This window comes from Eublepharis macularius, chromosome 1, assembly GCF_028583425.1.
Source record: "Eublepharis macularius isolate TG4126 chromosome 1, MPM_Emac_v1.0, whole genome shotgun sequence".
NCBI classification, from domain to species: Eukaryota; Metazoa; Chordata; class Lepidosauria; order Squamata; family Eublepharidae; genus Eublepharis; species Eublepharis macularius.
In genome coordinates this window covers 230964480-231036284 of record NC_072790.1, presented here as the reverse complement: position 1 = coordinate 231036284, position 71805 = coordinate 230964480, and the positions used below count along the sequence as shown (strand labels likewise).

General features: G+C 45.6%; 1 protein-coding gene across 2 annotated transcripts; it reads right to left on the bottom strand.

The window, feature by feature from the left end:
* Positions 1 to 38199: 38199 nt before the first annotated feature.
* On the bottom strand, positions 38200 to 61041 carry RHBG (Rh family B glycoprotein). Of its 2 annotated transcripts, none has more exons than XM_054992133.1 (10): positions 61004 to 61041; positions 55642 to 55828; positions 53526 to 53676; positions 51951 to 52098; positions 49843 to 50009; positions 45854 to 45991; positions 44714 to 44847; positions 42876 to 42997; positions 40085 to 40158; positions 38200 to 39656 (listed from the first exon to the last, which is right to left on the bottom strand). In XM_054992133.1, exons 2-10 carry the CDS (start codon positions 55806 to 55808, stop codon positions 39582 to 39584), a joined length of 1176 nt encoding a protein of 391 aa, XP_054848108.1. In that variant the 5' UTR covers positions 55809 to 55828; positions 61004 to 61041; the 3' UTR covers positions 38200 to 39581. The 2 variants fall into 2 exon arrangements, with proteins under 2 accessions (XP_054848108.1, XP_054848099.1); XM_054992124.1 differs by lacking the exon at positions 61004 to 61041 and adding an exon at positions 60721 to 60982 and having other exon boundaries at positions 38201 to 39656.
* Between the last annotated feature and the right edge of the window lie 10764 nt (positions 61042 to 71805).

Sequence of the window (71805 nt, the reverse complement as noted above, 5' to 3'; positions counted from 1 at the left end):
CCTCAAGTTTTGATGGGAAATTTAGGCACCCTGGTCTTGCAGCTTGGCTCTTCAACTGCTGTCCAATGGACTTTTCAACTGTCACTTGTCCAACATGCTGCCAAGCTGTCTACATTTCCCATCAAAACTTGAAGGAAGCTGACAAGTGTCCAACCTGTGTCATTTGTCACTTGTAGTTTGGTCCTAAGTTGGTGTATCAGACCAGGATATGTAATGTGCTGTTCGTTTGTTTCAGACATATCAGACCAGGATATGTAGTGTGCTGTTAGTTTGTTTTTTCACACTGTGTCTTGCTGAAATTTGTTTAAATTGTGCTGTTTGCAGACCACTTTGGATCCCCATTGGCTAGAAAAGCTGGATAAAGATAGATAGATGAATAAATGTTCAGTTTGGGAAAATAGCATGGCAGGGAAGACTTAAGCCCCCCAAGCTTTGAACATATAATTTGCATTGCACATTAGGAGCCATAGCAGACTCATGGAGGACTCGAGGATTTTGTACTGTGTGAATTGGCCCTCGTTTGGTCTGCCACCATCTCTTCTAGCCTAGCGATAAATATCTATATTCTCCCAGTTGCCTTTAAAATACAATCAGTAGTTCATAGGGAAGGATGACCTTGAATTTCTAACTCCTGTTGTTTTGACCCCCAAATCCCTGTTTTGATTTGGCTTCTCCCTTGTGCAGATTAGTCAAGCAATTTATTATTTTTGTGCTGTTTTTTCTGTTTCCTTGTACTGAATTTTAATATTTGTATTTTTCGGTGAGACAGTATTTGGGCATGCATCTAAAAAACGGGTATTGCACAATATATATAAATGACCGAACTTGTTTATATAAATTGTACCACGATGGCCTTGCTTTCCTCTAGCACCAGGAAACTTCTGCTGAGGAAGGAGATGTAGAAGTAGACCAACTCTAGCTCTTCCACAGGGCATTGGAGTACTGCGGAAACGCCTCACTCATACAGACTGGAAACGCAAGATGGACTCTTCCATTGGAATGGAGAGTGCTCCCTATTACACCCCTTCTGTTTACTAAGCTGGAAGTGGCCGTGACTCTGTGGCAGAGCATTTGCTTGGCATGCAAAAGGTCCCAGGTTCAATCCCCAGTATCTCCAACAGGGATCAGGTGAAGCGAAAGACCTCTGCCTGAGACGCTGGAGAGCCACTGCTAGTCTTGAGTCGACAATGCTGACTTTGATGGACCAAGGGTCTGATTCAGTATTAGGCAGCTTCGTCTGTTCATGGGATATACTTCAGTTCTACCAGAAAAAATAAGAACATAAGAAGCGCCCTGCAGGATCAGACTGAAGTTTCTGTGCAGTCCAGCACCTTGTTTCTGATAATCCCAGGAAGCCAACTGTAATAGCTCACTGTTACAATTTCCATACCAACAACTGGTGTTATTTGGAGGTACACCTTTCCAGAAAATGGGAGAAGACAAAGAAAGATTGAACTTCCTATCTAGGAACAGACATGGACGATGTATTCAGGAGGGGACAGTCTTACATAAGAACAGCCCCGCTGGATCAGACCAGCAGTCACCCTAGCCCAGGATGCTCCTTCACATACTGGCAAACCAGTTGTCTTGGAAGGCCAACAAATGGGGCGCAGAGGCCAAGGCCTTCACCTGCTATTACTTCGGCACTGGCATTCAAAGATTTACTGCCACTTAATAAGGAGGTTCTTTTGACTCTCTATGGCTAGTAGCCCATGATGGACTTTCTTCTCCACCGATCACTCTAACCCACTCAATCCAAACCCTTCTCAGCAAGGTGTAAAACTGTGCTGGGAGATTAACAGTGCAATCCCATGCTGAATTACTCCAGTCTAAGAGCATTGATCTCCATGGGCATAGACTGGAGTAACTCTGCATAGGATTGTGCTGCTCATCATCATGCATCTTCTCTGTAACGTGAGACAGGTTCCCAGTGATTTCTGTTGGTTGGATTTCAATTGTTTGTTCATTTGCTGGACTCCAGTTCCCAAATGCATATTTATCACTTGTGGTTGATTATAAGGTCAGGCAGCAGCTTAGATGTATCAATGGGGTCATCCCAGAAACATTCCACAGGAGGCAAAGCCTTCTTCCTGAAATGCTAGTTTCATACATTCACGTGCACCTGCTGGCCAGTCCAATCCCACGTGCCTTTCCCTGCTGTTCTCCTTGAAAACTGTCTTTTCATTGCGGCAGGTCCGATCTCACCCTCCTGGAGTCAGTGGCATCTTAATTTGTTAGCCACACCATTGCCCTAATCCCATTTTGTCTTTTGCAGCAGGACTTGTAGACCGTGCTGGTTAAAAAAAAAAAATCCCTCCCCTTCCATTTTTCCCAAGGGAATAAAGCAGGGGTTTCCTCTTCTTTGCAAGACTGCTCCTGGTAAGGATCTCGGGAGAGGAGTCTATAAAACTCAAACAACTTCCAAAGGCCAGTCTGTTTGGATTCGACAGAGTTAATTGTGCATGGACCCCTAGTGGTCCGCACACAGGCCCCTTTTGTCCACCAAAGAATCACTTGACCTTTAAGGTCTCTGTGGCTACGACCCCCTGTCCCTAGAGGGTCAGGCCCTCCTCCATGAATGTCAGTTTAATTCGCAAAGCATTACGGAGCCATGGGGCAGTGCTGGTTGCTACGGCAAGAAAGCCACCATGGGGGTACAGGCCTGTCGGCATCATTAGAGTTTTCAGGGGTCACCCTTGTAGGAGCAAATCAGCTATTAGCAACTTATTATCAAGTTCTTCCAAAGGCAGGGATGGCAGGGCAACAAAAAGGGGAAAGAGACCTTAGGAGTGGATTAAGCCTGCATCGCAGTGAGTCAAGATGGATTGAGGATTAAGTCGTAGTTCATTGGTGTGTAAATTTGCTCCATTGGCATTGGGTCAGGGGCTCTGGTTTATATTTCATACAGAAAGTTGACCTCGGCTTTAAGTCGGTTGTTTTGCCGGGCTAAAATTATTTCCACTCCCTCCCCAACAGTGCCCCATGGTTCACCATTTTCTTTCAAGGAGTATTTGAAATTTAGTATGGGATATACAGTGTTTGATACCCAGTCCTTGCTATTTAAACCTAGTTGTTACCTGACTCCTATTTGCATTGGGAATTTGACCAGCAGTCACTGAGTTTTAACATTCATTACCTGTTAAGGTGACGTATTCAAAATACCCTCACTTTGCTTTTCCTGAGGTTTAAAATGGCAAACAACCTGGGCCGATTCCAGACATCCCTCCCCATCCCGAAACGTCATGCGTCGTCGTGCGGAAAACGCAAAATATCGCGTTTTCTCGCGTGAGTTTTGTGCGACGTCGCGCAAAACTTGCGCGAGAAAACGCGATATTTCACATTTTCCGCGCAACGACGCGCGACGTTTTGGGATGGGGAGGGCCGTCTGGAATCGGCCCTGATTTAAAATGATCACTGTACTGCCATAATAATGACAATACCATAAAACTAAGTCATAGAAATATGACTTAGTTCTTAAAAACAGCTTAAGGAGAGGGCAACCAAAATCACAACTGATGCATAAGCGCAGACTGCTCTGTCTTCAGTACACACAAACGCAGGGCCAGCTAAAGGGAATATGAGTGTCTGTGCGGAAGGGAATTTTATCCCACAACATTAAACTTTCCTACCTTGAAAGCCCTAACCTCACTCCATCTTTGCCTTACTTTAGGTCGGAGCACCTGGAGATCTGACAAAGATCTTAATAGGGAGGTTCAGGTGAGATAGTCTTTAACTGATATTCCATATCAGATATTCAGGGTTTCACAATCCCCTTAAAATTCAAAAACTAAGTGGGGAGAACTGTATCTAAGCAAGGTTGTAACTTAAGCCATCTTCCATTCTCATTAAGGAGAAAATTAAGGTATAAATAGTTAAATAAAATATTCAGGACAGCAAAAATCCCAAGCAAACTGTGTATGCAGGCAAGAAAATGAGGTTAAAGTGATTCAGAAAGCCCACCCTCCAAAGTTCCTAATTTCATACCACATAGAGCTAGAAAAGTACGAGAAAGAGTGAGAAAAAGTGATCAAATGTGTAGGGTATGAGGAAAAACGATGAGGAAAAACTATAGAGTCAGTTTGGAGCTTTTCAGTTTAGAAAAAAGACAAACAGAGAGAGATAGGGAGAGGAGAAAAGTTTATAAAAATATAAACATTGAGAAAAATGTGAAGGGAGGTGTTTTTTAAAACTTTCTTTCAGTAAGAAAGCAACTGCCCCACAAAGATGACGTGCAGAAGATTTAGAGTTTATTAAAAAGGAAATTCTTGTTCAGTCAGGACACCACTAACTTACAGAACTTGCTGCTGCTAGCTTAGATGGCTTTTAAAAAAAGATCAGTCAAACACATGAAGAAGTTCAGGGCAATCAACAATTAACCAGAACAGATAAATGGATCCTCCATGTTCAGGGGCAGTCTTCCTCCGAATAGCAGATACTAGAGACAAATACGAGTAGATGGCCACCACTTTTATGAACTGCTCAGAAGCAGGACAATGGATTGGACAGACTGTATTTAAAGATAGTCTACATTTTAACCCGCAACATTCCATTTTCCAAGTTAAATCCAGTGAGGAAAACCACCTTGCTTTACTGGATAGGGAAGCAAATGCACACACATCCCACTGCAACAATGAGCTAATTGCCAAGAACTTTTGAAAGAATGGCATTGAGGGGAAAAAAATTCACCTCCACCAACTTGACCCGAGCTAATGACTGTTGAGTCTGAATGATATTTATTTATCCCCCGAGTGTTGGCCGTTCTCTCACTATGAGCAACCTTAAACACAGCCGCACCTGGTCTTCCTTTATCTCATTGTGGAGCTCTTGAATGGGGTTGTACTGAAAAGAAAACAAGCTTTGATTCATGATGGACTGGGAAAAATTAAGTGGAGGGAGGGGGAAGAAAAGGAAGACATTTTGAAAAAAAATCAGGGTGTGTGTGTTGGAGTAGTAATCCCTATTCATTCCCTTTTCCCTTGCCTAGGCATTGACCAATTCTAGTTTCTCCCCTCTCTCCTCTGGTCTTAATTTGCTTGGGCCTGTCTGATTGTTTAAAGGGGTATTCCCTCTGCAGTTCCCCCCTCCATCACCTCTTCAAACGGTCTCTGAAAGTCACTTCTTGAGGTTGATGAGGAGAAAAAAAACCCGGCCAAGCATAATTATGAAGCACTCCAGTGTACAGAAAGCCATCTGAGAAGGATTAAAGGATTATAATTAAAACTCAGTTTTGGGAGGTTACGTGATTTTGGCTTGCTGTTTGCAAGCCTCGTGCCCACCGTGCCGTTGATGAGTGGAGCACAAATTCTAGCACTGGTCGAAATAGCAACTGCACTAGTATATGCCCACGTACATGCAGGTTACGCACGACATACGGGTCATGCATGCATACAAGTCGAACTTAAATCAGAGGGATTTCATGTGCCTCAGTATCAGCTGAAAGAATTTTCCTCCTGCAAATTTTGATAGTTGGCTCTCTTCCGATTTTCACCGGATGTGTGGTATTTAATTTCAGCATCCATCAATGAGCCAGCATGAGATGGTATCCAAAACATACAGGAAATAACATTTAGGCAAAAAGAGTGTGGGTAGGTTGGCTCGTCTGCTTCCATGGGGTATTTAGTTTTGGCAACCAGCCTTGCGCTTCTTTCCATAGAGTCACATGGTGATATGTCACCTCTGTACACCTCTTGGCCTTCTGATGTACTGTCTGTAGATGGGCTATGTGAACCAGGGCAGGAGGAAGGGAGACCAACAGGGAGGTAGAGACATCTGGGTTAGGAATATGTGAAATCCTCCTGAGAAGTGTTGCAAGTTGTTATTAGTAATATCAGGGCTTTTTTTCTGGGAAAAGAGGTGGTGGAACTCAGGACCGTACAATGACATCACTTTGGGTCAGCTGGAACAAGGGGGGAGTTTTTAAAAGTTTAAATTGCCCTCGGCAAAAATGATCACATGGTCAGTGGCCCCGGCCCGATCTCCAGACAGAGGGGAGTTTAGATTGCCTTCCGCGCAGAGGGCAATCTAAACTCCCCTCTGTCTGGAGATCAGGAGGCGGGGCCACCGGCCATGTGACCATTTTCAAGAGGTGCCGGAACTCCATTCCACCGCATTCCAGCTGAAAAAAAGCCCTGAGTAATATTATTAAATTGTTAATAATATGAGATTGAATCCTGTGGAAGAGTTCCATGGACAAAAGGAGGGGTGTTTTTGTTTGTTCCTCTTCCAGCTGCATACTTCTGATTCTCCCTTCAAGTTGCTCCCAGGGACCCCCGTTCTGCCATCCAGGAGCCATAGGGTTTTTTTGGGGGGGGATTTTGTGCTGGAGAAGGTGGGGAAATGAGGAAGGTCTGTTCTGCTGAGAGAGATGCTCCCATCCAAGGAAAGGTGCCAGGGGATCCGAACCCTGATATCTATTAGTAAAGTGGCTGGCCTCTGTGGGCATGACAAAAAGAGCATCTCCAAGCTCCTCACAGGCAAAGGAAGAGTCCCTATCTACTTGGAGGACCTGCCAGTTACAGAGAAAAAGATGGCTTTTGAAATTAACAGACAGAAAAAAGGGGGGAGGGCTTGAAAACACCCTGATAAGAGCTGAAGATGCTCCAGAAGAGATGGAATATTGACAGCAGTTGAAAGTCAGTAAAAGCAAATACATGGGAAGGGTGGGGGGGGGAGAATCAGCCTGCTCAATAGTAGGGTGGCCAACCTCCAGGCGGGGTCTGGAGATCACCCCAAATTACAACTGATCTCCAGACTATAGAGATCAATTCCCTTGGAGAAAATGGCAGCGTTTGCAGGTGGAATCTATGGCATTACATCCTGCTTAAGGACCTCGGTAGTCTCTACCCCCAAATCTCCAGGAATGTCACAACCTGGAGTTCGTACCCCACCCGATAGTTTTAAGAATCTTAGATGGAGAAATTTGGGGGGAGGCAGAGGTGAACCATTCAATTCCTTGTGGGCCCCCAGTCTGAATGGCTTAACAATGTAATACTATGCTGTAATTAATACTGTTAATTAATAGCAACTATTGTTAATGAATAGTAACTATTATTAACTATAGTTACTATTTATAGAAAATCATAGTAACTGCGGTGTTAATAATGTAGTTAATACTATTAATTAGATGTGTCTCCTACCATTGTATGAATAGGCTCAAGATTACTAATAACCATCAAAGTGGCAAGTTTAGAAAACGAATTCAAAGTTTTTATTGATTTATTTTAAATATCTGCATCCTACATACTTGGTGATGGTTCTCAAGGCAGCTTAAGGTATCTCCTCCCAAATATACATAGCACAAGTAACAGAATACGAGTGACCACAATACAAGTGACCACAGCTTGGTGTAGTGGTTATGAGCACAGGACTCTAATCTGGAGAACCAGGTTTGATTCCCCACTCCTTCACTTGAAGCCAGATGGGTGACCTTGGGTCAGTCACAGGTTCTAGCTCTCTCAGCCCCACCCACCTCACAGGGTGTTTTGTTGTGGGGACAGAGCTTTTTTTCAGCTGGAACACGGTGGAACGGAGTTCCGGAACCTCTTGGAAATGGTCACATGGCTGGTGGCCCTGCCTCCTGATCTCCAGACAGAGGGGAGTTTAGATTGCCCTCCACGCTGTTGCACGGAGGACAATCTAAACTCTCCTCTGTCTGGAGATCAGGGGGCGGGGCCACCAGCCATGTGACCATTTTCATCAAGCACGATTTAAACGTTTAAAAACTCTCCCTTTGTTCCAGCTTACCCAAAGTGACGTCATTGGCCCTGGGAGCATGCACGTGCACATGTGGTACCAGGGGCCCCACCTCCCGACAAGAGTTGCCCCCTGTGCTGGCAACCCACTGAGTTCCACCACCTCTTTTCCCAGAAAAAAAGCCCTGTGTGGGGATAATAATAACATCCTTTGTAAACCACTCTGAGTGGTTGTTAAGTCATCCTGAAGGGCGGTATATAAATCGAATGTTATTATTAATGCTATTAAAACCTTCCATTCAACAAGAATCAAGAGCTAAAACCAGCAAATATTGATTTTCCTCTTCTAAAAGCAAAAGAATAACATATTATAACAATAACAACAACAGTAATTATAACAATGTGCTTATATTCTGCTTTTCTAGCTCTAGCTGCCCCACTCAGAGCAGTGAACGAAGTCATTGTGGTTATTATTAATAAATGCTGATGTCAAAAGTATCTCAAGAGTATTAACCACAAGTTTAACCAGTGTGATCTACCAGTGTCAAAAACTGTAGTACATTGCAGGGCACTCCATAAGTGTTGCATCATAGTTGAGAAGCCCCTGCCCTTCAGGGCTGCCCTGTTGAAGACTAGTATTTTTCGCAACCAGTGGCAGTTGGGAATATGAAGTGGTTGCCATGGGGAGGTGGTGCTTGGAGATCTCCCGGAATTACAACTGATCTCCAGGCCACAGAAATCAGTTCCCCTGGAGAAAATGGCTGCTTTGGAGGGAGGACTCTACAGCATTATACCCCGCAGAGGCCCCTACCCTCCTTAAACTCTGCCCTCTCCAGGCTCCACCCCCCAAATCTCCTGGAATTTCTTAACCTGGAGCTGGCAACCCTATGGGGAGCTTTTTAAAAATTATATATACCCCATCCTTCTAGTCTACCACCCTGAGAGGATTCTACCGCCACATGTGTCAATTTGACAACCCCCACCTCCCTCCCAATTTAGGGAAGGCCTGTGGCTCAGTAGTAGAATTACACACCATTTTAACAGGCAGAAACTCCCAGGTTCAAATCCACGTCATCTCTAGTTAAAGAAGCTCAGATACTGAGTGTTGGACTGTTTTCTGCCAGAAAGCTACAGCCAATCAGCAAGGACAATACTGAGCTGAAGGGAGCCAATGACTGGACAGTGTATAAAGCTCCCACTTCCCAGTTCTTTCTTTCTCCATTCAGTTATTAACCTACTAATTTTGACTCATTTCCCTTCCTTACCTCTCATTGTCTCTTCTCCTCCCTGCCTGCAAGTTTATCTTCTACAGGAAGACTAAATGCTTGATTTTTTTTTTTAGAAAGAAAAATAGAAACTTTTGAGATTGAATTATGTGCCAAATTACAAATTACAAATTTCTGTCTGTCAGCCTAGGTGAAATAAGTGCTATTGATGATAATGAGTTAGATAAACCCACAGCTGGACTTGGTACAAATTCTCTTCATATGTTTATAAATTTGTTCTTTGCCTAAATTGAGGAGAACTGCCGTTTGGTTTTGCTCTCTTTTCCCTCCCCCTCCCCAAACTGATTCCAGGGAGGTGCATACGACCTGTTTGGTTAGTATTGAATGTGTTGCATGAACAGAAAGCACCAATGCCCTAGGCTAGTGGCCTGAGTTGCAGTGTTTACATAGCTTGACCTCTCCCTATTGTGTTTCCAGTGTCCTGTGGATTTTGATGACAAATTGGCGTGACCAACCGAGCAGGGTGGGCGGGGCACAGCCAATCCATAATACTCCAAAGAGCATGAAGTCCACTCAACTGGTTAAGGGCAGCATCCACATTCTTGAGTCTCTGTTACTCTTTGGATGCTAATACTCAGCTGTTGCAATGACGAATTGAAAAGGGTTGAAAAGGTCAGTGTGTGCGGGGCGGAGGCAGGTATATGGTGGACACCTCTGCTTATCTCTTGTTTGGAACACCCTTTGGATCAGGTTGCCACGAGTCAGTCATGACTCCATGGCACATTTTTCTTCTTGAGGCTCAGAAAGCAATTTTGAGGCTCAATAAATCAAGCTGGAAAAGTTGGCCTGTCTCACACACTGGGATAAAAATGCTACTCAGTTCTCTTTTCTGATCCCAAAAACATGACGAGTGCAGAAAAGGGAACCTTGCTGAACCATCATCCATTCCGTACCCCGATCTTCAGACGAGCTGCCTTTGCCAGCCAGAAAACCTCATGTGATTCGCACATTTTCAAATGACTAACCAACCACCATTCCCCAAGCATGATCCATTTTCAAATGTGGTAACTCAGCCAAGGGAAATAGGGATCCTGGCAATATCGTAACAAGAGCCATGTTGAATCTGTCCAGTGACCAATCCAATCCCACTTCCTGTTCCGAACAGAGACCAATGAGATAACTCTGGGAAGCAGAACAATTGGGCACAAAGACAACAACACACCCCAGTTCCCTGACCCAGCTGCTGTTTTTCAGTTGTACACTGCCTCAGGAGATGGAAGCTCCATTCAGCCACCACGTTCAACTACAACAGATGTTTAAAAATCAGATTGTTAACCTTGGCTCTTTTTTGGCTTGTGTTTGTCTATAAAAAGCCTGCCGAGACACTGGTGTTGTTGTTATCTGAGCAATCCTAAACAGACATTAAACCCTTCTAAATCAATTGGCCTAGATCTGTACAGTTCCAAAATATTGAGACCAGGGTTGTGAACAGGCACAGAATTCTGCATAATTTCAACATAAAAATGCTGGACTGGAACATTCTAAACGTCACGTCATGGAATCCTGTTTTTAAAAATACTGAGCTCCGTCATGAAGATTCCCACATTCTTGCATATGCCCACGGCAAAAGCTTGTATCCACTTTCCACGGTCCCAAAATTCTGAAATTTTTGAAAGCGACTCTCATATACAGGTTTAAAGCATAAGGATTTCCCACTCCTCAAATTGTTTTTTTTTGGGGGGGGGGCTGCCGTTCTAATCCCTATCTAATCTTTCGAGGATTTTGTGCCTCTGTTTCCCAAGATCAGCCCAAATGCCCTGCCTATAGCACCACCGCCTGTCTCAATCACCTTCTATGCCAAGGCTGCGAGAAACCGGATGCCTTTGGGTGGATTTCATTTTGGAATGCCAGGATACTCGCCTACAGCCGAGCCACACAGACAGTACCCCATTGACATATTCATTTTTTTTTTACAAAATAAAAGCTGAAGTCAGCCTCTCGCAGACGTGCGTTGAGTGTGTTTTGTTTTATTGCATTCCATCAGACTCCGTGCCAGACACAGAAAACAACAGAGTTCTCTGGTGGGGGTGATGGATTCCTTGCTCATTATGCTCCCCCCCTTTCGGCATCTTTTTCTCTCTCATTCGCATGCAAAATGGATCCAGACAGCCTTGGACACACCATGGAAACCGAAGTGCTTGGTGAGAACCGGGGGGGGGGGGGATGGAGAGAACCAGCGTGATCGGAGGAGTGGGAAACCTCAAACACAATTTCCCCCCTATTTACATAATGCAATGTTCCTTCCTCTAGACACTGAACTGCATTGTTTATAGAGGACGGCCGAGAAAAATAGAGAGAGAATGCAGAGGACACAGGGAAGGAGAGTGAAAGAGACTGAAGGCCAAGTGGGTGGGAAAAGGACCAGGAGAATGGCAGAGAAAAAGGAGTGGTGGATGAAAAGGAGCACATATTGGGGTGGGGGTGAGGGAGAGGGAGAGAACACCAAAAGCAGCCAGCTCCTTCCCCAATGTGGCTGGGTTCTTTGGGGGCAATCTTGCAGTTACCTTTTTTAAAATTTCCACCCTTTCCAAACTCTGTTAAAAGCCATAATCACAGAATCCGTGCTAACATTTCAAGAACCTCGAGCACCTCCATCAACATTTCTGAGCATTTTGTACCACGATCAAAAAGATGTCAAAGGTATCAAATCTCTATGTCTTTTAAAGAAGGGACTTGTGACATGGGGGTTAGAGGCATCGTTTTAACATGGGCGATAGCCATTGGCGTTTTTTGTTAAGAACCAAACTTGGCCAGGAGAAGGAGCACTAAGAATTTTATGGTGAAAGAGCACGGAGATCATAAAGGAGATAAAAGTAGGGCTACTTCTGAAATTGTCCTAATCTCCCCCTCCGCCCTGAGTCTGGAGTTTTGAACTACATGGTCTTGTTTCTGAAGTGAAACGGATGCATTAGACATTCTCGATTGCTCGTTTTTTAATTTCTGAATTTTGCACGGAGCACGGTGCCTGTGCTGTTTATTGTGGCTTTCTGTTCCTTCAGCTCATATACACCCCTCCCATGTTGTTGGTGTGCACACACTCATTGATAAAAATTGCAGCACTTGATAAGACTGAATGTACAGTAAAATCAGCGTTCTTTCTGTCTGGCATTCCCCCCAACACCCTGGAAGGCAGGGTCTACATCTGTAACACACTGCACAAAAAAATCTCTTATGTACGATCACACCAAGGGTTTTTTGGGCAGTGTTTGATTAATGCACACATGCACGTTTGGGATGTAGAAGGGATTAACGGAAGCTGTGGCAAAGGGCACACACTCCAATTCTGGAAGGTGTGGCAAAGGGCACGCACTCCCATTCTGGAAGGTGTGGCAAAGGGCACACACCCAATTCTGGAAGGTGTGGCAAAGGACACGCACTCCAATTCATTCACTAGAATGGAATTCAGGGACAGAGTGCAGCATACAGCAAAACTGCAGAACAGTAAAGGAATGGAACATGAACACATGAAGATGCCTTGCACTTAGGCCTCCCATTTACCCACCCAGGGCAGGGAATTGCCACCACCCCCAGCCCCATTTCCCACTCCTGAAGAACTGAGGAGGAGGAAAAAAATGACCTCTAAATAGTGATACTCCAGAAATCCAGAGCATCACCCAGAAGAGACATCATCTCCTCCCCAAACTCTGCCCTCTCCATTCACTGTCACCCAAATTTGTTGATGCAGTGTTGGGAACCCTGCTTATATTCAGTCAGTCCAATGGTTGATCAAGGTCAGGGATTTTCTCCTCAGCCTGGCAGGGGCTGTCTAGGATCTCAGGCAGAGGTCTTTCACATCAGCTCCTGCCTGATCCTTTTAAATGGAGACGCCAGGGTTTGAACTGGGGACCTATTGTATGCTCTGTGGCAGAGCCACTAGGCACTAAAACGGTCAAATCAAAGTGAAGTACCTTGATTTCAGTGGCGGCATCAGGCACCTGCTTTTCTGTTGCCGTTGAAGCAAGGGGACATAAATGTGATGAATTTGGGGCTGGATCAGGGCTATATGAGCCAGAGCTGGACATGCCTTACAGTGCCATCCAAAGCAGAGTTAACCTTTCCAAGCCTATCAAGCTCAATCACTCTGCCTCAGTGAATGCAAGGCGCTCCCTCTGTCTCCGTGGAAGGGTCCCTTTCATGCACTTCACAAATCATGCTTGCCAAGGAGAGGAACGCTTATGCCACCATACGTTTGTGCTGCAAGATATTCCTCCACCTTTGGCTGCAACGAGAGTTCTGTAGCATTTCTACAATTCCGGCTTTAGTTTATATCACAGTGGTGCTGCAGGAAAAGCTTTACCCGTCATGATCAGATTACATTTCTGTTCTGCCTTTCCTCCAAGGAGCTTAAATCAACTTCCATGGCGTACACTGCAACTTTAGCTTCCTCATAACCATGGAAGGTAGGCTATGCTGAGAAATGGTGGCTCAAAGCCACACAGCGAGGTCCATGACCATGCAGGGACTGGAACCAGCACTCTGTCCACTACGTCACGACTGCACCAGTGATCGATGCTGTTTTTCTCACACCCTGGCAATTGATTCAAGCGCAAGACATCTTGAGTTGTTCAGTTGCTGTCCACAGTTCTGAAAAGCTTCCCACAGACCAGGCTGCTGAAGACGAAGGGTTAAATCCTTCGAGTCCGTTCATGCCCCTTGGAATGTCAAACCATTTTGTTCATGTGAACTAAACAGACTAGCACGGAAAATGCAAAAGGCAGAGACAAATGAGGTGCAGTATCAAATATCTTTTTCAAAGGAAGCTGCAAAAATATATAATATGCACAAATGCACTCTGACAACCGTATCTTAAAAAAAACACAGCATCTGTACTCAACCATTTAATCTCCTTCAACACTTGCATGAAACCACTTCTCTTGATGCCTTCAAATCCTTCCTCACCATATAGCTTTCCCCAGAAGCGTATGGTGTATCCCCTAAAACCCCATCCCGTACTGAAATGATGCCCAAATTCCCATAATTGGAGTACTTGCTCCCCTTTCTTTCCACACCTCCACTTCCTTTCCCTTGCCGTCTCCCATACATTGAATTTTAGATTGCAAGCTCCTTGGGGTTGGGCTCCATGTTTGCTGCCCTGGAAAGTGCCAAACACACTGGGGCCACCATACCAATAACTATTAGTTAAGCCTGAAAGTATGAGCAGGAGGATGAACTGCTTTTGTGTGTGCGCACGCACACACGCACTTCAGGAATGTTTTGCAATAGTGGCACTTGAGGATGATGAAGGGATGAAGGAAGAAGTCACCTTTAGATTTCAGGTTATGGAATTCTGTCGAGGCCTAGTTCTTGCTGATGTTTGGTGGACTGGATCTGGGGGAGGAACTTCTTGCCCATATTTTTTTTCCATGCTGGGGAGAGGCAGTGGCTCAGTGGCAGAGCAACTGGTTGGCATGCAGAAGGTCCCAGGTTCAATCCCCAGCATCTCCAGTTAAAGGAACTGGCAAAAGGTGATGTGAAAGACAGCTGTCTGAGACCATGGAGAGCCACTGCCTGTCTGAGGGTCGTGCTACAAGTGACGAATGACACTTGCCTGGCAAGTGAACAGACTCACGTGTATTCCTCCCTGTTCACTTGCCATTCACTTGCTCTCCACTTGATCAAATGGAGCGCAAGTGAATGGCAAGTGAACAGGGAGGAATACACAAGTGTCATTCGTCACTTGTCATGCGACCCTTAGTAGACAATGCTGATCTTGATGGACCAAGGGTCTGATTTGGTATAAGTTCACGCATGCGTTCTTGGACTGCTGTCTTGGTTTCAGCTGAGTTATCTACAACAGTTACTCAGCTCGGTCATAGTTGGAGTGGGAATAGGGGATGGGTGAGCCTGTGCCTGCCGCCACTGCTGATAGCTGGCTTCAAGCAGAACTGGGCCTTGTCCAGCTTGCCCCTGGCTGCCAGTTGTCCTCCCAGGCAGCCGTTCACCAGGAACTTCCCCCATGAGCGAAAAGGCCAGTCCACCCCCACGATAAAGCCCAAATTTAGATCCGTTCCTTGCAGCTGTTGTTTCTCTTTTCAAAATCTTTTCACTGACCTCCCACCATTCCCGTGCAAATGATAAAACTATTATTTCACCAATATTTGGCTTGACTTTGGACTGGCTATATGAACCAGGATATCCTCTCTGGGAAGGAAAGCAGAGGAGAATACCATGGACTCTTTAGCAGAACATCACCTCCCTCTTGTGGGGAAACTGTACTCCTGTCCCTCACAAATGTGTGACCAGACACCTCAAATGTTACACAGGACAGTCTTTTAGGAAGTCCCCAGGGCTGAGGCTGTTTAAGGAAAGGCAATCTTGGTGAAAAATCAGCTTGACTGAAATCAACAAGCCTCTGGGTTGTTTCTCCCCCCTTTCCTAAGAGCTTGGAGATGCTGAAAGAAAACCCCAATCGGAAACCGAAGTCCCCAAATCGAAGGGCCATGAAAACACAACAGTGTCCCCTTTTCTTCTCCGCACTGAGGAGTGCGCAGAGGTGGGATTCTTTCCCTTTTCCTGGCTAATTAGCACAGGCAGCTCCCCCCCCCGCCATCTTAACAAACTCCTGTGTCAAAGCAGAGAAGCCATTTCAGCTGCGTAGCACCCAACAAACGGTGCCAAGACGGTTAGCGGCAATTAGTGTTCGCCAAGGGTCCATTATCGGGCCTGCGCTAGCTTTCCCTTACATAACCCTCTTTGTTCCATCTCTGTCGCCTTTCCCCATTTATAAATAAACTTGACTCTCTGCTTGATTGGGGGAGAGGGGGCCATGGAGTATGTGTGTGTGTAGCTTTTAATTTTAACTCAGCAAAAGGGAAGACAATTGTCAGTTTTGATAGAGGCAATGTTTTTTTTCAAAAAAGGGGCCTAACCTTCTGTTGGATCCTCTTCACAGCCGGCCCTTGTCGACAAAAGGTACCACAAACATTTCAATCACCTTCCTTTTGCTTTATTATGCTGTCTTGTTTCCTACGAATACAAACACACACACTCAGGCCTTGCCGGGGCTCCTAAATGCTCATCAAATGATGTTGAAGGGGTCAATAAAGGGAAAAGGGGAGGCAAAAAAGAAAGAAAGGTAATTGCCATGGAATCCAAGGTCAGACCGCGAGGGCTTATATTCACCGACGGCCTTGCGGAGTCTTTCCATTGGGTGGGAGTGTGTGCTACATGCAGGCATGTTAGATCCAAGGAATTTCTCTTTACCTCATGTGATGTTAGTTGAATATCACAACAGAAAATAATAACTGTTTAATCCATATATTGGGGATGAGGATAGAGTTGCTAACTTGGAGTTGGGAAATTCTTGGAGATTGAGGGGCAGAATCTGGGGAGGGTGGGGTTGGAGGAGGTGAGTCCACCCTCTGAAGTAGGATTGCCAGCCTCCAGGTGGTGGCTGGAGATCTCCTGGAATCACAACTGATGACAGAGATCAGTTCCTCTGGAGAAAATGGCTGCTTTGGAGGATGCACTCTATAACATTATACCCCACTGAGGCCCCTCCCCTCCCCAAACCCCATCCTCTCAAGGGTCCACCCCACCCCCCCAAATTTCCTGGAATTTCCCAACCCAGACCTGGCAGCCCTACTGTGAAGCCGCTATTTTCTCCAGGGGAAGTAGTCTAGAGATCAGTTGCAATTCTGGGGCAACTCCAAGCACTACCTGGAGGTTAGCAACCCTGGGGTGGAGATTTTTATATGGGCGATCTTGGCTAAGTCACTTTCTCCATCTCACCTACCTCACAGTGTTGTTGTGAAAATAACAACAACAACAACAACAACAATAACTGCACTTATATACTGCTCTTCTAGACAGATTAGTGCCCACTCAGAGCAGTGAACAAAGTCAGTGTTGTTATTATCTCCACAATACAACTTGGGAGCTAGGGCTGAAGAGAATGGATTACCCAAAGCCACCTACTGAGCTCATGGCAGGAGTGGGATTCAAACCAGGAGAGTGCTGATTTGCAGTCCAACCACTTAAATGGAGGAGGGGAGAACCATGTACCCGAACTCTTTCAAAAAGGTTGGACAGATAAATAAAAATTTAGAATTGTTAGCTGAATAAGAAGCTTTATTTTTTATGTTCCAACCCTTTTGACTACTTCTGCTGCAAACTCTCCTTAAATAAATAAAGCCTCCCTTTAGTAGTCTCAGCTCCTTACATGCAGTATACAATACTTAACAGTCTGAGTTTTTTAATCCAAGTGTGTCCCCTGCCTAGGATAATTTAAGCATAGTAAGAGTGGAAACATTGAATGGACAGAGCGGAGTGAATTAGGTGGGTGGAATTTTTGGAGAGCAGCCATTTTTTCACAGTACCAAACTCCATTTCTCCCTTTAAAAAAATCATATGTGTTCTACAGTTGCCAGTCCTCTCTAAGAATGGTTAAAAACTCTATGGCAGCTGAGATAGGGATGGTGGAGTTTGGGGAGGGGAGGGACCTCAGTGGTATGGTTGCATGCCTGGCAATCATCTGGAGACTGGGAAGAGGGTGCCATCGATGACAGCCTGACGTCATTCAAGGAAAACCCAGAAGTAACTTTGCACCGCTGTAGGAATTGCCAGAAACTCTATAATAAAACCATAGAGTTTCTGGTGATTCCTAGAGAGTACTGACATCACTTCTGGATCTTACTGTTAGGAAATGGGAGCTGGAGGTAGAGGATCCTCCATCTCTAGCAGGGGCTTGGAAGCCCTACTCAGCGCTCTCCAAAGCAGCCATTTTCTCCAGGGGAACGGATCTCTGTAGCTTGGAGATTGGTTATACTTCTGGAAGATTTAGGTTGGCAACCCTAGGCCCCACCCAGGCTACCGTTCTGGAAGTATGCAAGGCTTAGTAGCCTCCTGGGAGTTTTATGGTGAAGACAAACACCAGGTGAACTGTGCTGGAAGTGATTTGGATACAGGTTTTCTGCCTTGAAAACCAATATTTTGGGATGTAGACAGTATGTAGTTTCCAAAGCTGTCCCACTACTTTTTTGAACTGCTCTGTATTTTGGGCCACAGTTAAGATGGGATTGCACAGAGGGCGATCTAAACTCCCCTCTATCTGGAGATCAGGGGGCGGGGCCACCGCCATGTGACCATTTTCAAGAGGTGCCGGAGCTCCATTCCACCACGTTCCTGCTGAAAAAAAGCCCTGCCTATGGTCATCATTATTACTCCCCTGGCAGCCCCCCACCCCCATCATCACATGGTAGGGCAGCAGGGGAGGGGAGGAATGAGACAAAATTCACCATCGTGTCATCAGGGTGGTGCCCCCCCCCCCCCATATTCCCACTCACCCATTGTCCGGCTGGATGCTATTTTTCAGCTGGCAATCTTAACTGGGCAGCGAATCCCACAATTTAATGACTCCTAGACTGAAGAAGTATTTCCTTTTGTCTGTCTGGAACCTATTGCCCATTAACTTCATTGACTGCCCTGAGTTCTATTATTATGGGAGAGGGAGAAAAAAAAATCTCTCTGACCATTTTCTCCACCCCATACACAATTTTGTAAACCTCTGTCATGTTCTTGCCCCCAGTTGCCTTTTCTCTAAACTTAAAAGCCCCAGACCCTTTAGCCTTTCATCATAGAAAAGGTGTTCTAGCACCTTATTGATCTTGGTTGCTCTCTGCTGGGTGTTTCTAATGCTAACAATTCAGAAGTCAGGCAGTTGGACTTGGCAAGGAAGTTCTAGAAGTTTCTTGTTGGTTATGAAGAAACCACAGGTGTAGTTTTCCATTTGTTTTGTGGCAGCCCCACCTAGTGAGCAAAGCTGGCTGCTGCCCTCTGGTTTCTGAGGTAACTGATCTCTCTTCAGCTATGAGGAGAAATAATACTTTGCATTTTTATAGTGTTTCCCCCTTATCTTGCAGGGATCCAGTTCTCTTAGAAACCCTCCTCCTCTCAGTTCCCAACTGCCCCCAGCAAGACCAGAGAAACAGCTGCAATCTCATTTATCATGCCTGGACATCAAGGTCTTCCTGAGAATCCTGTCCTTCATACGAGTCCCTTTGTATATTTATCACCGTGGATATTGTTTGTATTGTATATCTGTGCTAAGGTGCTTTGACTGAGAGTCAATATTTTGGCTGAAAATAAGAATAAAAGCACAAACAGGAAGAATAATCCTCGCAACAGCCCTGTGATGTAGGCCACTGTTATCTCCTTATAGCAGAAGGGAGGACGGAGACTGAGCGAATGTAACTTATCTTAGCGAAATCTGTGGCAGAGTCACGATTCAGAAAACAGATGTTCCAGTTCATTCTCTCAGCACCACAGCATGAAAGATCTTGTTTTTTCTTTCAGTGGACAAAGACAGGTATCTTTTCCTCCAACCTGACCAAATAGAGGCTATAAGTGAAATCCAAGCAGAGTTACTTCAGTCTAAGCCCACTGAAATCAATGGGTTTAGACTGGAGTAACTCTGTTTAGGATTTTACTGTATATTTAAGATTTTACTGTATGTTTCCTAGCTTTGGGCTGCAGGACAGATTAGGAGGAAGTAGTGTGGAGTAGGTGGCTCCCAGTTTGCTCTGTGGCCATTTTCTCTTAATCTACCCTGGCTGTGGTTTTAGCACTCTTCTTCTTACCCCACCCCACCCCCGCCCCACCAGGGCCAGACTCTAGCCTTTGCGGTGAATTCAGAGGTTGAACCAGGCAAATCTTGCCTTACTCCTGTCTCTCAGCTACCTGCCCTGAGAGACATCTTAGACTCTCAGTATTTTAAAAAAAGCATTTCTGTACATGTGTGTGTGTGAGAAACTACAGTGTGAAAATGAATGTATTCATTCATTCATTCTTAACCTCTGTGGCTATTACACCTCAAGTTATCCTGCTCCTCTTGAAAGTGTCTTACCCATGAATTTAAATCCACATCTTGGAAACAGGAGGAAGGACCTGGCTGCAATGCATTAGCTCAAAAAGTACCCTTTTAGAAACTGAAGATGTTTTCCACTCACAGAAGGGATATTTCATAACTCGTGATATAATGCAGGGATGCTTAAAATTTTGACACAAATCAGATGATCACTAGCTGAAGTAATCCTGACCAATCATCTACATTTACATGTGAGTAGAGCCCCCCTCTGAATTGTCTCAACATTTTTTTTCAATGTAATGCTGTGCAGAGCAGCTTTGTTCACTTACTCATGATGTAAGCAAGCATCCAGGGAATGATAGCTCTTTCCCAGAAATATAACTACAACTCCCATGAGACAGTGTGAGAACACTCATGCACCAATCAGGACAAATAGGATCCCTTTGGTTTTTAGTCTTTAGTGGGGGTAATGTGTGCTAGGAAGAGTGCAAAGCTACCTGCCCTGAGATACATCTTAGCATTTTTTTAAAAAGGATTTCTGTATGTGCGTGTTGGAAACTACAGTTCCATTATGCATTGTGAAATTTAAAAATCAACTGTTGCTGAAAAGTATTCAAATGTTGTTTAATTTGATTTATCATTAGATATTGGCAATAACGTGTGCTGATGAAGTTCCCTGTTCTTTGTGAATTGAAATGTGGTGTACCGTTATATTTTCTTTTCTTTTTTCTTTTTCCTTTTTGTATAACTGTGATTGTCATGCTAATAATAATAATAATAATAATAATAATAATAAAGAATTTAAAATAAAAAAAGAAACTACAGTTCCCATGAGGCAGTGAGAAAATGAACACATCTGATTTGATATGGCTCTGGGTAGTTCAACAGCCTTTGACAGTGACTCTGTCAAAAGACATATAGATACTTGCAAGTAGTACATTTCATCTCAACATGTCAATCTTTTAATAATGTGCCTTTTAACCATTGGTGGTGGTAGCAGTAGCGGGGGGAGGGGGAGGCAGCTGCAGCTGAGTGGTAGGTAATTGCGCATGAACAGTCAGTCATCTTTTCTCCACAACTGAACACATTCAAAACGTTTGCATGCCGCCAAACATTGTGCCAAACATTTGGCTCCAGTAATTGCTACCTAAAAGCAGGGCACGAGCCAAACCAATAGGGGATTGAACATCCCCACAGAAGTGCTTCTTCACGTATGAAGAATATTCTTCATTATGTGGCTTTCCCCCAACTTTCCTGGGAGCACTTATACCCTGATTTTTTAAAAAAATCTCCTTTGTGGTAGATTGTTTCCCTGTGCATACTCTTTATTCCATTTTCGATGTTCCCCCCTCTTCCCCCTCTCCTGCCCCCTGGCAGCCCACTGCATTGTGATTGGCTACTCTTGTCTAGCCAGCCACTCCTCCTCCCCTCCTTTCCATTCTTCCCCACTCCCCTCTTTCCTCTTTAAAATTTTTTTAAAGTCCAGCACAGGATCGATGAATTGCTGGTGCCTCTGCTCGACCACTGCTGGAAACAAAAGTATGGCCTATTTCCAGCAGGGCTCTGAGGTTGTAATGGGATGGAGGATTTTTGTCCAATCGACTCCCCCATCTCTACTTCCTTGCATGTCCCCCATATGTTACCATCACATCTCAGGAGCTTTGCCTAATGAGGAGAGTTCACAGTGGGGGGAAGTTCCTTTATTCTTTTTGCTTTGGCATGGGTGGGAATATTGTATAAGGGGGCTAAATATCTGGGTATAATCATAATTATAACATTTGATTTATATACCGCCCTTCAGGACAATTTAACGCCCACTCAGAGCAGTTTACAAAGTATGTTATTATTATCCCCACTACAATCACCCTGTGAGGTGGATGAGGCTGAGAGAGCTCTGAGGGAGCTGTGACTAACCCAAGGTCACCCAGCTGGCTTCAAGTGGAGGAGTGAGGAATCAAACCGGGTTCTCCAGATTAGAATCCTGCTGCTCTTTACCACTACACCAAACTGGCTCTCCAAAATAAAGATTTTAATATCAAATTTTAGAGAGGTGCGAATAGCCACATACATACAAGCCGATTCCATGCCTTTCGGCTTGACTTCAGGAAAAATGAGGACTTATGTTCCCAGAGCGGAAAGGGCCTTGGTCTCATGGAAAACAGCCCTGTGGTTCTTAGACATAATCATTAAATGACTCTCTCCATGGTCAGAGGCCGTCTAACTCTGAATGCCATAAGCTGAAAACAAGAGGCATGGAAGGGCTGTTACCTTCAAGCCCTGCTTCTCGGGTGCCTCTGCTCGACCACCGCTGGAAACAGAAGTATGGCCTATTTCCAGCAGGGCTCCGAGGTTGTAATGGGATGGAGGATTTTTGTCCAATCGACTCCCCCATCTCTACTTCCTTGCATGTCCCCCATATGTTACCGTCACATCTCAGGAGCTTTGCCTAATGAGGAGAGCTGCAGGTTTCCTTCATGTTAACGATTCACACCCTCATGAAGGTGAGAAATGGAGATCAGCCATCATTTCCTTGAGAAGGGGCCCCATGACATCAGCAGCTTTACCAGTGGGAAGCTGTCAGGGATGGAGGAAAAGAGGTGAAGGCTCTAGTCGGTGCTTCAGTTTTGCACCTTGTTGCCGGTTTGTAACTCTGTATTCCGTTCTGAGGTGCTCTGAGTTCAGTGGTCACTCTGGGTGTTGCCACCTGTGGCTGCCTCTCCCACCCTCCTACCCACCAGTGCCCACCTCTCCCTTCCAGAATCTGAAACCCCAATGCTCCAATGCTTTCCCCCTCCTTGGAGTTTCAAAACACAGTTCAGTAACAACAACAAATACAACAACAACATTTTATTTATATACAGCCCTTCAGGACTACTTAATGCCACAGTCAGAGAAGTTCACAAAGTGTATTAACATTATCCCCACAACAATCACCCTGTGAGGTGGGTGGGGCTGAGAGAGCTCCGAGAAGATGTGACTGACCCAAGGTCACCCAGATGGCTTCAAGGGGAGGGGAATCAAACCCAGTTCTTCAGATTAGAGTCTTGCCTCGGGTTACCAACTCCTGGTAGGGAAATTCCTAGAGAATTGAGGATTTAAAGCCCAGGATGGGCAGGGATTAGGGGAGGGAGGTTGCTCGGCAGGTTATAATGCCATCGAGTCCATCCTCCAAAGTTGCTATTTCCTCCAGAGGAACTGATCTATGTAATCTGGAGATTAGTGGAAATTCCAGGAGATCTCCAGGCTCCACCGGAAGGTTGGCAACCCTGATGTCCAATAGGGCTTCTGGAACTCTTAGGTCAGCCAGTACTACTATGTAAGCATAAGAAGAATGGTCCACACCCCTAAGGGGTTTATAATCTAAAGTTTGACATAAGGAAGACCGGAAATGGAGTCAGAGGCATGGTAAAACAGGACATGCAACACTGCTTCATAATGAGCCAGACCCTTGATCTATCAAGGTTAATATTGTCTATGCAGAGTAGCAATGCCTTTCCAGCATCTCAGGGAAAGGTCTTTCACATCACCTACAACTTAATCCTTTTAATTGAAGATGCTGGGGATTGAACCTGGGAGCTTCTGCGTGCAAAGCAGATACTCTCCCACTGAGCCGTGGTCTCAACAGAAGAATATACTTCCCCATTACATGTGACCTTTTCCTGATAGGTAGAGGGCAGCATGGAGGCAGCCATTTTGGTGGCAAAAATTGTGAGGACCAGAAAGGAATCATTGGGGAGTTGAGAGAGAGAGAAAAAACAGGCAAAGGAACAGACAATTCAAGAGGCACAGAAAAGCTGAACTGAAATTAAAATCGGAGAGTACAAAGCATGTCTTGGGGGCATTCTAAAGCTTGTAATTTCATGGGGCTGGGGAGGGACCCTTTGATGTTCTAATTTTGTTTTTGAGAGATAAAAGTCCAGAAACAAGGGGATAATTTCTCTTCCTCGTTCAAAGATTTGATTCATTGTCAGAGTCCTAAACTGACAGATCTCTTCACTCACAATAATGTTCCGAATGGACGGCCGGTTCTGCTATGACCCATCTGAAAAGTATCAGAAGCCCCTTGAAAGCAATGAGGATACTGCTGTGAAAGGAACCAATTTCTTTTTAAAAAACTGCCTCCCCCTTTACAACAGTGTTTCAAAGCATGTACAGATTACCTTTCCCTTACTCAGCGAAATAGCTTCTTTTTAACCCCAGCCCACAGATTAAATTAAAGAATGCATTATGGGCAAGCGTTCGGCTGGATTAGTGAGTCTTTCAATTCAATACTTGAAGGTGCAGGATTTCTGTCCCATGGATAGATGTGCAAACATAGGAAGCTGCCCGGCAGAGTTGGGCTATTGGTCCATTGAATTCTGTATTATCTAGTCTGGCTGGAAGTAGTTCTCCAGGGTCTCAGGCAGAAAAAAAATTCTTTCCCAGCATCTGCTATCCTTTCAGCTGCAGGTGCCGGAGTCCGAACCTTTGTACATGCAAAGACAATGCTGAACCTCTGAGCCATGGCCCATAGACACTTTAAACACATGGCATTGCCTTATGCCACTGGTCCATCTAGCTCATTTTTGTCTGCTCTGTTGGCTTTTCCAGTACCCAGGGCCGGATCTAGGGTTGCTGGCGCCCAGGGCAACCCAAGTCTGGCCCCTTGCATGTGCACATAGCGTGTGCGCGCTACCGGCACTGCATGATGATGTCACTTCTGCGATGTCATCACACAGGGCGGAGCGTGCCGCCCATCGTGGCAAGCCGAGTGACCCAGCGCACCGCGAGTTGGTGGAGGCAGCACGGGGCTGGGCTCGGAAGCCACCTGCACCATTCGCCTGCCCCACAGGACAGGGGGTGGTGCGGACGGTCTCCCAGCCCCCTACGCTGCCTTTTGCCTGCCCCGCAGGACAGGGGCACGCGGCAAGCCAGCCGCCCCCTGTCCTGTGGAGCAGGCAAAAGGCAGCGCAGGGGGCTGGGAGGCTACCCGCATGCTCCCGGTGGCTGGCAGGTGCGCCCAGAGCCCCCTTCTTTGTGGCACTGGGGGCAGGCTACTCCCCCTGCCCCCCCTCAATCCGGCCCTGCTAGTACCTGCAAGTAGATTCTCTTTAATTGGAGTCTGAACTTGGAACCATTTTGCCACATGGCTGTGATGGTTGTTCTTATTGGTGGGGATATCGCTTTGGGGATGGGCTGCTGTAGCACAGTGGTTAAGTGGTTCGGCTGTGAATCAGCACTCTGCTGGTTTGAATCCCGCTACTGCCATGAGCTCAGTAGGTGGCCTTGGGTAAGCCACTCCTCTCATCCCCAGCTGAGGGGATGATAATAATAACACTAACTTGTTCACCACTCTGGGTGAGGTACTAATCTTCTAGAAGAGCGGTATATAAGCACAGTTGTTGCTGTTATCATTATCATTATTAATGTTCAACTGAAACTCATTAAAGCTGAGTTCACGCATATATGCCTCTCCCTTCTCTTCTGAACCATCAAGTGACTGGCAGTGCTCTATAGTACTTAGAGCGTCAGACTAAGATCTGGGAGACACAAGTTCAAATCCCCACTCTGCCATAGAATCTCACTGGGTAACCTTGGCCTGGTCACTCTCAACCTAACCTACCTCACAGTGTGATTGCTGAGAGGATAAAATGGAGGCAGGGGGAATGATGTTGGGGAGCAACGTGGGATTTAAACATCTGGTCTAAGTGAAGAAATAAATACGTGGTGACTCACGTGTGAGAACAAGCCCCATGGATGTAACACCACAGACTTAATTTCCTTTCTGCTCATATTCAGTATGTGCTTGGATCCACAAACAAAACTCATTTAATGAGCCAGACCTCAGGGAGGGGATCTAGTACCTTGGAGGGTTTCTTTAACATTGCTCTGAACCCTATTGTGCTTTTATGAGTGACCCTAGAGAGGTGTGTATTCTAGGCTCCACTCCCATTCGTAATTAAATGGGCCATGAAACATCCGTAAGGCTAGCTGTGCTGCCTGCTGTTTCTGGAACTAGGGATATGCACCTGGGGGCGGGGGGAATGGTATTTTTTGGATATGGATTTCAGGAAGGACTGGTATTCCAGCTTATTCAGGTCCTCAATATTGTTTCAGTATTCAGATTCCATTTTTTTCCTGAAATTTCATGTGGGAATTATTCCCTATGGGGAATATTTCTGGGGGTCTGGAGAGGCTATTTCTCAAGCAAATGACATCAAAATGGTAGGGGACATAGATCTGCCTGCCCACTAACAACACCCCCCCCCCCAGTTCCATGTATTAGATATTGTGCCTTGTGCTCAAGTGATTTCAGCCAAGCAGTGGTTTCAGCTCATGAGAGTAACTTTATTGCAAGAGAACTCAGTTGTGGCTCCCGAAGGAGCCCGATATATACACCTCAAACTACACCCCCTTTCAGTAACCCTCCAATAAGAACACAGGCACTAGGATCCTTCATTTGCATGCACTGAACAAAAGGTAACATGTTTACAAGGCAGCCATTGGCTCATAACCCGGAGGAACGATTGGCTGCTGCTAACCCTAATTCTCATTAGGATTGGATACTTGAGGAGCCCTGTTTTACTCAAAGCTAGCCCAGTACATAACACCATATAAAATATATCAAGGCACCAAATTCTATGGGCCCCTGAACAAGATGCCCCTAGATATCCTTCTTGCCTCTATTGTTTCCTATGGGGGGAAATCCCATGCTTTCTCCAGGGCAAAGAAACAGTAGAAAAACAGACACGAGCAAGCAACCACTGGACGAAAGCCTCCCAGTACAAACAAAACCAGCAAGCCCACAAGAATATCTGAATGCACATCTCTATCTGGCAATGAAGATGAGATCCCCAGAGCTGAGGGAGTTTGGGGGAAGGAGTCATTGTTGTTCGAAGATAGGGGCAAGGAAACCTGCTGGGAACCAGGGGAGGTTGGCATCGCTGTCACTAGGCACATGAATCAAGTCAGAGCCAGGGCCGGATCAAGGGGGGCAGGGGGGTAGTCTGCTCCCGGTGCTGCCAAAGAGGGGGCGCTGGGCAGAGCTGCCAGCCGCCGGGAGTGCACCGGCAGCAGCGTGGGCAGCAGAGCAGCCGCCTGCGCCATTCGCCTGACCAGCAGGACAGGGAGCGCACGACAAGCTGGCTGCCCCCTCAGCTGGCCAGGCAAATGGCATGGAGGGCTGGGAGGCCCTCCGTGCCATTTGCCTGCCCGGCTGAGGGGGCAGCCAGCTTGCCGCACGCTCCCTGTCCTGCTGGGCAAGTGAGTGTCATGGAGGGCTGGGAGGCCACCCGTGCCATTTGCAAGCTGGCCACCCCCTCAGCAGGGCAGGCAAGTGGCACAGGCGGCCTCCCAGCTGCCGGCACTGCCGCCGCGCCACTGGCAGCACACCTGCCCTGCGTGATGATGTCACGAAGAGCCATTGTTATATTGAGTCAGGACATTGTTTACACAGACTGGCAGAGGCTCTCTGGGGTCTCAGGTGGAGGTCTTTCATGTCACCTACCCCCTGAGGCTTTAAACTGGAGATGCAGAAGATTGAACCTGAGACTACCTGCATTACACGCAATGAGCCACAGCCCCTCCTTGTCCTTCCCAGCGGCAATCTTTGGCAGAGTGGTCACCTTTACGGCAGTCCCAGAAGAGGATTGTCCCTGTTTCCCTCATCCTCAGTTGATACGGCAGCATCCGCACTCAAACTTCAAACACGTCTCAGCCGTTTTCCAGATCGCACATTCTGCTTGTTAGAAGTCGGTTCACCCAGTGAATTCATTTCTCTGCAGTGCTTTGCTACAGACTTGAGAAGCAGTGGCAGAACGTGCAAAGTCAACTCTGTCAAAAATCACAATGCAAACGGTGATGCCAAATCTCTCTCTGCAGTGTTGTCTGTCTGTGGGCCCATTCACACATCAGACTATCAGACAACGACCATCGAGTAGTAAATTACCGTGGAAAAAGTAATCTGCTGTGTCCGGTTCCTGAGAGACAGTATTGTATATTGGTTAGAGCAATGCTCTCCAGCACGGCATCCATGGGTACTGTGGTTCCAGAGGAAAGGTTTCTTGGCATACACTCACATCTTCCCCAAAGCATCTCTTCCTCATAGCACATAGTAGGGTTGCCAGTCAAGCACTGGCAGTTGGTGGGGTGCGACAGGGAAGTGCAAATTGCCATCACTTTGATGATGCAATTTCATTTCTGGTGTGAACGTGGAAGTGATGTCATTATGCCAGGGGGCGATGCATTTGATGGCACTTTCAGGTTGGCGCTGAAAGTGACATCATGCTATTGGAGCAACAGTGATTTTCTCAGCACTTTTCCCCATGCAACTGGGAGTTGAGGACTGACAGTAGGAGGTCATTTGCTACAGGTATAGTGGGAGACCCAGAAGCCCTAGAGAATAGCCAAACCTGACTTTCCTTTACCTCTTTGAAGCAAGAGAGAGGCAGTTTGTATCTACACGGAACCCCCACTTAGGGGGAAACCCCACACCTCCATTGTAGGAGGATGTGCCGCTTGCAACCGGTCAGCATTTCGTGATTGGCCCCAGCACCCCATGGCAGCCATTTTGTGTGCGTCATGGAACTCAGTGGTCGCCTTTTCTGAGGTGGCACCCACTTCCTGTTCTCAAAAATCCCCAAAGGGCTAACGAGCGCAATAAGGTTGAGCACCCCAGTTTAGACTAGAGTGTCAGACTAGAACTAGGGAAACCCAGGAAGAAATCAGGGGCTGGTCAGGAAGCTTATCAGATGACCCATCCCTCCTAAGCCTAACCTATCTCACAGAGTTGTTCTGAGGATAAAAGTGTGTGTGGGGGGGGGGCGGTTCAAACATGACACCCTCAGCTACTTGGAGGAAGAGCGGGATCAAAATTAGACAGACCTCTCTGAGGAAAATTAAGCCCCAGTGGCAGTTCTGAGCCAAGATGCAATTACTTAGTTGTCCCAGCACTGTGACTCTTGGGCGCTGCTTTGAAGCAGTGGGTAGGATCCAACGTTGCCTTGCGGTAGGAAGGGCGGTCTTGGTTAACCGCACCATCTGTTTGCCTGAACTGCCATCATTATGTTCAGCCTAAGAAGAATAGAGGCCCCTACGGAGAAGCAATTTGTTCACTGTCTAAAACCTTCCAGGCCTTGCAAAGCTCCAATTCACTACTCCTGAGAGGGGCAGTCTCCTCTCTTTCGGGTAGCCGACAACTCCCTTAAACTAGTTTCATACAAAGCAGGTTGCCTCAAGCCAGTGGGGTTAAAGGAAAATAAGAGAGAGAAAAGAGGTGGCGGCGGCGGTGGGGAGAGACACTCTCTTAATCCGATTAAATATAACAGGCTGGGAACCGCAAGAAGGTGGAGCAGGGGGAAGGGGGGCAAATAGGTCGGTTACACACAAAATCTTTTAAGGCGGGAGCTTAGACATGATCTCGATGGAAATGTCCTTTCTTCTAGGCCCAGTAGGTAGGTTTTGAAACCTGCTGAGCGGAGATCAAAGGGTAAAAGGAGGTTGGGGCTGGTAGAGGCTGGGAAGGAAATTTTTGTAAGGGGAAAGAGGTTATTAATTGGGGGCAGAAGGAGAATGCTGCAATCCTAGAACTGCTCGAAGTTGAGCTGTTGGCAGAGCATAAGCATCTCCAACAAATAAGCGATTTTTGAGTGCAGAAACTCTGATTGTACACTGAAAATCGATCACATAATCCAGTAAAATGTATTTTGTCCTGTGGATGGCATAAGTGGGGATTCTTGGCCCTTTTCAAGTATCAGTCTCTTCTCTGATTTGGAGGCACTTTTGATCAAAGGCTGGGCTTGATTTTTGAAAAGAAATGTGGTGGAGTCCAAGCTAACGAGGAACCCGTAAAATGCTCCTTCACACCATGCCTGGTGATGGATGTCGAAGATCAGTCACCAGCTGGTTTGGCTCAGGTTCAGTTGTGATCAGCACATGTGAGTGTTCTCCAAATGGTTTGTTGGTGTTCAGACAGTTCAAACATGTTCCATAGCTAGGCTTGCCAAGTCCAGGATAGGAAATTCCTGGAGATATGGGATGGAGCCTGGGGAAGACAGGGTTTGGAGAGGGAAGGGACCTCAGCAGGGTGTAACGCCATAGTGTTCACCTTCCAAAGCAGCCATTTTCTCCGGGGGAACTGATCTCCCTGGTGTGGATATATATTGCAATTCCAGGAGATATCCAAGACTGTAACGCTATCCAAAGCACAGATTGCTTTCTCACAAGTTCTATCACTTGCTGCCCCCCACCCCCATTCAATACATTCTTAAAGTAAAAAGAGAAAACACTGATTTTTCACAGTGGCATGTAGTTAGGTGTCTGGGTCCCTTGTGGCTGGGGGTCTTAATGTACATTAATGCCAAAGGCAGACAAACTGTCCAGTTGAAGATAAAGAGTTGTAGTCCTTCCCATTGGCCAAATTCTTATTGTTAAATGTTTTTGTTTCACTAACAAAAGAGGTTTCTTCGATCCGTGTGGCTTTTTAATAAGAAAGACAGGTGAGTTATTCCAGTTGGGAATATTTTGTGCATGTACATTCTCGCACTGCCTCGTGGGAGTTGTAGTATTTTGGGGGAATCGTTTTCTTGTCCTGTGTTGTAACAATGAGGTCTTCTGATTGGCTGTCTTCAAGAAAGCCTGTAGAAGCGGTTACTGGGCAAGTACAAAACTGCTTGACATGGCATTCAGTTAAAATTTTAAACAAAACGTGAAGGTGATCGGTTGAGGGACTCAACATGCATGTGAACAAACTGTTTAGTTATGTAAGTTTGTATGTTCATCTGAAGTTCTCAACACCCTGACGCTTGTATGAAATTCAGTGATGGCCACAGGTGTAGGAAATAATAGTTAGCATTTATATACCACCTTTAAACATTCAAAATGCTCCATGTGTTATCTTGCTGTAACCCTTACAACTTCCCTGTGAGGTAGGTCAGGATTATAATCCCCATACCACAGATTGGGAGGGAGTGAAGCTGGAACAGTGTGGCTAGCTTGAGGCCTCCAAGTGAGTCTGTGGCAGAGGTAGGGTTGCCAACTTCCAGGTGGAATTACAACAGATCTGCAGATGACAGGGATCAGTTCCCCCTGGAGAAAAATGACTGCTTTGGAGGGTGGACTCTATGGCATGATACCACCTGAGGTCCCTCCCCTCCCCAGGGTCTACCCACAAATTTCCAGGAATTTCCCAATCCAGATGTGGCAATTCTAGGCAGAGGCAAGATTCGAACCAAGAACTTCCTGACACATAGCTCAGGCCTTTTCATCACAATGGTACAGCAGGATTTAAAATGAATGTGTGTGGAGGGGAGGTATTTGTGAATTTCCTTCATTGTTCAGGGGGTTAGACTAGATGACCCTGGAGATCCCTTCCAACCCTATGATTCTATGATATTAAACAATTTAATGAAACAGTCTTGTGATAGCTACTACTTTAATGGAACCTCCACATTCCAAAGCAGAATATCTTTGAATCCTAGCAGGTGTATGCCCGGGGTAGCGTGGAACAGTTGCTGCCTTCATTCCTGCTTGTGAGCGTCTTGGAAGCATCATGTTAGCCCCCAGGGGGAAAATGATGCTTGATGAGATGATGACCTTTCAGCTGGACTGTTTTTATGAGCCACAATAGCCAAGTGGAACCTCCATGTTCGCAGGCAATGTACCTCTGAATACAAGTCACTGGAGCACTTGCAGAAAGAGTGGGTGGGTGGTCCCCACCTAGTTTGATGGAAACAGGATACTAAATTAGAAGGTCCCTCATGTCAGTCTTGGGCTCTACTCACTTTGAAACCTTGTTCCTCCATTCCGAATGTTCTAGGGAAAGAACAGCCCGTCTGTCCATGCACCGATTTGCTTTGTTATTAAATCAAACACCCCTACTCCTGAACTCCATTCAGGAGTGGCAAAGAGTTTTGTAAACGTGGGAGGTGTGTGGCATAGAATTCATGGCTTGTATCCTCCTACTCTGTTTGGCCAAGTACAAAACCTTCCCTGGGCCCAGAAGAGCCACTTCCATTGGAGACAGGTCCCCCCGTGACTGTGGAAAGCTTCGTACTTGGCCAAGCAGAGTGGTACAAGCCAATGTTTGAGGCCAGCTGGAGGTGAACATCACCTGGTGGCCTTGATAGAGCTACAGAAGAGGGAAGTATAGCAGACATATGAAGCCTGAGGTAATAACGGAGGGCAATATTGCGTATGGAAGACCAACATTATTGACATTAGCAGTGAGAATTAGGTGTCAAGGAGAGGGTGGGACAGGCAAGGGGAGAATAAAGGGGCATCTAAGGATGTCGTTTCTGGCTGCCATTGTTCAAGTCTCTCATGTTCACAGGCTCCCCGCCCCCCCTTAAGATGGCTCCTCGAGCTGGGAATGACGGGCTAATTGCTAATTAGGCCCCCCTCCCTCCTCCTCCCTTTGCTTTTCTCCATGCCCAAAGGGGACTGAGAGAGAGGCCCGAAATTCTTCAGCTGTTGCTGGTGAATTACCACGGTTATCTCCCCGACAAGCCCCTCGCCAGCACCTGCTCACCAGCCTCATCTACAGCTTTTTTGATTAAGAAGATGGCGCTTCCTTCCACATGGCTTGCTGCATTGCAGCTAACACCGAGCCCTGTGTGTGGGTGTAAAAAGCTGGGCTGGGGGGCTAACTGAGGCTGTGCTGTGCTTAGCTTCTCCAGTAATCAGATGGGGCTTTATAGAGTCCAGGGTGTTAGCCTTCTCCACCTGTCATGGATTGGAAGTCTGGAAGTAAGCCAGGCTTGAGAGGAATGTCTAGGCCAGTTCAGGAGACCGCTAGGAATCGCCAGTGCTTTCCCATTTGGAGTTGTAGTTAATTCAGATTAATTTTCCTGAAGTGTGCCAGACACTGGATTCTGGGCCCTGGACACCCTACCACATCGAATGTTTCAGCTTTTGTTTATAAAAAAATATCTGGCCTCTCACACAGAGTGCCTCTGAGCACGTGCTGGATTTTTTCTCTAGGACACGAGAATGCTTCCATGCCTGGTAGGTTGGGCAATGGAATATGGGAACTTGGGCCCCGTCCCCAGTGCACATCTAAGAATGGCAAAGTACCGGTGCTAGGGGTCCGAGAGAACAGGTGTTTCCCTCAATGGAAGGAGAAGAAGCTCAGGTTGTATTTTCAGCTGACCAGTTTTCTTGCCCCCCCTTCCCCCAAGCTGGCTGCCTTCACAATTCTCTTATTAAGGGGGCAGAGAGCCATGAGCGGCAACATCTTTTCATGCACAACTTTCATCATGTGCCGACGAGCACATTACAAGTGTGATATCCCATCCAGGTGTGACACCTTTCTGCACATGCTTGCACTATAATAGACCGCACAGGCAAGCTATCAGCAAGAGTGGCTTTGCTGAATTTCCTTTTCTGAATTGTTTCGATTGTCAGTAGATTGTCAGTACAAGCAGCAAAATTAATCATGCTATATCAATTATATAAGGCAAAGCAAAGGGTATGGATGGACATTTTAATTGAACTCCATGGAGAAATGCCCTCCCCTCTAGAATCCACTTAGGTATTTCATTAATTGGGGCTGCACTCTGTACATGACACAGAGGCTACAATGCTGGTAAAGGTCTGGCAAAAGGAAAACTACGTATTATCTGTTGCTTTAAATATGTACTCCTATATCCTACCTGTGCTTTGTGTTGTTCAATGTAAGTCATAGAATTGATTATGTTCTGTTTCAGCAATTAACCCCATACTGGATCCTTGCTAATACTATATCTCTGTAGACTTAGAGCCAAGCTACAAGTGACGAATGACACTTGCCTGGCAAGTGAACCGACTCACGTGTATTCCTCCCTGTTCACTTGCCATTCACTTGCTCTCCACTTGATCAAGTGGAGAGCAAGTGAATGGCAAGTGAACAGGGAGGAATACACGTGAGTCGGTTCACTTGCCAGGCAAGTGTCATTCATCACTTGTACCTTGGCCCTTATATTCTTTTACCCCATGACATTGTTTATGGAAATGTTCTTGAAACTGTATTCATTTACCCTATGGCATTGTTTATGGAAATGTTCTTGACACTGAATGGAATTGCCTGCCCTTGTCCTTGCCGCTAATTGTACTAATCTCACACTATGTAATCCACCTTGAGTCTCAGTGAGAAAGGTGGAATATAAATGACATAAATAAATAAATATTCAGGTGGATTGCCATGTTGATCTGCAGCAGAAGAGCAAGATTCGAGTTCAGAAGCACCTTAAAGACTAACTAGATTTCCAGGATTTGTGTCCAGTGGCACCTTAGAGACCAACAAGATTTTTAATGTATAAATTTTCAAGCTGCCTTCTTCACATACCTTCAGAACGCAGAGTGGATTATCTACTTTTCTATTTGTCCTTGAAACAACCTTGTGAGGTGGAGTTAGATTAGGTTGAGAGAGAAGTAATCTATTTCTCATCATCCGTGACTTGATGGTCATTATCCAATAGATGCTTGTGGCAGTCTTATATAGACACAAACTAGAGTTGACCCTGTAAATGCATACTCTCTCAAGCATTCCGCATGTACAAGGAAATGGCAGTATACTCCTGCTTATACAGAAAAACTCTCCATAGACCATTGAGGCTTCCATGAGAAGTGCTTCTACCAATTATGACAATCCCTTGTGGTGGCAAGATTGATATATTCTGTTGGATGGACAATGTCTGTGTCATGCTGTCTGCTGATTCCTCTCTCCTTGTACCCATCCATTGACGTTACTGAACTGAAACAATATCAGCGTAGCACCAGAATACTGAAAGTTAATATTTTCTGATTATTATTAATTTGTGCTAATAAAGACATTAAAGAATGGGCTGTTTTTGGTTTGTTTTATTAGTTATTGCCTGACAGCACATCTACCCAAATTGCAGATGAATTTCCTGTAATTCGTGGAGGGGCCTGACTGGAAATGAAGAATCCCTATAACTATGGCTCCTCCAGTATGTGGCTGTCATTACCAAAAGGAAAATCCTCTATCTGGAGACCAGTCCAAAAAGAAGTGCAGGCTAGGGGTGACAGAATTCTAGGGTTGCCAGCTGATTTGGGAACATCTTCAAAAGATGTAGCACTGTAGTAAACAGTAGTTCAAAGTTCACCTCTCAGGAGTCCACTAAAGGGCCTTAGATAAGGCTTCTATTTTCAGCCCCTTCCCTCCAGCATGATGGATACCGTTCTACATTGTAGGGTTATTATAGGTATTGTACTGTGTGTATGATGTATAATGTAAAACTGGTAGAAGGATTTCAGGGGCTGAGCACGCCTTTTCTTTGCTTGAGACGTTGGAGAGCCACAGCCAGGCTGAAGAGATGGTGCTGAGCTAGACGGAGCAATGCAAGCACGGTTAAGTAAAACAACTTAATTTGTATTCCCCACCCACCCCGTTTACACCACTGAGAGCTCCCCAGCTGTATTGTGAGAATAGTAACAATGCTGACTTTGTTCACCTGTTTGAGTCTCTCTCTACACAAGACGCCTTGGCAAGTGTTCATCAAGCGTAGGGAGACGCAATGTTAGCTGGGAATTGTAGTTTTAAGAGACAGAGCAACAGAGATCGCTCCTCAGAGGGTTTGTTAATTTCACCTTCGCCTCCCTGAAGGCTCTGTCAATTTCATCTCTCCAGTCTAAAACTGTGTTGGATGGCAACCGGAGGGCAGTGAGGAATGGAAGTGGGCTGGAGCTGCCTTCCAGAGCTGGGCTTGGACCTGGAGAGGTTATAATGGGCTGAAGTTTCCCTTCTGGCATTTCACAGCCTCATCTCACAGCTCTTTTTAAACTCCCCTTCCTGGCTAACATTGCATCTCCTGACACATGTTCTTCATGTGTCAAATGTCTCATGTAGAGAAACTCTAAGTGGAGCACTAATCATCTGGAAGACCAGTATATAAGCACATTGTTATTATTAACAAAAAAATAATTCACACATGATTTTGGCAAGGGGAGCCCCTTCCCTGCTATGTGTTAGGGAATGTTATAACCTTTCACCCATTATGAGTGCTATTGAAGTAGACCTGCACACATGTTCGGGGAACATTCTTCCTTAGCTAAGCAGTCTCATGTTTTAAAAGTCAGAGTAACCTTACAGTAGCTACAATGTCAGCATCTCGTTTTCCTATTCTCTAATCAAAATATAGCCTTGGAAGCAGTCTCTAAAACTCACACTGTAGGAGAAGGCGCCAAACTTTTTGACATGTTTATATCAGGAAGTATTTACTGTCTTGCCATCCAGACCCGTTAGGAGCCATAATTCCCGAAGGCTGCATTTCCAAAGAATTATTTGTATAAAACCTGTGTTAACCTTTGGTCTTTTATTCTGTAAACAATTAGCTTTGAAAGGTATGTAAGATTCTCTGCTGTATCTGATCTTTATGCATATGTCGGAACATGGCATCGCATCTGGGTTTTATGTCAATAAAACTCCTTATTCTTTATGGAGCACTATTTTGGTGTCTTAATTACTTGTGGGTGACGGCTGTTGGGAAATATAATCCGAACGCAGAGTACCTTTAGGAATTTTTTTCTTAACACTATGAAGCTGCTGCAAAGCGGGTGGGGTTGGAGAAAATACAACAAACAAATGCTGACTAGGGCAGCCAAATAGAAAATATAGAGCAGCCACCCGCCCTGTCCTCTAGCAAGGACTGAGAGAACTCAGGAAAGCACAACAGTGCCACCTACAGGAAAAATGGGTATTTGCAGCAAAAACTTAATTGCTGCGCCAAGGTTTGTAACATTCAAAAAGTGGTAGGTTCCAGGGCTTTTTTTCAGCAGGAACGCGGTGGAACGGAGTTCCGGAACCTCTTGAAAATTGTCACATGGCTGGTGGCCCCGCCCCCTGATCTCCAGACAGAGGGGAGTTTAGATTGCCCTCCGCGCTGCTCCAGCAGTGCGGAGTGCAATCTAAACTCCCCCCTGTCTGGAGATCAGGGGGCGGGGCCACCGGCCATGTGACCATTTTCTCCGAGGGCAACCCACTGAGTTCCGCCACCTCTTTTCCCAGCAAAAAAGCTCTGGTAGGTTCCAATGCTAGTGGATAGTGTTGTCAAATCTCCTAACTTGCAGATCCTGGGATAGAAGATACGGTGCCCCACATGTGAAGAGGTAGAGCTTGGTGTCCAGTGTTCACTACCTTGGAGAGACTATTTGGGTGGAAAGGGAACATATAACTGTTTAAAATAAATAAATAGTACAGACTTGCTGATGCATAAATAACAGGGGAAATGCATGTCTTTTATGGGGAAAATTCAGTGGGAGGAAGGGGAAAATGTTCTGCAAATAAAGCATCACGGGTTCAAATTGCACAAAGGAGTAATAAAACGGAAAGAGCAGAGAGGAGAAGTCCAAAATCACCTGTCGTTCATTAATCCCTAAGCATGAAAATCTTTAAAAGATTCCAGGCTAATTAGTTCAACTGAGCCAACAACCAGACTCGATGCCAAACCTTCCCCGGAAAGAGCGAAACTTTGATGTTGGACTCCAGGCCTCACCGGCAATATTGTGTGCTATTCTGGAGGCATCACTTCAAAAAGGATGAGGACAATTTGGAACGGAGGAGAGCAACCAGGATGATCAACGGCCTGGAGACCAAGCCCTAAGAGGAAAGATGGAGGGTCTTGGGGATGTTCCGTTTGGAGAAGAGGAGGTTGAGGGGAGACTTGATTGCTCTCTTAAGTATTTAAAAGGCTGTCACTTAGGGGAGGGATGGAAGCTGTTCCTGTCGGCAACAGAGGATATAACTTGAAACAGTGGGTTTAAACTACAGGAGGGAAGGTACCAGCTGATCATCAGGAAAAACTTTTTCACATTAAGAGTAACCCAGCAGTGGAATTGGCTGCCTAGGGGTGTGGTGGGTTAATAATAATAATAATAATATTCGATTTATATACCGCCCTTCAGGACAACTTAACGCCCACTCAGAGCGGCTTACAAAGTATGTCATTATTGGTTGTTGTGGGTTTTCCGGGCTGTATTGCCGTGGTCTTGGCATTGTAGTTCCTGACGTTTCGCCAGCAGCTGTGGCTGGCATCTTCAGAGGTGTAGCACCAAAAGACAGAGATCTCTCAGTGTCACTGTGACACTGAGCGATCTCTGTCTTTTGGTGCTACACCTCTGAAGATGCCAGCCACAGCTGCTGGCGAAACATCAGGAACTACAATGCCAAGACCACGGCAATACAGCCCGGAAAACCCACAACAACCATCGTTCTCCGGCCATGAAAGCCTTCGACAATATGTCATTATTATCCCCACAACAACAATCACCCTGTGAGGTGGGTGCGGCTGAGAGAGCTCCAGAGTGACTAGCCCAAGGTCTCCCAGCTGGCTTCAAGTGGAAGAGTTGGGAATCAAACCCGGCTCTCCAGATTAGAGTCCCACGTTCTTACCCACTACGCCAAACTGGCTCTCCCCTTCATTAGCAGTCTTCAAGGAGTGGTTGGATGAATACTTGTCAGGGGTGCTTTAGGCTGTTCCTGCATTGGGCAGGGGGTTAGACTAGATGATCTGTAAGGCTCCTTACAACTCTATGATTCTAAAATTTGATAAATTGAAGAAGAAGCAGGTTCTGGAGAAAACTCAGTAACGGGCCATGAATTTGCAGCTGAACATCAGCCTGTGAGTCCAGCGGCACTATAGAGTCCAATAAGATTTTCAGGGTGAGAGCTTTCGAGAACCAGAGACCCTTCTTTAGCTGCTTCCCTTCTCTGTGCTTTATTTAAGGGGATTTGGTTCCCCTCTGCTGGGTTTGGTGGTGGCACCCCTGCCAGTACAATGGCCTTCCCGTGGAGGGCACAGATCCTGACACTGTCCAGGAAAGGGGTAGCTTCCAGGAAGGCATTTGTTAGATCCAGAGACTTCAGCCCACCAATTACAAATATGTTTGTTTACACCCTGATTTTCGCCCCAATATGGATCCAAAGCAGCCTACAACACTGTTCTCCAATTCTCCATTTTATTCTCGCAACAACAACCCTATGAGGTAGAATAGGGTGAGAGAATGTGACTGTCCCACGGCCATCCGCTGAGCTTCCATGACAGAGCAAGAATTCAAACTCGGCTTTCCCAGATCCTCCTCTGGTACTACACCATGCTGCTTCCTCTGGTCCAGAGTACACGACTTGTGTTCTGATGTTGTTTCCTCTTGTTTCCAGAAGTTGGAATAGGTTGGAATCTTGAGCCAGGATTTCTGCTGGAGTTTGTTCTCTTGGCCAGACCGAAGGCCGTCGGTATCAAACAGTAAAAAACGGTGTTGGCACACCATCAAGATAGCCGCCATCTGATATTCATGAAGAGATCTTTGCAGGTTGGCGCTCTCGTGTGCATGCATGTACACACACATGCACACACACCATACACAACCCACACTTGCCTGTTCCATCCATGGGAGACTGCAGTAAAACACAGAGGTGTTTTCAGATGTTACCCATTAGGCCAGAGACTGGACTTGTTCTGCAGCTCCTGTCTTGTCCAAGCAGTCCGAATCTGTTTCAGTGAACCACAGCTCGAGTGATGCTCTAGAACATGTGAGGCAACGATCCAGAAGGCAGCCTCTCTGAGCATGTGTAGAGTGCTTTTCTTTCTTCTACTGAGTAATCACAGCGAATCCATCGGGCTGGATTTTCAGAGCAGAGGTTGAGTCTTCCAAAGACGTGAGCCCGAGCACCTCCTGTTTTAGCAAGAAAGCACCAAGGCAATACATTTCGGCGTCTGGGCCTGATTAAGAGAACTTTTGAGAACTTCTCCTGACGGTCCTCAAAATGCAGTGGCTCCTGTGATGCTCCTTCACCCTGCACCGCCTTGTGGCTACTCTGGATCAATTTTATCAGGCCACTGTCTCTCTGTCCAGTTCCTTTGCAGCCTCCAAGCACTGAAATCCGTCGTGATGATTCTCGGGTACCTGTGCAGAAGTCAGAGGAGGAACTGAGAAAAGGACATAAGGCATATTGGCTGTGGGTCTCTCCTTCCCTTACTGGGGATGGGGAATGCCATCCTCTGAGCTAAACTATGCTAATTTAACACCTAAAATGAGAAAGAAATTCCCAGTCCTGATGAAGCCCAAACTCTGCAGAATCAAATTCGCTGATCACTTCTAGTCATGCCAGGCCCTGAAGCCCTCTGGGTGAAGATTGTTTCAGTAATGTTAACAGAGGAATGTCCAGCGAAAGATAAGTTTCTCTAGTTTCTAGTTTTGATGACCTGTTTCTGTCTGCCTGCTCTTTTCTAAAGAGACTGGGCCATTGCCTCCATGCAGACAGCAGAAGGCTGCAAGGAAACCACTGTTTACCTTATTAAAGAATAGCCATCCTTTCAATGAAAAAAAATTACCTCCCAATAGATTTGATCTTCAAAGCATTGTGTGTCGGGCGGAGATCCAAGACATGTCATCTTCAGGATAAACCCTGGGGAAAGGAAGAGAAGATGTAAAAGGAAGGCTGCCAGATATCAGCAATGTGGATGGGCCTCACCTAGAGATGCTTCTGAAGGTCTCACCTCGATTTGGGAATTCCAAATGACCTGAACTCATTTCTAAAGGGGAACTGATACATTAGAAATGCCCCATACTTAATTTTTTTCCATCTCCAAACCTGGTAAAGAACATGGTATGTGTGTTTATTTGTACCAATCTGATAGGTAAATTGAACGTTTAGCATTATTTATTGGTACTTTATATTCTAAAGGCCATTTTCACACGTCTTACCGGCTGTGCAAAATCGTGCAAAACTCCCAGAATGATAGCATCTTCCTGGCGCGATTTCAGAGTCATGACAGGAAATTGTGCCAGGAAGACGCCATCGTTCTGGGAGTTTTGCGTGAATTTGCACGGCTGGTAAGACATGTGAAAACGGCCATAGACTACTGTTTTATTTTAATTTTATATTGTTTTTATTGTATATTATTTAACATGGTTGTAACCTGCCTTGAGCCTGCTTGCAGGGAGGGCAGGCTAAATATTGAACAAATAAATAAGATAAATAAAATAAATAAAACCCACAGCCTCATGCAGGAGGACATAAAACAGAGAACGGAGTCCTTCTGTTCATAGCTTAGCCTATACTGACCTCTAGTGGTCAGAAGTCCCATAACCTCAGCAGAGCACATTGATCCTTGCAAGTCATAACTTGCATCTCCAATCGTCCCCATTTATCAAAGACACACCCCTTATTTTCTGATCTTTGTCCCTGCTTAGTCATTGCACATATTTTGTCCCCGTGTCTGCTTTTGTGGAATGCCATGACAACATTTTGTTAAAGCAAGCTGCTGTTAATAGATTTAATAGAAGTTTCGCTTCCTACCCAAGATTCTGTGGAAGTTCAGTCTTCGAGAGGGGAAAGCTGTCTCTAATACAGGCCTAGGCAAATTTTCTTTGGCTCTAGGATCCATCCCCCAAATTTAGGAGCCAGACCAGAGTTTTGTATATTAATCACCGTATTTTCTAGTACTAACTTCTTTACAGTTTCTCATAAAGTTAGGACAAAAGTGTTATATGTAAATAAATAGAGGGACAGCCCTGGTAGTCCCATCTACAGCAAGAAGCTAACCCCTTATCCTAGCCTGACTTCTCCCCTATTTTTGATCATTCCATTATTGCTTTAAAAACTCAATTAGATTGATTATTGGAGCCAGTATAGAAAGCAACTGGCTAATAAATGAACTCATCCACCCAAATTGAATGGTGTAAATTTAACAAATAACCAAGCAATGACAAGAACTTCGTGCGTATGTATTTTTTATGCCATACAACATACATATTCTGATATTCATTGAGAGATACTACACTAAAATCATTGATAAAAATACTAAGCACCACTATTTCTAAGCACCATGGCAACCTGGTGCCTGGGATTTGTCAAGCCCTGCTCTAGTGTACATGTAGCTCAATATTTGCACATATGAATATTAAGACCTGATGTGGTACATAGCCTACTGCGTCACATACCTCATTTGCAAAGTATTTTTTAAACAGCTGATAAAAGAGAGCAGCAGTGAAACCTAACTCTGCTTAGGATTTCACTGTAGGACAGTTATGTACTTTGAGCATATTTTTAAACTTAAATCAGCCTCTTAGCTTTTAAACCAGTAGAGGATAGGCTTGTGGGGCAAATCAACTCACCAGGGGGAGCTGTAAATTTCCTATTGTGCAACAATGTAAAGGGAAATGTTAGGAAGTGATCAGGAGTAGAGATTGGCACAAACCAAAATACAAACCAAAATTCATGATGAACCGGGCCAGTTCATGGTTCGTGAACCAGTGGTTTGTCACAGCCCATTTCTGACGAGCTGCCATGAACTTTCGGCTAGTTCATTTGGTTCGTTTCTTGGTTCGTCCCTGCAGACAGCCTGGCACTGATCAGTTTCCTAGGCAACAGGGGATGGACTTCCTGCAGACCTTCTGCTGACCTGGAAGTGAAGATTTGCTGACCTGGATGTGACATTTTCACGAACCAAACAAACTGGTTTGCAAACTGGGGCAGGTTCGTGAAAGTTCGTGGTTCGTGAAATGCGACAAACCACGAACCGCAGAGTTTGGGTTTTTTCCGGTTCATGCCCATCTCTAACCTGGAGTGTGAGAGCACAAAGTTCAGTATTTCGTCTCCCCCGGTAACAGGATTTCAGAGATCAAGGTGGGAAAAGCCCATTCTCTGCCTGAGACCCTGAAGAGCTGCTGCCAGTTAGAGGAGACCACAGTGGCCTAGATGGACCAATGGTATGACAGCATGTAAGCATCCTATGAATATGAATTTCTGCAAGAAGGGGCACTATCATCAACTGGTTGAATTTTGGAAACGATCTGACTTTTGCTGAATTTGCTTGGCTGGTACTGGCTTGTTTTTTTTAATGTCTTGATTTTTAATGCTTGTTTTAATTGGTTTTATTTTTTTACTTGTAAGCCACCATGAGCAGATCTCTGGAGAGGTGGCATATAAATTTTATAAACAAGTATTTTTTTAAAAAGATGAACCTGGAAGTTGTTAGGGATTAGTAATCTCCAGGAGCATAACAGTGTCTTTCTGACTTTGGTAATTTTTTGTAGCCTTTTCCATTCAGTGCAAGCATGGCACATGGTGGTACCTCCTCCTCCTGGTCCTCCATACACTGGAGCCACAGTGAGACTCACCAACAAGGCTTCCACCTATCACAGCAATTCCCAGAGTAACACATAAGCCAATCAGTTGGCAGACACTCTGGTACGCAGCAGTCCGTCTCCCATCAGCAACGAGTGGAAAGACATCAGTCATCCTGCAAAATCAATGGATGGGATCTGATAAGAATAGTTTGAAGAAGAACAAGAGGATACCCTTGTTCTGTTCCTTCACTCTTCTGCTGTTTTGCCCTGTCCTTACATCTTGAATTTTGGTTTAAGCAGGAAAAGTTCTAAGGCTAACACCAAAGTTGAAGCAAGCTCAGTGCAATTTGTGACCGTTTTCAGTTCGTTTCATTTGATTCCATCTTCTCCTTCTGTATGATACCAACATGCAAAGGTAAAATTCTGCAAAGAAGCAATCTCGGTGTAATCCTAAGTATAATAACATCAAGAGTCATTTCATGTGGTGCTTTACTGATGTACCCATGCACTCCTGCACATTGATAAAACTAATACCAGGCAAAAAGAATCTTGATACTTTGTATATGTTATGTGCCATTAAGTCGCATCCTACTTGGGTAACCCTATGAATTAGTGGCCTCCAACACATCCTATCATTGTCAGCCTTATTCAGGTCTTGCCAACTGAAGGCCATGGCCTCCTTTGTTTAGTTCAGCCATCTCATTTTGGGTCTTCCTCTTTTCCTACTGCCTCTCCGACTTTTCCTAACATTATTGTCTTTTTTATATACTATTGTACATACAGTCCCATCAAGATTGGTTTTTTGAATCGTTTTATCAATGCAAGCATGTGGACCAGAAATGTGCGTGATATTTAGGAAGATATACATAAACTGAAAGAACTGGAAACTGCAACAATTATGCGGAGGCAGAATGGGAAGGCCTAACAGCCCAGGAAAAGAGCCACACCTCTTCCTTGGCCAATCCCTCAAAGGAAGGAGAACTGGCTGGTGGAAAGGGTTGCAGTTCTCATGCGGGGCTATCCTAAGTGAGAGTCTTGTCTCGCATGGCGCTAAGGTGGGCAAGGTGAGGACCGTCTTGTCTTGTGCACTATAGTCCTAGATGAGGCAAGGAGTCTCTTGTTTTACAGGTGGATGCCCCAGGTGAGACAATAAAAGTGTCAACCCATACCAGCAGTCAGAGATGAGACAAGAAGACTCTCGTCTGTTGTGTGGCGGCCCTGGGTGAGGTGAGACCAGGCTCATCTTGCATAGGGCTGCTGCCAGTGAGGTGGTCCCAGGTGGGGGCCGCCTGGCAACCAGAAGGGTTGGGAGGATGGGGACATGGGGGTTGAGTGGCATCAGTGACATCACCAACATCACTTTCAGGTAAAACCTCCAAGTGGCAATGGGTAGCTCGAGGAATAGTAGAAACTCTATGGTAAAACTCTATGATTTACCACAGAGTTTCCAGCAATTCCTAGAGCTACCCATTGTCACTTTTGGGTTGTTCCCAGAAGTGACAAATCGGCACAGAGGCTTACAGCATTTTCATTTTTCTCTTGGAGTGATGGCAGGCAACAGAAGCAATTGGTGGGAGACCTCCCACCATAGCAGGAGGTCTGGTAAGCCTATGACAGACCCAGAAGAACTTTTTTTCCTGGCGGCATTAATGGCCACTTTTCCCCGATGCACAGTGCCTTTCTCAAAATGTGAAATAAAAAATGGAACAATGGAGAATTCCTAATGCTTTGATTCCACTCTGGAAAGAAGAAGAGAGTGGAGTTGGAACCTGCACATCCAGAGAAAAATTCTGTTCCAAAGAAGCATCTTTTGCTCTGGCCTAATATGAAAGCAGGAGCCAGGGCAGTCTCAGGCGTGACCTCAGCTGCGGTAGAAAACGAAAGCTCACCCTTCGCCGTAGGTATCATGAGTTGCCAGAGCTGCAACCAGCACGCCAAGAAGTGCGCCGAGGATTCCTGGCATCCCATGGAGGTTGTGGACTCCGCAAGTGTCCTGGATTTTCAGCTTGGAGGCCAGGATGGGCTGGAAAGCAAGAGGCAACGAGGGCGCTTCATGTTTTGAGACAGGGGAAAGAAAGCCTCTCTCCACATTAATTCACAGTTAACATGGGGGTTTACTGATATAATACACAGCAATGGCCACTAGTTGAAGCCTGGTCTACGCATGTAATAGAATGAGGAGGTAGAGTGAATTTCCACTTCAAACCGCAAACTGAATGCTCTCCTAGGGAAATAATTCCATTAAAGGCAAAAGAGTAGTACAACAGGGATAAAAGACTTAGCCTTGCCTAATCCCTTCTGTTCTAGTTTTTTTTTAATGTAAGGGAACCTTCAGAAATGCATTTCCTCCAAGCTGTATGGTACACTCCATCCTACCAGTTCAGGAAAGCTTCAACTTCATTTCCACCTTATTCTGCTGTATGTACCTCAGTGGAACCTCCATGTTCCCAAGCAGTATACCTTTAGGGAAGCAGGCAGGCTTGCCTCCTTCATGCCTGGGTCTAGCTCCAGATAGGAATCTCCTCCCCTACCAGAACATTTGTTGTCTGTATTGGGGGGAGCGGGGGGGGGGGGAGGTAAGCTGCTTCGGGAGCCAATTATGGCAGAAAAGTAGGATAAAAATGTAACAAATTTATAAATAACTCTGCACATGCTCAGAAGTCCTGTTCTCCAACCAACCCTGCTCTTGTACTTTTCACATCACTTTGATCTGTAAGACATCACCAGGTGACGACAACTTCCTTTCATTCCACGGAAAGCTTTGGCCTCTAAATCCCGCTGACCAGGCCTCAAAGAAAAGCTGTGGCTGCATTTTTTGTGGCCAGTTGACAACCTGGTGTTCTGCAATGGCTAGGTCAGTTCTTCTTCCATATTAAAAAAAAATGGTGTAAAAGAAAAAGATTTCTAAGGAAAGCTGTTCAAACATGCCAATCAGACACGCTGCCCAATTTATTTCATTTGTCAGTTTATTGACAAGTTTCTTGCAGCACAGAATTACCCACCCAAAGTCCAGGGTGCAGATAACATACCGTAAGGAATTTAAAGCCGAGGGTAGACACAAAGCCAGCTAGGACTCCGGCGATCATGGCCCCAAAGGGAGTCAACATCATCTCTCCGGACGTGCCAACGACCACCCCACCGGCCAGAGCTGCGTTCTGAATGTGAACCTGGAGGTAGATATTCAGAGGTTAGTGGAGGGCAAGGAAAGCTGAAGGGTGGGCAAGATTCATGGGAGGCACCTAACGATGAAGGAAGGCATTTCTCCTTCATGCTGTTTCATGCCCCCATTTCCCTGAGTTCCATCAGTGCTTTCACTTGTGGTTTCCTTTGGGTGAGAGTAGAGATAATGCCCAGTCTCCTGTTTTGTTGCCTGCCTGTGCCTCAGGTGCTGTTGCAAGGAAATAGGGCAGCGAAAGGAACGTGCACCAGAATCATGCTGGCAAACGTATGCCACTTCCAGTAAAAAATGGAGGGTATGGTATATCTTAGAAATGATCTTGAGTCTGATTAAGGAGGGAATGAAGATTTTATTCAGGAACTACAACTTTGACAGAAAGCTGAGAGAAACAAAATAGATACTAACTGCCTCACTAAACTGGGAGAGAGGGACTTCCGGGAAGAAACAGGAAGTAGCTTAAGAATACCGATCTCGAGACATTCAAGGACAGAAGAGAGGAGGAAAGAAGGATCCCATCCTGCTATCTATCTAACTGTCAGACCTGCTGCCCCCTGCAGATATTCTGTGTCTTCTGCCTTCTCTGTACACAAGACATTGTATTTCCAACAACATGGTAGATGCTCTTTTTTGCAAAATTCTAGAGTGTCCACCATGTCCATTTTTTGCCGGAAGCAATATGAGCATGCTGGCAATGATACTGGCCCCCCAGAACCTGCCCCCCTTTTCCTCCCAGGAGTTGCTGGCTGCAGCTTGGCAACTCTAAGAGAGAGAGAGACTTAGGACATTTTTGAAATATCTGCCCTGCTGTAAAATCTCACATCTGTTTATGTTCAAACGATGCAATCTTTCTCCCTTGAAAACTGAACTTGGTCTGCCTGCAAGTTGCAGAGCCTATTTTCTTCAGCCTTGAGGACACCATATTCTTGAAATACTGATTTGTTCATCAGCAAGCCTAAGCAGGTCTGCTCAGAAGTAAGCCCCATGGTATTCAGTGGGGCTTCCTCCTAGGAAAGTGACCTTATGCAACCTTCACCTTCCAGCACAGCTGCAGTCCTCTTCATCTATTCCAAATTCAAATAGACATTTTCTTTACACTCTCTCCACACTCACATACACACACACCTGCCTCTTCCTTTAGCTGAAGTGTCTGTATCATCTTTTTCAAGCTCTGATGGGTATATCATTCAAATATGAATCCTCCAGATTGGGAACTAATCTCTTAATCATTATCTCTCATTGAAATATCAGCTGGCCATTCAAAAATATGAGCATCCTTTTGCCAAAGGCCCTGATTCCCATCCGCGGTCACTTCCCATCCAAATCATAATGATCTATGCATTCATGTAGTCTGACAACAAACCCACAATGTCATTATTATATCATGTGGTTTGCATTTGACGTAAGAGAGGAGGAGGAAAATATATGAATATTAGGCAAGAAAAATACTTTAAAGGCACCACAAGACTCCAGAGCCACCTTATCCAAAAGAAACTAAACCTGGCTAGCATGCATTGAAGATATTATACTGAAGATCTAAAAGATAGATTAATAGATACCATCTACTGTGATGGTGGAGAGTGCCGTCAAGTAATAGCTGACATATGGCGACCCCTGCTGGAGTTTTCAAAGCAAGATACTAACAGAGGTGGTTTTCCGTTGCCTGCCTCTGCAACCCTGGTTTTCTCTGAAAGCCTCTTATCCAATTGGTATCCAAAGCCAACCCTGCTTAGCTTCTGACATATGAGAACCAGGGCCATTTTCACACTGCTTACCAATCGTGCAAAACTCCCGGAACAATGCACCTTCCTGCCACTATTTCCTGCGATAACTGGAGTTATCGTGGGAAATCGTGCCAGGAAGGCGCGTTGTTCCAGGAGTTTTGCGCGATCGGGTAGGCAGTGTGAAAACAGCCCAGGTTGGGGTACCTCTTACTGTAGACTGGCTTTAAAGCCATCAACTGTTAATGAGATCTATCAGGGCCAAGCTACAAGTGACAAATGACACTTGAACGGCAAGTGGATTGAGTGGAGAGCAAGTGGAGGGCAAGTGAACAGGGAGGAATACACTTGCCGTTCAAGTGTCATTCGTCACTTGTAGTTTGGCCCTCAGTACCTTATATCCTGCTACTCATTCAAAACTAATTCTCAGATCAGCTTATAAAAGGGTAAAATCTAAACAACAAAACAGCAATGATCCAGGTTTATTTTTTTAAAATTACAAAATCCAGTCTATTTGGGATCACCACCAACCGTCCATACAAAGCCACCTTAAAACAAGGGGGTGGGGTGGGGGTAACCCAGCATAAAACCAGAGGAACTGCAGACCATTATTGCCAATTCCAACTGGTAGGGGCAATACAAGGTCTCAGGCAAAAAGGCCTTTCCCAGCCCATTAATCTGGGCCTTCTGCATGAATAACAGGTTCTCTTCTCTGGAGCTGTGGCCAGGGTTTTTTTCTGGGGAAAGAGGTGGCAGAACTCTCAAGAGGGAAATGAGGAAGAAATACACAGGATTCTTTGAAATCATATTATTTTCAAGTGTCAGGTTCTGACTATGTTTCTTGTGTGTTCAGACCAAAGAGACTCCATTTTAATCCTGTCAGTATTTTAAGTGCTTCTTTTGCAGGTGGCAAGCAGTTTAGTAGCAGTTATCTTAGAGAAGAGGAATGTTATGACTACAACCTTTCCAGCCTTGGGAAACTTTCACTTTCTCAGCCTCAAGCCGTTTGTTTTGAGAACTGTGGGGGGAGGATGGGGCCTGCAGGGGTATGCTATTCTGTACCTTAACCTTTGCCTACCATTCGCAACAATACTCATGTACCAGCCAAGATATTGCATCTTGGATAGTGGACTATAATGGTTGTTTATATTCAGTAAAATCTTTTGGAACCAATGGACTCATGTCTAATTGCAAGAGATAGTCTGGATTGCAACTTTTAGTAAGCCACTGCCTGACATCAAGCACTATTGCTGAGTATTTTCAAGAGATACCGGAACTCTGTTCCCCCGCATTCCCCCGAAAAAAAAGCCCTGGTAGGGAGTACGCCTTGGGTGAGGAGTCTCATCTCCAGGGCTTTTTTTCTCGGAAAAGAGGTGGTGGAACTCAGTGGGTTGCCCTCAGAGAAAATGGTCACATGGCTGGTGGCCCCGCCCCCTGATCTCCAGACAGAGGGGAGTTTAGATTGCCCTCTGCGCTGCTCCGCGGCACTGAGGGCCATCTAAACTCCCCTCTGTCTGGAGATCAGGGGGCGGGGCCATCAGCCATGTGACCATTTTCAAAAGGTTCCGGAACTCCGTTCCCCCCCGTTCCCCCTGAAAAAAAGCCCTTGCTGTGGCCTATGTCCAAAGAGGCCTTATAGTAAGTCAGACTGGTGCTTCATCTACTTTAGCTCTTGGGCTGCCAATTCTGGCCTGGGAAATTCCTGGAGATTCAGGGGCGGAGCCTATAGAGGAGGGGATTTGGAGAGGGATTTCACCTAAAACCTAGGGTATACCATAGAGCACACCTTTTGAAGCTGTCAGTTTCTCTAGAGGAACTGATCTCTGTAGTCTGGAGATCAACTCTAATTCCAGGAGATCTCCATGCCCCACTTGGAAGCTAGCAACTCTGCAAACCACTGTTGGCTCCCCCAGGGTCACAGGCAGAGAAGGGTCCCCAGCATCACCTCCCTGACCCTGAGGTCTTTTTAAATGGAGGTAACACAGAACAAACCTTGGACCTTCTGCACACAAAATAAGAACTGTACCACTGAACTATGGGCCTGTGGAATTGAAAAATAAGTAGGGATAAGGGAGTTTCTCTGAACAGCACAACCAAAGGGAGAGAATTGCACGGACTTTACCATGTCCATTTTGCCTCCTGCGTTCACCAGGGCGGAGGTGGCAAAGGTGGCGAGGGTGCTCGCAGCAAGGGAGAAGTAGGTGTTCATGACTGTCCGTTGCTGGTCATCTCCATGTGCTGCAATGGCCGAGTTGAAGCTTGGCCAGAAAAGCCACAGGAAGATTGTTCCTGCATGGAGAAAGGGAAGTCCTTTAGAAAGACGTTTGTCTTTGGTTTGGAGCAGCGCTGGCACCAACTTTTGCCTAAATTGAAATCAGAGGTGAAACTTCTAAACATAAAAGTATAAATCAGTGGGCATCAAGGTGGAGCCGGTGGACGTTAGGGGGATTCTGAGAACAGGTAGCAGGTACTGTACCAAATGGTAATGTGTCCGGGGCTCTGGCCATCAACTGGCGCTGAGATCACATGTTGGTGTACACAAGCCCCACTCCTGCTAGCTGCCCAGTGGACCTGGCAGCCCTAACTGGAAGTGACATCATGGATGTTCTAGAACTTGCAAATTCTAGAGAGTCCCATAGGTTTTCTGTTTTTTTTGTAAATCCTAGAGCATCTTGGGCATCACTTCCTGTTTTCAATCTAAGTGGGCTGCTTCCACACACGTTGGATAATCCACTTTCAATACTCTTTAGTGAACATCTGGAACTGCTTTTCCATGTGTGGAACAAAAAATCCACTTCCAAAGGATTGCTAAAGTGCATTGAAAGTGAATTATTCAGTGTGTGGAAATAGCCCTGGTCTGGTACAATGCTAGCAGGTGCCCCCATTCCACCCATTTCCTTCCGCCAGCACTTCAGGCACTAGCGGGCAACCAACATGGTTGTAGGAAAGTGTCCCACTATAGCAGGAGGCCTGATAAACCTGTCTCAGGGATATGTCTTTCTCTTCACTTCATTTTTTCGACAGGAGGTGCCAGGGATTGAACCTAGCACCTTCTGCACGCAAAGCAGGGGTTCTACTGCTGATGAGTCACAGCCCATCCCCTTAAGGTATAAGCAGGGCTTTTTTCTGGGAAAAGAGGTGGTGGAACTCAGTGGTGTAGCATGTGTTGCCAGCACCCAGGGCAACTTTCGGCAGCAGGTGGGGCCCCTGGCTCCACACGCGTGTGCGTTTTGCGTGTACTCCCAGGACCGCACAATGATGCCATTTCTGGAAAGTGATGTCATCGTGCAGGGCCCAGTCCCCCCCGCCCCCAGGAGCACTCCTGCGATTCAGGCCTGCTTGCCTCCCCGCCCCTTACCTGGCAGTCCTCCACCGCAGCCACCCACACCACTGCTGCCAGCTTGGTGTGCTCCTTGGCCAGCAACCGCTGCAGAAGGGCCAGCTTGGCACCCAGCGAGCCGCCCGCCCCATCGGCACAGCAGGTGGTGCAGGTGGCCTCCTGCAGATGCAGTGCAGGCTCTCCTTGGCGTAGCATCCCTAAAAAATTTGTGCCTGGGGCTACCGCCCCTCTGGCCCTCCATGCTACACCACTGGCCCGAACAAGCCCATGAGTGCAGGTTGCCTGGGCGCAGGGTTGGAGCAGAGAAATGTTGGGAAGGGGAAGTGCCAACGCCTGGTCTCCACACCTGGGACAAGAAATCTCCTGTGCTGACTGGCCACGCCTGCTGCTTCACTGCCCGGTGCACCCTCACGGGCAGGGGAGCTCCCTTCTGCCTCCGATTGGGGCGAAGCACTCAAGGAAGCGGCAGTAGAGGCAGCCCCTCCCTGGCAAGCTGGGGAGTGGTGTCCGCTCCTGTTTCGCTACCGCTGAGGCTCAGTGCGCCGTGAAAGAGGTGAATTGGGCTGCATGCAGGGAGGAAACGGGAATGAGGGGGGGGGGCACCAGACACGTGATTACTTTCGAGAGGTGCCGGAACTGTGTTCCACCGTGTTCCTGCTGGAAAAAAGCCCTGGAATTGCCTTGATGGATCAGGGCAAAAGGTCAGTCTATGCCAGCATGTGTAGCATAGTAGGTTAGCCGTCTGTTTAGAACTGCACTGTTAATTGATTAATACAACTGATTAATTAAACAAATAAAATTATTTTCATCAGGCAACAGCCAGAACGACAGTAATAAACAGGGAACCAAATAGTCATTAATAGCATTGGGAATCCTTGGGTACTCCTTACCAATCATAGCAAAGAGATCGGAGTGGTAAGTGGATCCTTCCCTTTCTTTGCTTTTGTCCAGGTGAGGCCGGTAAAGAACCCGGGACATCATCAGTCCAAAATAGGCCCCAAAGGTGTGGATGGTCATGGAGCCTCCTGCGTCCTTTGCCTGATCACAATATAGGAAACAAGCACAGAGATGAAAACGGTGTAAGTCTGATAACAATTCTGTTCGCAGGGGCAGAGTGAGAGGCTTGTGGCTGCAGTGCCCGCGTGGAGCTGGTGAGAGAACTGAGGGGCTGCCTTTTGCTTTGGCCTGGAGTGGTTCTAGTGTATTTGTGGGTCTGTGGGGGTGCCCCTAGGCCTTAAGCGAGGCTTGCTAACCTCCAGGTGGTGGCTGGAGAGTTCCCAGAATTATGACTGCTCTCCAGGCCACAGAGATCAGTTCCCCTGGAGAAAATAGCTGCTTTGGAGGGCAAGTTCTGTGGTGTTATACCCCACTGAGGTCCCTCCCTTCCCCAGACTCTGCCCTCTCCAGGCTCCACACCCTAAATCTCCTGGAATTTCCCAATCTGGAGCCAGCAATCCTAATATAAGCCCAGCAGGACTTTTCCTGGTGTCCTTTACGGCCAATCCATCCCTCTCTGGTAGACTGGGATGTCTAGGTTTATGGTTGGTACATTTTAGGAGTTGCAGATCTGCTTAGTGATGATTGTTTTGAAGAAGTGTAGGCATACATGGTTGCGGCAGAGTGTCCTGCTGCCTAAACAAGGAATAAACCAGCTTTTATCCACTGTGAAATTCAATGGGCGACCTTTGGAGTCTCATCATGACCAAATGGGGGTTGGACGAGATGACCCTTGAGGTCCCTTCCAGCCCTGTGATTCTGTGTGTGTGATTCTATGACCCCTCTGTCTTTTTGTATTCCTCTACTTTTCCACTAGGTGAAAAGAGAGACCTGCTTCTTATGCTGTATATTCTTCACACCAAAGATCACTTTGCAAACTCTCCACTCAGTTGTTAGTTCTCCTCTGTCTACTGTCAGCTGTATTCCTTTGCCAAGACTTCCTTGGTTTAAAAGCCAAAAAGAGACTTATTTCTTCTGGTTAAAGATATATTTGAAGAATAGTGCTGTAGTGTTCTTAGCAACACTGGAATATGTTTGCTAACATAAAACCTATTTCAGCCGCTGTGAAATGGCAGGCTGTGCTCTGCGTGCTGCCTTAATGTTCATGTGCACGCATGTGCTGTAGAAATATGATGCATCGATTCCCAATTCGGGAATTAACTTCTAGAGATTCAGGGGAAGGAACTAAATCTTGAAGAATGCTAACATGACATTTTAGCAATAACAATAATGGCATTTTAGCAAAACAACCCCTTCTCCCTGGGCAAAAACAGGGACAAAATGGGGGCAGTTACTTGCCAGGACAATAGAAATGCTAGGAAATAGAAATAGGGATAGCTTGCACTTGTGTTAGTTTACAGGACTGTTGTGTTGATCCGGTGTAGGGGGTCCCCTTGAGCTCTTTGGAGAAAGGGCAGAACATATACGCAACTCATTAGCAATGAAATTTTTTTATCGACGTGACGTACCCCGAGGATGTCAAGTAGGATGTGTTCATTAACGGCAAAGAGAATGACCTCCAGCCACGTCATGAGCAGCAACTGGATGGGACTCGTCTTCCCAAGAACGGCTCCAAAGGAGATGAGGATTGCTCCGGTACAGAAATCAGCATTGATCATGCTGTCAGAAAACACACGAAGTGACAGATGGTGAGTAAGTGGGGCGGAGTGGAACTTTCCCACCGGGAGCTTCCATATCGGAAGAAATACTTGCAGCAGCCTCAACTGATTGTTCTCATAAGCAAGGGATGGGAGGCTAGGAGAGGATCCTTCCACTAGACTCTCCTCTTTTTTGTGCTTGTACTTTTTAATTTATATTTTTTTAATTTCAATTTCCAAACATACAAACATAAAATATACACTGTAATCCTATAAACCTAAAATAAAAACTACATACATTTATCCTGCAGAGGAATTTTAAAGGGCGATTGGAAAGAGGGACTGCTGAATTGCAACTGATAACGAAGCTGAAGACAATGCACCCACCTGGACTGAATCGAGACCTAGGCTTCCTGTCTCATTACCAATGCTGATTTCTCCACACCCACTACCCCTTTACATACCCCACCTAAACCAATCATGCCTGCTATTGTCATTCACCTGCTATTGTCATTCGGCATCTGAAATTACTCCACTCCCCAAGATATAAGGACAGGTGGACTCACATTCCAGCTGTATCTGAAGAAGCGAGCTGTAAATCATGAAAGATTTACCCTACCACTAATTTTGTTGGTCTTATAGGTGCTACTGGACTCTTGGTCTTTTCCACTACATACATTTAAGTGTATGTACTTAAACCTACTTTTAATATTTCACTTCTATTTAAACATCTTATTCTATCTTTACCATCTATCTTCATGTCTAATAACATTTTTATGATAAGAGTATGTTACCTAACACTTTCCTTCTCTTGGTTAATTTAATTTTGATCGTAGTTTTCAGCAATATAATTTTAAAAAGCTTTCCATTTATCTTGAAATTCTAAAGTCGGTCTATGATGTATAAAAGAGGTTAATTTTGCCATTGTTGCATATTCGTTTAACCCACTGGGCTCTCCTTGAAAGGGAAGCAGGCAAAGCAGGCTTGTTCAGGAAAAATTGTGGACGACATTTCCTAGGAGGTTAATTTGAGCCAAAATGAAGTGACATTTGGGGACAAAATTTAACAACATACCAAATTGTTTATTTGTTTAGGAATCAGTCAAGATCAAGGTTAAAATTAGTAGAGTGAAATTAGGAAGAAAGTGTTATTGCCAGTTACCACGGCTGTGAATGGTCATTTTGCATATTTTGTATGTTTGAGCTTTGCAAAAAATGTTACAGGCTGGACCTCTTGTTTTTCATGGTATTTTGGCCCTCTCTCTCTCTCTCTCTCTCTGTATGCCATTTTGTTGTGTGTCTCCAAATACACAACTGTCATGCCTCAGGTAGGGTGAGCCACCGAATGCTGCCACCACTCTGGAATTTAGGGTCCCTTGGGAAGGCCCAGAGTACCCTTCCAACCCTTCTGACCTCCATAGCTTGGCCAATACACAGAGTAACAACAAACAAAAGGATTTATTTACAAGGAGGTCAGTTAATAGCAAACAAGAAAAGTGCATTAGCAACAATAGATGGGCGAAAGCAAAATAAACAAAAGGCCCTAGTGTGACTGAACTCCCTGTCCCTCTGTCTGCCAGGCCTGTCTTCTCACCCTACCTGGATGAGGCCCTCTCCCCCTGCTCCCTGGGAGAAAGAACAGCCTTTTTCCCTCTCAGACTTATGTAGCACCAGCCCCCTGTGTTCTGATTGGCCCCAAAAGGGCACCAAAATGGCCCAGGGGCTCCTAGGAATTGTAGGCAGGCCCACTCCCATGGCTAACAGGCTTCTGAGGCCTTGCTAGGCCTTCCTGGCACAGCCAGATCATGACAACCCCATACGAACACACACAATCAACTGAGGACACAATTCAGGCATGTGACTAGTGCTGTAGAATGGCAGCACCTCACATCTTTTCACAAGTTCTGGGACTGTTCTTGCCTGAAATTCAGCCAGGACCTGATAAACATAATGACCAATCTGCAAGAGAAGTTCTCTGTATCGCTCACCTTTCTATTCCAATATAGATTTTGCCATGGTGAAAAGAATGGAAAAAACCCTGGGTTAGGATAGACCACTGGATGGCAAAGGCGGCTATCAGGAAATTGAAGGCCACGCTGCTAAAGCTGTACCGTTTCAGGAAGGTCATCAGAAATCCAAAGCCAACAAAGATCATGGTGTGGACATCTTGGAAGCCTGGGAGGAGGAAACTGGTCAGTTTTAAATGTGAGACCTCGGCTGTAGCTAGCTTTCCTAACTAGGTGGGACTGCCAAAAAGGAACAGAGAATCACAGCAGCAGAAACGTTGACAACCTTCTTGCTAAGGGCAATCCCTTGAGAGTCCTTCATTATCTTTGCGTTGTTAGCATCAGAAACATGTAAGCTGAATAAGAACAGTTGGCTTTTGTGGTGAAATGGCCCTGCTGACCAACGAGAGCTGCCCCAGTTCCAGCCCTTCAAGGCGTGTAGGCACCCAGCAGCTTGAGCCTCTGCCCAGTGCTGTCCCGCTCTCCCAACACTTGGAAAGGTTCTCTTGAGTTTCTCCTCTGGTATGCTGCCCCCAGCTGGTTGATTTCAGAATTACCCACCAAGAGAACCAGCACTCTTTTGGTATGCTGCCCCCAGCTGGTTGATTTCAGAATTACCCGCCAGGAGAACCAGCACTCGCGACTTCCCTTCCACATAGCAAATTAAAGTCTCTGCCTACTGCCCACATCTCTTGCTACCCAATGGTTAGCACACTTGTGCGCTCCCAAGGAATGAGTGATCTAGGAACCAACTGCCTCCCCACCCGATCCCGCTTTGAATAGTGTCTTTGAATGGTGAAAGTCTATGTGGTACAGAGAACAACTATCAGCTTTCAAAGTAGTAAAGAATTTATTAAAAAGAAAGGAAAAAGCCCATACACATTCTCTCTGGAGAGCAATGGATTGAGGAAGGGATGCAAAAGAAAGAAGCAAACATGCAGCTCCTCTGTCTGTCACCTTGTACATCCCCTAGCTGATCTTATTCTAAGGCTGGCTCTTTAGAAATTACAGCATTCTAAAAGATTTCCGTTATCTTGGAGTCTTTGTCGAGGCAACCAGTCCTTTTCTCCACATGGTAATGATGGCTATCAAGATGAAGCCCTGCTGTATGAGCTCCTTCCTCCAAATGGAATCAGCCAATATGGACCCCTCTCTTTCCGTGCCAAGGGATTTTATCTCTTCTCTCTGCCCACCCCCTTTGTGAGTCAAAACCCATGCCTTCCTAGGGGCCAAGCTACAAGTGACGCCTTACACAGGTTGGACACTTGTCAGCTTCCCTCAAGTTTTGATGGGAAATGTAGGCGTCCTAGTTTTACAGCTTGGTTCTCCATTACAGCTGTAAGACCAGGATGCCTACATTTCCCATCAAAACTTGAGGGAAGCTGACAAGTGTCCAACCTGTGTCTTTCATCACTTGTAAGTCTCTGTCACCTTCTGGGGGTCAGATTCCAGCCAGGGTGGAATCTGGCCATTTTGTTGTCTCTGGCCAGGAGGGCCATTTGCACTTATAAAGCTTGGATGGCTCAGTGCTTGCTAGAGCCATTGACATGATGGGCGATTCTAGGGAGCAATTGATTTCCCCCCTTCTTGCCTGTCTTCTGAGAAAAACTTTTAAAACCATGTGAGGATTCTGCAAAGCTCAAACCTTGCAATAGAATGCTTCACTCTGCAGTTTGTATCCTGCAGTCAGTTTCTGAGGCTGAAAGATCCAGAGGAGTTCACCGTGTTAGTCTGTAGTAGCAAAATAGAAAAGAGTCCAGTAGCACCTTTAAGACTAACCAACTTTACTGTGGCATAAGCTTTCGAGAATCACAGTTCTCTTCATCATAGGCAGAGAATCACAGTTCTCTTCGTCATGTATCTGACAAAGAGAACTGTGATTCTCAAAAGCTTATGCTACAGTAAAGTTGGTTAGTCTTAAAGGTGCTACTGGACTCTTATATTTTGAGGCTGAAAAGGTATTCCTGTTATCACAGGAGGGAGTGTAGTTTCGAGAGTTTCCCTCCACCTGCTGAAGATCTCCGCTGTGTTGCCCACAATGGTCTGTCGATCCCACCAGGAACTAAATTTTGGGGACACAGGGCCAAGCTACAAGTGTCATTCGTCACTTGTAGCTTGGCTGTCAGTGGAAGGGGGAAGAGAGAAAGTCCTACTCTGTGACTTCCAGTATGTTTGTGGATCTCAGTGTAACAGCCAATGTCTCTATGATCAGATGCTTTTATCACCTTAAACATAATATTTAAATCAGTAATAACCTGTTCTAGAGTACTTTAACATCCCTTTGAAACCCTCTTCCATACACACAATGACAGCATCTGTATGGTAAAAGACAATAATTTTGAAAAATCTACCCTGAGTCAGAGATTGCTGTGGGTGACCACACTTGAACAGCTCAGATTTGTGGATTTTGCAGCACCACTTTGCGGGGAGGGGGGTACCACTTCAGCTGCCTCTTTTTAAAAAACAAGAAATTTTCTTAAAAGACACCCTTATTTTTTAATTGTTACAAAATTAAAAACTTGCTTTAAAAATATCTGGATGATATATCCAGAACTCTCACTCTACTTACGATAGATTAAAATGGGTCGCCATGTTAGACTGTCTGTAGCAGTAGAAAAGAGCAAGAGTGCAGTAGCACCTATAAGATGAACAAAATTGTGGTAGGGTATGAGCTTTTGTGAGTCACGGCTCCCTTCTTCAGATAAAGTGAGGTATCTGAAGAAGTGAACTGTGACTTACGAAAGCTCATACCCTACCACAAATTTTGTTGGTCTTATAGGTGCTACTGCACTCTTGCTCTTTTCTAGTTACGATGGCAGGCAAGACCAAATGTTTACTGTTCATTGTCTTTCAGAATGAACCAGTTCCAGGTCTGACAAGTGAAAGTTCTGTTTTTCCCATCAATGAAGGGGATTTTTTTTGTGGCAGATTTTTGCTGACTGAACTGGGAACTCCAAGGCTGAAATGTACACACACACTCCCTGTATAACTGGGTTCAAAGAATTCCATTGTTAGCTAAAACTGATGCGTGTGCTGATAAGATGCAGTGTACACACAGGTGCCCTTTCTGTTTTCTGTAAACAACCACCAACATTATAATGCTTTTTCATTTTGCAATAGCATGAACTGTCTCAACATAGGGGGCTGCCCTTGATGACTGTTTAGAAACTCCCACTAGTGCAGAATTAGGCAGAGTATGTCCTTGAGAGGGGCAGGCCAATCGGGGCCCCTGGTGCAACCCACTACTTCGGCGTTGTGCCACTAATAACGTCATTCTTCGCGCAACATGGGGGTGCTCTGGAGTGTGTGGGAGTGCACTTCGCACCCACCACCAAATTCCTGCACCTTTCCCCCATTAGCCAGGTGAGAAGTGGTGGGTGGTGGAGGCTGGGGGCAAAGAACCGCCCCTGCCAGGGGACTGGCAAGCCTATCTTGCAAAGAAGGGGGATCCGGTGCAGCAGTAGTGAACACCCTATATCTGACGTCTTGACACTCACATGGAGCTTTGATTGTTGCTGTGGAACCTAGAACAATACAGTTATAAGTGCCTCAAGCCTCTGAGCTGAAAAACACCAGGACTCTGTTTTATAGGCTCCCCAGCTGCAGTAGACCTTCTGCATCAACAGTGTATGCTTTAATGACGGCTCCTCTGCCACTCCTGCAAACCATTTTCACAGCACTCTACTCCACAGGGCAACTTCATATAGGTAATTTTTGAGAAGGGGGAACTGATGGAGGGGCATGGTCCCAGGAAGCCCTGGCATTACGGAGCATCAAAGAACTGTCAGAAACAAACCTGAGAAATTCTCTGAGCATGAACAGAATGGAGAGCTTGAGCTGGCAGGAGCTCACCTATCACTGTTTGTAACCTAGAAAAACTGTCATGTCATATTTATTTATTTTTATTTTTATCATATTTATATTCCGCCCTCCCTGCGAGCGGGCTCAGGGCGGATAACAACCTTAAAATAATTTTAAAATGTTCCATATTAAAACATTAAAACATCATATAAAATAGCAATGCTCCATGAACAATGCTCCATTAAGTCCTACAAGGGACTTAATGGGGCATCCTTAATGGGGCATCTTTTGGGGCATTCTACCACCCGTGAATTAGAGTTACACATTGCTAGGGCTCAAAGCTGATCTCTGTGGCTTCCCACCCCCAGAAGATTTTCAGACCCTTCTCTGTTTAAAGTAACCTTTGGGGGCACAGGATTAAGTTGAGAAAGCGGGTAGGGGAAACGTCAATGAACGACCGTATCCTGTTCTGCTGGAGGGTGTTTGCATGTGCGATATATCTTTTTGAGGTGTTCAATGAGAGTTGTCTTATGCTCTTATGGAAGAATTCAGCTTGCATAAGGCCAATATGGTTGAGTGGATCTCCCCCTATTCCCTATATGGTTCCCTGGTAGTCTGCAAATTCTACTCTTTGTTGCATTTCACTCCCGAATTCCAGCAACCAGGAGAATCCCTAAAATTATATATCAGTCGCTATTACTCTTATAATTCTAAACACCCAAATTCATCCTACTCAGATTCTTGAAGACTCTACAAATTAATTAAAACCATCAAACCACAAGGCTTATCTGTTAATGGAGAGAGCATTATTATATAACAGGTAACTATAGAGATAGGTAACCATATTAACAATATCATTGTGCTTTAATATGATTGATTCTATTGTTGTGTCTGTTATTGTAAAATTGATAAATAAAATATATTCAAAAATTATTCTGGAATCAAAGCATGTCCAGTTTGACACAGTGTTCTGCTCAGTATTCAGCCACTTGATCATTGTAAATGCCCTTTTCTGAAGAATTTTTCAATTTCTATGGCATCCTTTTTGAAATGGGGACTATGACCTATAGATTTAACCCTTTTGAAGCTAAACTGGGGACTCTCTAGCTCACAGTCCCCCACCCCCACCCCGTTGCTTCAAACTTTCCCTCCAAAATAATCCAGATTTGGAGATGCATCACCTGACAGAGAATTGAAACTACTTCATATGGAAGCTGTCCATTCAGAATGGGTTCCATTAGGTTGAGGGAAGGTACTTACTTGGGTACCGCAAGTAAAATTCATTGTCCAGGTGGCTTTTGTTGTGGAGTTTCAGTTCCTCATGCCATAACTTGGCATTCGTTTGGTTGTCGTAGCAGACAAAAACAGCAAACAGAAGGATTGTCAGGAGTTGAAGGAAAACACAGATTAGAGGCAGCTTGAGTCTTAAATTGGTGGTGTGGCCGGACATGGTGGGAAGAGGGACCAAGGAACGGCAAGGAGAGGAAGAAGGCAGGAGAGGAAAGTGAAACCAGCCCCAGGTCCGAAGAGCTCTACTTCTTACCTGGAGTGGCTCCACCTTTGAGTCAGTTACCAGAGAAGCCCCACCCAATTTGAGGCACCAGACTTTCTGCGGCAGAGGAAATGTTTGCTTGTTTCACTGTTGCGTTGCTGTGGCACAGATCCAACTTCAGGGGAGGTGCCAGGGAGGGTACGGGGAAAATGACGCTGATAAGGAGGAGCAGTTTTGAAAGGGTTGCCCAACTTCTTTGGCTCTCTGCCATGGCAGGCAACTGAGGCATAGCTTCTTTCTCCCAAAGTGTTCGCTTGCCAGCTTGTTACATCCGAATATAAGCCGTAGCTTACTTTTTGTTTGGGTTGGTCTGGCTGAGTGATAGGATTGAAGTAGGACTGTACAAATAGGCCCCCTTTCCAAGATTTCTTAATATTTTTGGTACATTCTGAAGCTTTCTATTCCGTTCATTTCTGTTGCCATCTTCAGAATCATTTGTTTTTTTTATGTCATTTAAAAATATTTTTTAATTACTAAAGCAATACGAAAATAGCATTTAAGAAGGCAAACAGTTCATGGGGAAAATTCAATGCAAGGCAAGAGGTATTGGTGAGAAATGAGTAACTCTGGTTCACACAAGACAGAAAGGAAAACAACACAAAAGGTTCAAGTTAAACCAAAAGGGATGAGAAATGTGAAACTGCCTCTAGGTTTAGGGGCGGGAAATCTTCTTCATTAGAATTTCTCCCCAGATTTGAGTCTTCCAAATGATCTGATCTTATTTTCAAAGTGGAACCAAAGCATCAGGAATCATCTGTTGCTCCAGATTTTCAGTTGGATCCAACCAAAATTTTCCACTATAGAATGGGTGGGATTTTTTTTATCATAGAGTTTTGGAGGGATCCTAGAGTGTTGCACCGACATAATGATGTCACTTCTGGGTTCACACCAGAAGTGATGTTGCAACATTGGACTATATGCATGTCTCCGCTGCCTAAAGCTCTCATGAGGTGCCAGCGCTGGGCTGGTGGGGTTGCAGTGTGTGTGTGTGTGGGGGGGGGGAGTAGAAACGATCTGTTCCGCTGACAAAATGCCATGTTTAATCTGAAAATTTAGTCTGGATCCAACTCTTAATTTCTGGACTGTGTACAAATTGCTGGCTTCTGCAGTAGAGCCATGGCTCAGTTGAATTTTAAGCCATTGGTGGGGCCTTGTTAAAATGTTATTAGTGTGCCTTGCAACTAGTATTATTGTTTTTCAGGAACTTTGAGAGCAGAATGGATGCACATCCATGTCAATACAAGAGCGTGAATAGTAAGGTGGCATGTAGTGTTGCCAGGTGCCCACCAGCGGTAAGCAAACTCCCAGCTATTTACCTCTCTGCCTGCCAATTGTCCAGCCAAATAGCCATGTGTGCTATCCTGCAGATGATGTCACTTCCAGTTACACCAGAAGTGACGGCATCATGCCAGGGCTAATTCTTAAAGAACAGGCCCTGGCACAATGATGTCACTTCCAGTCACACTCGAAGTGATGTCATCCATGGGAGCATGTGCACACTGGTGTGTGTGCGCAAACACAACACCAAGAAGATGACGATGGGTTAAGTACCCACACCTTACCACGCCCCACTCTCCTGCGGGTAGCCGAGGGGACCTGGCAACCGTACTGCCATGTCATATACAGCCTGTTGTTTTATGCACTGCAGCTCATGAGGTATATTTAGAATGAATGTGAAACAGTTGTGGGTTTCCCACCTAATACAACTGAAAGAACGACCACATCCTTGGCTTTTAAATCAGCATAGAACAAACTATTGGAGGCTGCTAAATGAATATTGTGGACAGAAGATGGAGCCATTTTTTATAATATGGAAGGAGACTGGGGGCAATGATCCACAATGTAAGAACTGGGGTGCTACAAGGGTGCCGTTATTTCCACATGTGAGATGTTGAAGGGTGTCTGCAGCACATTCCGAAGCACTTTGAAGAGTATGACTGGAAAGAAGATTCTTCAGGCCCAGCCAATATTTATTTAATGCATGAGCTGGTTTTATTTGTTGTTGGTTAGCAAGATATTGTGGGAACAGTTATCGAATATTTGTGGTTTAGTAATTCTTTCCTAAGTCATACTACAGCGCATTCCAGGATTTCAGCTTCATTGATATCATCTTTCTGCCTCTTGATTGTGCCAGGAGTTAGCTGAATATGCAATGGGCCTTTTCACAGCTCCTTTCAGCATTTCCTGGACAAAAGAGAGATGTGCTTGTAGGGTCACTGTCTAAGCCCGCCCCCCCCCCCACTCCAACCCACTCCATCTCACTGATGGTTCTTTTCTGTTGTCCCTTGCTGTCTGTTGCAATAGCCTGTCCTGCCCTGATTTAAAAGCCAATAAGGTAACTTTTCTTCATGCAACCATTTAACAAAAAGGGTTGGATCGACTTCACTTGTGGCAGAGCCTTTCTTCAATGCAAGGAGATGTCCATGAGTGGACCATGCCTCTTTTACTGGAATAAGGCTCTTCTGCACTGGATAAAGTCTTCACTAGCAGAATAAGTTTATAGGATCGTCCCCTAAATTATCTCCAAGGCATTCCTGATGAAACAGGATGAAGCAGGAGCAGTGATTTGCAAGAAAACAGCGGACTGTCCTGGTAAATAAGCAAGGTCATGGAACAAGGCATTCCCTAAAAGGCAAATAGGGACAGACATTTTTACCATAAACATGGCCTAGAGAGAAAAGGGAAGTATTGGAGAGTCTGCACATGCAATTCTGTCCAGGTTTACTTAGAAGTCAGTCAAACTGATTTCAATTGGACCTAGAGCTGAACTAGACGAGATGAAATACACGAGTCTATGCAAGTGTCTACCATCATGTCTGTTCCTAACTGTCCATGTCTAGTCTGTCCATAGTGAGCTTATGTACTGTAGCTCTGCTCCGTGCACATGTAGGGAAAACTGTGTGGTTGTGTCAGCGCATGTCCACGGTCATTATCATCGACTCATCATTGCAGACTGGTGATTTTATTCAGCTTCTGCTTTCCTCATCCAAGTTATAGGGGACAGAGGATGGTAACAGGGAACTGTTTAAGCATGCGCAAACTGGAGGTGCATGATGGGATACCATTCCCATGTCTTGGAGGATTGTCAAAGAAACCTGTGCCAGCATGAACACGGGATCAAATGCAGTCAGGCCACACTGGTGAGTGTACAGGACAGCAACGGAGAGACACATGTAAGTCCATTTGCATGTCGTTCACGAGTAATTTGTCTTGTGTAGTTTGGCTCTTAGTCTCTAGGACTGCAGCTTTCATCGTGACCCCAAACAGTCAGTCAGTCAGGTTTAATTGTATATGGCCAAAGGCCGTCACAATACAAAGTTAAAAACAGTAAAAATAGAAATTTTTTAGAGATTTTATTATACCAAGGGTGGATCTCTTGTAGACCCTGCAATAAAACTGTATTTATGTAAGGCAACCCCCCACCTCCTTTATGGTATAGAAGTCTGGGTTTGGAAAGAACATATCATAACCCGTCTGGAATCGATTCAAAATCTTTTCATTAGACGATTGCTTGCCCTACCCAGGGGGACTCCTGCAGCCCTAATGAGGGCAGAACTTGGTCTGCCTTCAGTTAGAGCTAGGGTTCATTTGGCCATACTTAAATTCTGGAGCAAGGGTAATACTGTTATTACCAACACTTTCAGCAAGCAATGCTTTCAGCTGATGACACTGTTGCCAAGTATGCCCCCTCCCCTGCTTTAAAGCCTGCCATGGACTGTGTTAAAGTTTCCTGCATTGCTGTTTTACTGCTACACCAAAAACTGCCTTGCACGTGTGTGTGTTAATACACGTGTCAGTTTCCTGCCTGCGTGTCAATTGCCTTGCTGCTGCTATAAACTGTGTAGTTTTCTGACTCCATGTTTGGTTAACTGCACAAAGGACTCTATTTCTGGGCAGCCCTGCCCTGACCTGTATCTGGACTTCCTAGTGTGTGTTTGGACTCTGTTACAAGTGTGCCCCGTGCCTGCATTGCCATCTGCCATGGACCGTGCCTGTTCCCTGCTTTGGACTGTGTTTTAAGTACTGTTCCCCCTGCCTCCATGGAAGCCTGCCTCATATGGGCCCAAGCCGCTGCTAGCAGCCGGGCGCCAGCCGGGGAAACCTCCAGCGAGCCTGGCTAGGCGCTCCCTGGTCAGTTCCCGCCTGGAGCCTCCCGCGGGCCGGTCCCCGAGCTTGCCCTCGCTACCGGGCAGCCTGCAAACCAGCCTCAGCTATGCCCAGCCGGCATCCATGTTCTCAGGCAGCCAGAAGACCCTGGGAAGAAGACTGCTTTGGGAAGCCATTTCGGCGAAGCGGGCACACCACGTCCGCAGCGAGAGTACCTCGCCCCACTCTGCATATCTTAGGAGCCGCCCCGGAGAAGGAACTAAGTGCCGACCATCCCAAGCACTTAGAGAATGCATCTCAAAGAAACCTCCGCATTCCAGAGCTGATGACATCAGGACAAGCCCTGTCCGCTGGAACATCCTTTCAGCCCACTTGGATTTCCCCCTCCCTCTTTTGTCCCCTCTTCCTGAGGTGTCACTTATCACAATCTGATTACTAAAGTGGCCCATCCAAGCCATTCAGTGACCCATTAGACCCTTTGTTTAATCTGTGAGAACCACCAAGTACAGCACCAGCCCCAGGGTACGTTTTGGGGTATTTAAGCCGGCCTCTCAGACCGCATGGTGCGCGTGCCATCCTATCCAGAACCCCTCGCTGTCCGTCTGTGGTCCCAGTGCTGGCATTGGGCCACCTCCCCTGCTGTTGTGTCTCTGCTTCGCTTCAGGATAAGTGAGTATTCCCCCTATCATCGTTGGGAACCAGCTAATGCGAACGTCTCTGTATTTCATACTCTGTATTTCCTAGATCTTGTGTGTTTCTTGTATGCTTGTGCAAGTTCAGGCTTACGCCACATTGTTAGACAATACACGTGTTTGGAACCTATTTTGTAGTCTGCCTCTTATTCACTAGAGTGTCTGGGATCGGGACCTCCGTAGACATAGGTTAAGATCCGCGCTTATTTTAAGTTACAGACTGCTAAGCTAATTTCCCCCTTATAATAAAAAGCAGTTCTGGTAACAACACACAGTGACTCACCCTGGGCAGCTTGCTACAATAACATTCTTGTTCATTATACCATTCCAGATGATTTGTTGGGGGTCTTAAATAATGGTTCCAACTTAGGAAATTGGGTTGTTGTGGGTTTTCCGGGCTGTATTGCCGTGGTCTTGGCATTGTAGTTCCTGACGTTTCGCCAGCAGCTGTGGCTGGCATCTTCAGAGGTGTAGCACCAAAAGACAGAGATCTCTCAGTGTCACAGAGATCTCGATCTCTGTCTTTTGGTGCTACACCTCTGAAGATGCCAGCCACAGCTGCTGGCGAAACGTCAGGAACTACAATGCCAAGACCACGGCAATACAGCCCGGAAAACCCACAACAACCATCGTTCTCTGGCCGTGAAAGCCTTCGACAATACATTAGGAAATTGGGTCTACAGATGTGATGCTTTTTTGGACAGTCTTACAGTTTTCCAGTCCAGATCTTCCCCTTGGTTTAAACTGATCAAAAGAGATCATGTTAGATCTCCTTATTTAGTGAATATCACATCCCAAAATCTCAGAAAATCATTTACCTCCCTGCACTTTCAAACAATGCCGATAGCTTTACTTATAGGAAGATACCATCAAACCCCAATGGCTCTCCATCTCTGCATATGCGGTGCCTCAGTTCCTGAGGATCTTCTACATTACACCTTACTTTGTCCCATGTATGCAGAGGTTAGAGCTAAATTTCTTGACAACTTATTAGTGGGGTGTAACTTTACCTCTGACCCCAAACAGAGTTCCCTTTTAAAAATTTATTTTAAATATTTATGTCCTTCCTTTCTATTAAAATCTCCAAGGCAGTCTGCAGTTTATTCATCCAAGTAAAGCAATGCAGTATCAAAATAAAACGTTAAAAAGTAAATGACAAAAATTAGTGAAAACAGAAAGGATGATAAAACAGATTTACAAAAGGGGTGAGAACAAGGGTGAGTCATCCAGAGCATGAGAGAGTAACATGGTCTTTACTTAGCATCTGAAGGATCATGGAGCTGGCATTATGAACCTATAAGGACACATTATGTTTTCTCCGGTGATGTCATCAGGTCAAGTTGAAATGTATTCCAAAGTTCTACTCTCCCCATGCATGGGCCCAATTTGAACAGGACCATAGCGTTGGAGTATAGCAACACCATGTGAACAAAGAAGATGATCCTGCAGGGGGCAGCAACCTCTAGCTAGACAGGACGGTAGGGGGTTACCTTCTTTCTTTGTCTGTTTGCAGAATGTTGTTCTTAGGGTAAACTCCTGCTTCTTCTGAGCGCCCTCTGAAACTTTCCCAACTAGCAATGCAGCCAAGTTTATTTTCTTCTCTTTCCTATCCAGTTTGTTAATGAAACTTCTGTTACTCTCAATCAGATCAGTGTCCAGACTGCTGCATAGGCACTCTGCCAACACATAACACGTGGGGAGAGGGAATTTAAATAGGAATCTCATTCCTCCAGTGGGAGTGGGAGATCCCCTGCTCCCAGCTTCTGCCCCCGCCACCATTAACTTGGCTGGTGTGGGAAAAGGCAGGGGGAACGGGCCCAGGAGCTTCACAGCGAGCTACGGAGCACTTTCTTGTTGCGACGTGAATCACGTCATTCCCAGCATGACAAGAAAGTCCTCTGCAGCACACAGGAGCATGCTGCAGGGCTCCTGGGGCCATTCCCCATGCCTCACCCTCATCGGCCAAATGAGAGGTGGCAAGGCAGAGGCTGGAAATGAGGGATCCCCCACTAGGGTTGCCAGTTCCAAGTTGGGAAATTCCTGGAGATCTGGGGTGTGAAATCTGTAGAAACCTGGAGAAAGTGAGGTTTGGGAAGGGAAAGGACCTTGGCATGGTATAATTCCATAGCATCTACCCCCCCCCCAAAGTAGCCATTTTCTCCAGGTGAACTGATACCTGTGGCATGCAGACCAGTTGTAAGTCCGGGAGATCTCCAGCCACTACCTGGAGGCTGGCAACCCTATCCCCCACCCCCACCAGAGAACTGGTAACTCTACCTTCAACCAATGCTCAGTTTTGCTAATCAAAATTAGGCTCCCTGTGCTGTGTTTGGCATTTTAAAGGAAAATAGACATGTCTGGTAAAAACACAAATAACAGCCCTGGAACCCAGGTTTTAATTAGCAAAATTGAGTAGGGATTGAAGGGTTAAATCCCTTTTCTTCCCACATAACCCTGATCTAGGCTTACCGTGGGCCCCCTTAAGGAGGGCAATCTGGGGATTCAATCTGTTGCTCACCAATGTTCTGAAAAATAAAAGAAAAAGGCTCTGGCCTAGTCACTGGCACATCACTTCCTGGTACAGCCAAGAAGCGGCAATAGTAGCTCTAGGAATCACTGGAAACTGCATGGTAAAACCATAGATTTCTGGTGATTCCTAGAGCTACTGTTGTTGTTTCCACGTTTACCTGGAAGTGATATAGTGACATCAGTGAAACCACTGACCTCACATGCCCCACATGTCCCTGCCCCCAACCCTTCCACTGGATGTCAGGCATGGCCTGGCAATCCTAGAGTGGTCTGCATTACAGATGAACTCATAAGTTATCTTTTACATACTGACAAAGATCCATAATCTTTGTCACATATGTGTTTTGACTGTTAGCCTGGTACCGAAGGCAGATTGTACTTGTTCCCTGGAATGATCCCATCTTGTTCTTTCTAGCCCATGTAAGGGCTGGCTGGTCAAGGTGCACCCCTAAAACTCCTTTCTGGTTGCTCCTCATCTTTGCAAGAGCTTTCTGCCTTTTAACCCAGACTGAAAAGCAAGCAAGACAAAACAAGAAGGGCACATAACCCAATTAATTATTAAACTTGCAGTTAGGGTCAGTTTTAATCTTTGTTTTTCATCTCTAAAATTTTGGTTAAATATTACTCAATTTATTATCAGTAACTAACTAATAATATATTGGTTGTAAAAGGGCACTAAATCTCCTTGTATTTTTGGAGGTCCCAAATACCTGGTCTTGTTTTCAGAGTGGTAATGATGCATTCAGAATCATCATTTAAAAAAAAATTATTTGGCAAATTTTGTACAAAGCACTGTGAATACACAGTTTGGTGAACCATGTAAATAATGGCATGGGCAGATGGGAAGCAAAAACAGCCCTGGGGGGGGGGGAAGCTTCAAAGTGCCCCCCTTAAAAGCTTCTGGTCAGGTTTAAGAATGGAGCCTATTAGGTCAAAGGGCACAAAACTAAAAGGTGCCCAGTGGCAGCACGAAACAGAGAAGGGGGGAGATGGTAGCCTCGGGCCAATTGCTCCCTCTCAGTGTAACCTACTTCACAGGACAAAATGGTGATAGGGGGAACTGCTTATGACATCCCGAGCTCCTTAGGGAAAAGGTGAGGTAAAAATGTATAGACAGAAAGAAATGGAAGACTAAAACAAACTGGATGTGCTCCAATTCTGAAATTAATTTTAGAAATTCTCTTAGTTAACACGAAGTTAAGGAATAGAATGGAAGCAACAGTGAACTTCTTTAACAATGAAGAACAGAAAAGAAGGAGGCCTTCTTATCCCTAGGCCAGAGTTTACCACTGGGCAAAAAACCTCCAGGTTTTGTTACCAGAAAAGCTAACTTTTGTGACAGGGATAAAATTACGTTACTAGAATGTAAGAAATCCAGTATCTAAATACAGCATACAAACATATCTCCCAAGGCTCTGTAGCAGCGGCTGCGGAGGCAGCGAGGAGGCCCAGCCTGGTGCTGCGGCCCTCAGCAGGCCCCACGATGGCCACGGGGGCCATGGGGAAGCCTGACGCAGCAGCACACCCAACCCAAGGCCCTCAATGGCTGCAGTCTGCGGAGGTGGTGGGGAGGCCTGATCTGGTGGCACGGCCCTCAGCAGGCTCCGTAATGGCAGGGCCTGGCCAAGAGGTGCGGCCAGGGAGCCGTGAGATGTGGCAGGTCTGAATCGGTGGCCTAAGCGCTCTTCCTCATGCCTCACCTTAGTGCCCTCCTGCTCTGGCCTCCAGGCCACTGTGAGGTGCCCACTTGCCACTGGGATGGGGCCCGCCGAATCCGTTTTCTAGAGCCCATTGTATTTGTTCACACAATGGGCTTAGTTGCTAATGAGATGATAAAATATGAAAGGTCTGTGTTAGTTACCACTGAAGATTTTGTCCTGAGAATTCACCCAGGAGCTTAATGAAATGATAATTTGTCTTTTGTTTGTAATTTGGCATATTATTTATGTAAACGTTTTACCCTACCTTTCCATGTAGTTCAAGTTACAGTTATATTCAAAATAAAATAATAATCTCCAAATCTTTGAAAGATTGTTTTTAACAATAAACATTTCATAATGTTTATCACTGTTATTCATTTTGCACAATCTGTTTAGAGGACCATGTTGAAGAGACTAATTCTGGAAAGAATACAAGCATGGAACAGTGCAAATCAGCTCAGTCCTACACAGTAGTAAATCCCACTGCTGTAGAAGGGGTTTTCTCCCAAGCCATTGTGCGAATGATTGCAGCCCTAAGAAACCTTGTCAAACAACAAAGGAGATTCTTCCACAACTTTGACTTCCTGCCTCAGTTTCTATACAGGCTGTTATGGACCTCGATCCCCCCCTTTGGGTCATTGTATAAATAAAACAATGAGACACAGTGTGGCTGTGTTCCAGAGAGGCAGTTATTGACATGGGTAGGGTTTTTTTCCAGCTATTCTCTCCTCCCTGCCCCCTTTACTAGCTCCATTTCAGAGGAAATGCAGAATCTTTCCTCTGTGTGTGTGTTTGTGTGTGCATGTGACAGCATTCTCATTGTGGAGAAAGAACAAGGAGATACAGGACTTTGTGTATCACACGGCGAACAAGATAACAAACTATCCTCTCCTTCCAGTCTTGAGAGGAAGCAACAAGGATACGATTCTGTTGATGAAATAAGCTTTAGAGATCTATGGAGAGGTCATTTATATTTTCATGGCAATGTAGAAAGAAATGTGGTGTATTGTGAGAATTGTTTCTGCCCCAATTGTCCCTGGTTGTTTCCACACTACTCACCTTCAATTGGAACGCTGCGGAACGTCGCGAACAAAACCCAGAAGATAGCGTTTTCTCGTGCGAGTTTTGTGCAATGTCGCACAAAACTCGTGCGAGAAAACACTATCTTCCGTGGGTTTTTTCTCAACGTTCTGCGGCATTCCAGTTGAAGGTGAGTAGTGTGTAAACGGCCCCTGTTTAGCAAGGACATTATGTATTTCCTGGTCCTTAACTAGGGGTGCCAAGTCCAGGTTGGGAAATTCCTGAATATTTGGGGGGTGGAGCCTGGAGAGGATGGAGTTTGGGGAGGGGCCTATGATGCCATAGCGTTCATCCTTCAGAGGAGCCATTTTCTGCAGGGGGACTGGTTTCTGTTGCCTGGAGATTACTTGTAATTCTGGGAGATCTCCAGCTATCACCTGGAGGCTGGCAAGCCTATCCTTAACCTTGGTAAAATCACTGTCCTGATTGTATGACTTTTGAGTGTGCCTTGCTTAAATTTTATAAGTCTGAGTTTCTACAGTTGTTGTTCTTTAAAGTTCAGCTCCCAAAATCAAAGTTCTGAAAGCCAAACTACAAAGACTGTCATGCAGTGCACTGTGAGTGAAGTACACAGTGCACTGTGAGTGAAGTACACAGGCAAGAGTGAAGTACACAGGCAAGTACACAGGCAAGTGGGCTCTGGGTGGCTTCCGACAAGATATACAGTTAAAAAATACAAATAAGA

Bases quoted from the DNA above. Each gene is read 5' to 3' on its own strand.
- RHBG (XM_054992124.1), bottom strand. From the start codon at position 60,910: ATGTCCGGCCACACCACCAATTTAAGACTCAAGCTGCCTCTAATCTGT. The intron at 50,010-51,950 runs GTAAGGAGTACC...TTCTCCATGCAG, and splicing joins CGATCTCTTTGCTATGATTG to GAACAATCTTCCTGTGGCTT. The intron at 44,848-45,853 runs GTATGTTATCTG...CTTGCTTTCCAG, and splicing joins TCGGCTTTAAATTCCTTACG to CCCATCCTGGCCTCCAAGCT.